Source organism: Phocoena sinus, chromosome 3, assembly GCF_008692025.1.
Source record: "Phocoena sinus isolate mPhoSin1 chromosome 3, mPhoSin1.pri, whole genome shotgun sequence".
Taxonomy (NCBI): domain Eukaryota; kingdom Metazoa; phylum Chordata; class Mammalia; order Artiodactyla; family Phocoenidae; genus Phocoena; species Phocoena sinus.
Window position 1 is genome coordinate 144,661,180 of NC_045765.1, and position 72,089 is coordinate 144,733,268.

General features: G+C 38.8%; 1 long non-coding RNA gene across 1 annotated transcript; it reads left to right on the forward strand.

Moving 5' to 3' along the window:
- Positions 1–6,416: 6,416 nt before the first annotated feature.
- LOC116752172 lies at positions 6,417–21,308 on the forward strand. The gene is made up of 3 exons (XR_004349418.1): positions 6,417–6,426; positions 10,269–10,274; positions 21,088–21,308. It is a non-coding gene; the product is annotated as an uncharacterized LOC116752172 (long non-coding RNA).
- Positions 21,309–72,089: the final 50,781 nt, after the last annotated feature.

The following is a 72,089-nucleotide window of genomic DNA, read 5'->3' on the forward strand; positions in this document are numbered from 1 at the left end:
GCAAAGGTGAGACTTATGGCAGCCAAGGTGAGGTGCGTGATTTGACATTTCTTGGAGGTCAGCTTAGCTGATCTTAAGAAGAAGCAAGTTTTCTTTCTTCTTTGGATTTTCATGGCAGCTCTCTCTGTTTGGGGATGACAGAAATGGAGGGAGTGCTGAGAATGGAGAACCAAATCCTATGTACCTGTTGGAAAGTAACTAAACCTAATGGTTACATAGGAAGCATTCAATCAGCCATCATTCCTAAATATGGAAATCTGTTTTCTCACATTAAGTGCCAGGTCATTTATTAGAGTCGTCATAATGCATTTATATCTGCGCAACCTGCAGCTTTCTGTACTAAAGACAAATGGGATGATAGTCATGGTGGGAAATTTGGGGGCAGGAGAAAAGCAGATCAGATACCACTATTTAGCCTATGATAATTTGAATCAGACGCATCTACTGAAGAATACACTCACAGTGAAAGATATTTTTCAAAAGAAGAAGTTAAAATAGCCTCTCAGAGGGCTTCCTGGCGGCACAGTGGTTGAGAGTCCGCCTGCCGATGCAGGAGACACGGGTTCGTGCCCGGTGCGGGAAGATCCCACATGCCGCGGAGCGGCTGGGCCTGTGAGCCATGGCCGCTGAGCCTGCACATCCGGAGCCTGTGCTCCGCAGTGGGAGAGGCCACAACAGTGAGAGGCCCGCATACCGCAAAAAAAAAAAACCTCTCAGAAAACAGACACACACACACACCAATCAGAGTTATTTTAATTTTAAATTCCTTAATCTGAAAAGAAGTAATTTTAATATACAGTTCTGCTCCTCTATATTTCAGTGGAAAGAAAGCTTTGGCGTTGCAGGTTTGGGGAAAGTCTACAGAAATAATAAGGTATTTACTATTAGAGATACAGTGAGTATACCTTGTGTGTCAACTTTTCTTGGTGTTGAAAATAGTACCTGTGAAAGGCAGAATAACGGCTCCGAAGATGTCCATGTCTTAATCCCTGGATCCTTTGAATGTGTTACCTTACATGGCAAAAAGGACTTTGTAGCTATGATTAAGTTAAGGAAATTGAGATGGTTCCACTGAGGTGGGAAGTGAGATGGACATTGGGATTATCCAAGATTCCAGGTGGGCCAAATCTAATCTCATGGGTTGGTAAAAGCAAAGAAGCTTTCCCAGCTGTGGTCAGAGGGAGATGTGACTATGGAGGGATGGTCAGAGAGATCCAATATTTCTCTGGCTTTCAAGATGGTGAAAGTAGGCTGTGAGCCAAGAAACGCGGGTAGAAGCTGGAAAAGGCAAGGGAATGGATTTTCCTCTAGAGCCTCTGGAAAGTAATTGCCCTATTGACACCTTGATTTTAGCCCAGAGAGACCAGTGTCAGATTTCTAACCTACAGAAAGGTAAGAATAAAGTTGTTTCAAGCCAATAAGTTTGTGGCAGTTTGTTACAGCAACAAAGAAAGCTAATACATCACTATTTTAGAAACTAGTTGTATTGTTTGCAATAGTTCTACCGCTATTCAAAAGGTAAGCTTTGTAGTTCTCCCTACAAGCGTCCAGATCCCAGTACTATATCTGATAGATTACCAATATGGCATTAATGTCCTAGAAATAATTTTGACCATTATTTCAATTTTGAATATTAAAATCCTTTTGAAAAATATCAATCCTGAACTTCATGACAACCTGCCTCTTCATAGGCTTAGCAGCACAGTTACAGTAGCTAAAAGGATTTCCAATTTTTAGGAGACAAGACACATAACCGAGACCTCAGATTTGCAGAAATGTGTATGCTTCTCTCTAGCTGCAAATCTTTCATACGCTATTATTGGCTTGTTGTATGAGTCACTGCATTTCCACATCTTACAAGTCTCATGGTCCACTGAAAAAAAAGTATAAAAAGAACATGGGGCAGCAGTGCATTTTCTAAAGTAAAAACTAACAGCAAACAAATGGACCCATGATCCTATTAATCATAGCAGAGATCGGAGAAGGATAATATTTCAATGTAATTGAAAAAAATAGCACATAATACTAAGAAAAATAAAATTCTGGATTTTTATAGCATATAAAAAGAAAACTGTCCAACATCTAGCAGTCCAAAGAACTAAAAGTTAGAGCGTACAAGTCATCCAAAAACTTCCTTACTTAGCTCTTGGTTTGGTGTGTTGGGGGGAATCAATAAAATCTGCTTCAGGGAAAACTCAGCCAATTTAAATATGAAATAAACACATGTGCCCACACACATCAAATGAGTGACAGCTACATTTGTTGTGAATCCCCAAGAAGTTGATGTTTTTTAAGAATATATTTATCCTTTCCAAAGATTTCTTCAGAGAGACAGTTCGTAATATAAGGACCCTAAGAATAGCACCGGAATTGTGGTAATTGAAATTTTCTGCTCTGAAAAATATTCCACAGGACAGTTCGGCATTGTGGGCTCCTCAGTATTGCTGCTACAGTTATGGTAATTGAGAGATTTTTGCTTAAAAAATTAGATAAAAGCACATTTGAAATCAACAGGAAATGTGACAAAATAACCAACAATTATTTTTCCCAAAATACAATAACTGAAAACATGAAAGCTTAAGTTTTTACCAGTGAAAAATTTTTTTTCTTTGTTGAGGACACATAGGCAGTTTATTCTCAATTTTTTTATTACCTATTTTAGCAAATATAACTTTTCCTCTATGATTTTTAGCCTGACTTTGAGTCTAGATGCATGTAATATTTCTCAGGACTGTCAGATAATTTTATGTTAAACAGTATGAATTCAGAGAATCTAGGGGAGTTTCAATCTTTTACTGGATAATAAAAAGTAAAGTATTTTAGGGAAGTCATGCTAAAGATAAATAGAATCCAGTAAATCTAATACTCCTTATTTAGTTCTTGCCATGCTGCTTGGCTTAATCCAAAATGAATTATGTAAATAGAAGGAAATACAGGTCAGAGAATGACCCGTCAGAAATTAGATTATCTGACCTGTAGGGGGCAGCGGAGAGAGCAAGCTGTCAACAAAAACACCAAGTCGGAAGTTTTAAGCCACCTCTCTTCTCAATGGAATCATATGGTTGATTCAAATGGAGTCACCAGATATTGACTGAAGTTACTATGATCCCTAAGGAAAAACACTCTTCCTTCTTTGCCACCTTTAGCAGCATACAGAACTTTGCAGTTATATTTCCTTTCAAGAAACTACAGCCGGGCTACAGAGATTTGTAGTTATATTAACAATTATACAGATGTAAATAAAGGACAAATTCCAGAAAGCATTCCCTTTGATATTTAGTGATTGCAAAGTGAACACTTTTTCAGAGAAATGTAAACCTTCTTTCATGCCTGGCTAACAATAAGGAGCACTTATTATGTGCAAGATTGTGTTTTAACCTCGTCATAAATACTAACTCCTTATTACAACAGTACTATGAGGCAACTATTTTTATCTCATTTTGCAGATGCAGAAGCTGTGGCTCAAAAGGACTGACATTTGCCCAAGGTCATGTATCTATTATAAGATATGGTAGAGCCCGTAGGTGTGACTCTAGATATTCTGTGTCTCAATTACAGCAGGAAACTGCCTCTGTGAGTTGGCGTGGATGTGAGGGACTCATTGGCCTTATATTAATGCTATATCCATTTTGCCTCAGCCACAGGGCTGCAGTCATATATTCACAGCGAGGAAACTCACCCATATTAAAGGTGAGTTATGTGAAATGTTGGTCTCAAAGGTCTCTATTTCTTCATATTAACAAATCAACATGGAACTCCTGGGAGGTGAGTGGATGCAATGACAGTCAAACTTCCTACATGTCCTGTTTCTAACAGCAGAGTAGCAGTGAGCAGTTTAATGGAGAATAAATGGAGGCTTTCCCTTTCCTTCCTTTATTTATGCAATAATTCGACAAACATTTATAGAGCCTTACTGTGTACCAGGAAATGTCCTAGGTTCTAAATATCCAGTGGTGGCTGAGAAACACATCCTGCCTCAGAAAGTTCAAAATGTAGTGAGGAAACCAGGGAAATGGGTAGCTTACAAAGATGTGCAGTAAGTGCTCTGCTATATTAAAGCAGAATGCTCTAAGCACACGTAAGTGGAATGCCTAACCCCGTCTGGAGGACAAGAAAGTTGTCCTAGATGAGAGAAAACGATCATAACTTCTGGTATTTTAAAGTCCTTAGTAAAATCAGGCAAAAAAGAAAAAAAAGAAAAGAAATGAATAATTAAGGAAACACTCCCATTTACCATTGCAACAAAAGGAATAAAATACCTAGGAATAAACCTACCTAAGGAGACAAAAGACCTGTATGCAGAAAACTATAACACACTGATGAAAGAAATTAAAGATGATACAAACAGATGGAGAGACATACCATGTTCTCGGATTGGAAAAATCAACATTGTGAAAATGACTATACTACCCAAAGCAATCTACAGATTCAATGCAATCCTTATCAAACTACCAATGGCATTTTTCACAGAACTAGAACAAAAAAACTTCACAATTTGTATGGAAACACAAAAGACCCCGAATAGCCAAAGCAATCTTGAGAAAGAAAAATGGAGCTGGAGGAATCAGGCTCCTGGACTTCAGACTATACTACAAAGCTACAGTAATCAAGTATGGTACTGGCACAAAAACAGAAATATAGATCAATGGAACAGGATAGAAAGCCCAGAGATAAACCCATGCACATATAGTCACCTTATCTTTGATAAAGGATGCAAGAGTACACCATGGAGAAAAGACATCCTCTTCAATAAGTGGTGCTGGGAAAACTGGACAACTACATGTAAGTTCACAAGCTCAGAGGGCAGCAGCAGCAGAAGCAAAGATGCAGAACAGAGATGGAGAATCCAACAGAGTCAGAAAAGTTGATGAGAAATGCCCAGAGTGTCAAAGTGCTGCTTCTGCCTCTCCCCTGGCTACCACCTCACAAAGATATTTTGTAGATGGGAACTGGATTTCTCACTGAACTTCAGATGGGCGCTCAAAACGTTCATTTCAAATGTGAGAGGAAATGTGAGATGATGATGCTGAGGGCGCTGGGGAGAAGCAAGCAGAACCTAGCCACCTTAACAACGTCATCAAGCAATTTCTACATGCCAAATGTAAGAACTTTGTCATCTCATTTATTCGTTAATGAGACCCCAGCAGTTGAATTCTATTAGCATCCTTCTTTACAAGTTTAACTTTACCAAAGCTAAAAATGCAATAGTAACAAATTGAGAATCACTGATTGAGACCAACCTCCTTTATCTTTCAAGATAAAGAGGGAACAAAGGTCCGAAGATAAGTTAACCCAATAGCACGATAGTAGGTGTCAGGGTCCAGTCTAAAAGAAGCCCAGAAGCATTGCTAGAATTTTTTTCTTTCAATAAGAGAGCAGAGAAGGCCTCAACAGCATATTCCTAGAGAATTTAAATCTATACTTCATAGATTAATCTTAAATGACAGCTTTCTTTCCTGTCAACCTTAGCAGAAAAGTTTCTCTTTTATTTGATTCACCGAGTTGGGTTTCCCCTCTCCTTTTCCTTCACCTTCTTTTGCTATTGCAACCACAGAAGAAGAAAGGTATGTTCCTCTTGCTGATTATTCCCATAAGAAAGGACATTCTGTAATGGCAAAAGTATCAGCTAAAGGCATCTCTGGGTGCATAGATTAGCCTTATCTAGTGACTGACACCTCAGTGTATGTACTTACAAGTCTCTCCAGTTTGGAGTAGGCAATCAATCACAAGAAGTTTCCTTTCTTTAACAGATGCTAAGCTTTCCTTTTTGACAGTCGAGTACCAAGGCCACAACCTGTCTTATATTAAGGTATGAAACATTATCCTGTCGTCCTGGTGATCCTTGATCTCACCCAAGGAATCATTCTTTCCTAGTATTTCTTGAACCATGATTTATGTACATACATCTGGTTAACACATGACTTACACAGTTCCCTAGACTCAGAAATGATGAGTTTGAGTCTTTATTTCTTCTAGTTCGTATTTGATTATTTTTTTCATAGACATATAACATGATTGAGACCATAAAGATCATCTTATGAAACTCTTTGATTACCCAGATGAGGAAACTGAGGTTTGGTTCCTAGTGCATCACAAGTGCTAGATGCTTATTGAACCATTTGATAGAACAAAACTGATTTGCGGGCCACATGGCAGAGCTGTGAGGAGAAACCCAGTCTGGAAACTTCTTGCACATGGCCCTTTGTACTACATCACCATCTCCCTTCAGCCTAAACACACATCTATCAGCTACTCTGCAACTGCTCACAAAGAGGGAAGTTCCAAGTAAAGAGATAAGAGTCAAAGGGGGAGACTTAGTTCCCAAACAATTTACTTCTGCATCTATCTCAAGGCAATCCATGGGAACCATATTTAAAAGAACGCTGAGCAAGCAAAAGTAGAGGTGAGTGAGAACACTTCCTCCTTGTGCTTCTCTGTCTCACTCTCTGTCTCTGTCTCTCTGTCTCTCTCTCCTTTTCTTGAGTAGCAACCTAAAAGCTACAGGTGGAAAGAGGAATAGGGCAGAGAGCAGCAGGTAGCAGAGCTGGTGGAAAGCAGGGCCTGGGTGCAGTGACTGTCATTAACTTACCAACCTTGGCAATGGTTTCAAGGGACGTATTAAGCTTAAAATAAGCAGGGGCCAAAGGCAAGGTAAGTGCTGCCTAATATTCCTATGAAGACTGGGAAGCATCACCGAAACACTGCAACTCTTTCAGGAAGGGAGACTATGAGAAAGGATTTTCCATTTCAACTCAAACCTGGGACACCATACCCAACCCTTGTATGCCTCCCTGCCACCTCTGCCCAAAAGGCTCCAGTCTATTCCAAATGGAATAGACTTTAAAAATCAACAACCTCATCTGCTGTATCCTTCTCTCCTTGGGGACTTCTTCAAATACATTCGGCTTTTCTAACTCTTTGTTATCATTTTACCCACTCTAGGCATTTTATCAGCCACCCTAGACCACATGGGTTTACTCTCCTTCCAGGGAGTTTTCTAAAAAAGAAATAGCATTGTCGTCCCTCTGTGCCTTGAAGCAGAGGAGATTTATTGTTGATAACCAAAATTATATTAATTACAGTAATAATGCTATACTTGGCTTCAGAGATGGCCCCAGTTTCTGGTGGCTTCAGCCTGTCAGCATCCTCCTTACTGAGCTTAGACACTATCAGAGGGTACAGTGTCCAAACTCAGGGAAACATTCAGGGAAGGTGATTTCAGAAGCTGGTGGGGTTGGGATACTAGAAGCTACCGGCTCTAATGCTGAGAAATCTAGTAGTTTCTTTGTTTGAATCACAGTTGGTGTTTCTACACAGCAGAAAGGCGTTCACTCAAAATGATTTATAGATATGAATGTATTAATGAGCTTACATATGTATGAGTCTAACATTTGCCCCTCCAATTGCTAGCAAGCAGGGAAAAGGTGGTGAAAGTAGCTCTTAACACAATTCAGACTGGAGGAAGATTCTAAGAGTGTCTAGCGCCAAAAATTTAAGAATATTTCCTGAGATCTCTTTACCTGGGAACAAGGGGCATTTCTCTGTTCATAAAGGTAAGGTGTGTGTACCTTCCAGCATTAGACTTTTGTGTCTAACCAAGTGTGCCTAGGCTGTGTTTGGATCAGATCTTGCAAACTCTCACAGAATTCTACCAGACCATGATCCATGCATGTCAGGATCATGCTTTTCTTTCTCTCCAATGAATTCACCCCACCTGGCATTCAGACAATTGTTTCACAAATGAATAAATGATTCATGAATGGAGCACTCTTTGGAGTGTTTGCTAGTCTTCTATGTGAAATGCCTTTCCAGGTCGTTGCAAGGCTGGCTGGTTCTCATCATTCTGGACACTTCCAATATTACCTTTTTAGAGAAGCTTTTCTTCAACCTTCCTTTAATAGTCCCTTAACCCACCTTGGTCAATCTATTTGCACCCTGCTTTATATTGTTCATTGTTCTTATTATGATCTGATTACTTCTTTATGTGTTGAATGATTTTCCTCTCGAAAATGAAAACTCCAGGTGGGCAAGAAATTTTTGTCTTGTTTTTTGCAGAAACCACAGTTCCTAGTATGGTGGTACCTGATATACGATAGATACCCAATAAATATGTGCAAAATAAAACATTTTAAATGAAATAATATATGCCTCTAGGTACACTGGATGGAAAGAGTTTTCAGCAATGCCTCTAGGTGCACTGGATGGAAAGAGTTTTCAGCAAAACTCTTTACTTCTTCTCATCTGTTTGGGAGCTGGGAATCTTTGACTCCTTCCATCCCTCCGGTGTGTGAACCATATTCCTCAAAACATTGCTGTGGATTCTGATACCCAGTTGTCCTATCCTTTCCTCCAACAGCTCAGTTTGGCTTTCTCCATGGGCGTGAATCTCACTTACTTTTCTCCACACTGTTGAGTGATGAGCAGCCCCAATAAAAAGTACCCCCTTAATGGGCAGTAGTCATCAATACATTTTGAATCACTCCATTAAAAGATTTCTCTGTAAAGGTCTCCACATCTATTTTAGAAAAACTGGTGTCCAGTTACATACACCCTACATCCCTCGCTCTCCAGTTCACCACCTAACTTTCACAAACATTTCCCAGCCCATTTTCATCACCTCAGAGAACAAAATATTTCTTAGTTTTCCTGTAGGGTCTTCTTTTTAATCTAGATCCATATATCATTTTGTCAAAGACAGAGGTCTACCTTCCTTTTCCTTGATTAAAGTCAAGTATTGATCAATAATTACAGTATTGGGAGGCTTCAATAGCTAAAGTTCTTGCTGCAGCTTATACTATTTTTATATTTAAAGGGACTAAGAGGAATCTAGGATCCCCTTTAACAGTAACGATTAATTACATAAAACATCCATGACCTCTGGTTTGCCCTAGGTTCCGGGAGGAAGAGTAGCTTACTATTTCTTATGTCATTGTTTCTAACTATTAAAAGATTAGCCCTAAGTACACCACTAGGAATATAGGGGACAAAAAACAAACTGGCAGGTATATTCACCCTGTCTCTTGAAAATGTCAAGGCAGTCTGTCTAAATGGGTTGTGTTATTCATGGCTTTGTTGTTTCTTCACTAAGACTATATGTTTAAGGTCAAGATTGGCACAGCTTTTTGTTCTCTATTGATCACATCACAGAAGCCAGCTGCATCACTGAGCTGAAAATACTAATCTTGATATAATGGGATACGGTAGTTCTCAGCTTTTTGTCCTTCCCCCGCACGCCTGAAACATAAAATGTATTCCCGTAGTTAGCAGAGACTTACTATGACAATGCTTTCCCTGTGAAGGATAGTTTGAAAAATCCATTCAGTTGATTCTGATTTCAAACACACACACACACATACACACCTGTTTCATATAGAATTAAAATACAGAATGGATCTTCATTTCTGTAACGTTTTTAGATATTATTGTTATTTAGTGTTCTGCCGTTCCAAGTATGTGTAGAACAAATACTTAAATACCATCACTTGAACAATTCTGTGAGTAAAAGAGACTTGTAATGAACAGACATTTTAACACGTTGGTTCACAATTTTTTTTTTTTTTTTTTTGTGGTACGTGGGCCTCTCACTGTTGTGGCCTCTCCCGTTGCGGAGCACAGGCTCCGGACGCACAGGCTCAGTGGCCATGGCTCACGGGCCTAGCCGCTCCGCGGCATGTGGGATCTTCCCGGACCGGGGCATGAACCCATGTCCCCTGCATCGACAGGCGGACTCTCAACCACTGCGCCACCAGGGAAGCCCTGGTTCACAATTTTTAACAAGCCGCTTTAAGGGACAAGAAAGGTCAATGTTTTTGCATGGCCAGATGCTTAAATGATGCAAAAAAAGAATTCAGAAGTGGAAAGGTAATGGCAAGTGGTTCCCATTTAGAAGAGGTAATTATTTTAAAAATAAAATAAAGTCAATAATTACTTGAAAGTAATCACAAAATTGTGAGACCGGTTTGGTTCATTTCACATCAATGTAGCAAGGAGAAGGTACAATCAAAATCATTCAGGGATTTTTTCCATCAGACATACACCTCCCACTTCTAGTTGAGTGTATGCCCATTTCTCCACCTCTGTGTGTGAACTGAAAAACCTCCAAGTTATCGTGAATGGTTCCCCCACTTCTACTCCTCTTGTAGTGAACATTACAAATTTGTTGGGAGTCAAGGCAGTACATATTTAAGGTAGGGGGAATAGAAATCTCCAGTGATTACTTTGAGGCTAGTAGCTTATAGAATAAAAAGATCACCTCAGATTTAACAAAGTTGCAAGTGTAACAAAACAGCTAAAATTTATCAAAGTTTGTTATGTACCAGGTAGCACTTAATAAGCTATTTATACACCAGTTCCATTCATTAATTTACTCTCTATGTATTCCTTCAACAAATGTTTATTAAGTGTCTACTATGTGTTGAATATACACAAACATCCCGAACAAGTTTGCACCTTAGCTTCATAGAGCTCACATGGCGGAGGGAGGAGATACCCATTCAACCAGGGGAAAAAATGTAGTTAAAAATTCTGATTTGTGTTATGAAAGAAAAAACTGAAATGATATGAAAGAAAACAATAGGTTAGAAGAGCACATGAGGCCCTATTTATAAGAGAGAATCAGGAGGAAAGATTTCTCTGAGAAATGTACCTTTCCATCAAAGCCTTAAGGATAAACAACACTTAGCCACATGTAGCGGATGCGCTAGTGCCCTGTTCCTATCCCTTCACACATAATTCCAGTGCCAGGGGACTGACTCCCAGCTGCCAGCACATGTATCTCTTTCCCTGAGGCTTTCACAGGTAGCCAGAGTCCACTGTGTCACAGTGCAGCAGGCAAAAGTGCTGGGAAATGAACACCTTCCCCCTCAGGAATAGGACTCAAGTAATATCTGATGCGAGTTGATATGTACATACCCCAGCTTTCTTGCCTCCGGGTGGGGTAATTCTTTTTTTTTTTTTTTAACATCTTTATTGGAGTATAATTGCTTTACAATGGTGTGTTAGTTTCTGCTTTACAACAAAATGAATCTGTTATACATATACATATGTTCCCATATCTCTTCCCTCTTATTCTTACGTGCACGTTCTAAGGTGTTTTGCAGCGTTCCTGGTGAGAGTGAGCTCCAGCCGTCACAGCAGGGGCCTGCTCATCTATGTGCCCCTGTTGACAATTTGTCCTTATTTGCCTTATCTCCGAATCCCCTATCTGTGTATCCCTTATCTGTGTTTCCCGGGACAATTTCCCAAATAAGTGTCTGGAACTCAAGAACTCATCTCAGGGTTTGCTTCTCAAGAACATGAACTAAGACATCAGGTAAAGTGCTCTCCAAGCAGGAGAAAGGGAGGAGAGTAGGCTCTGAGGCTCGCCATAAAGAAGGATGGAGTGGCCAGAGCACAGTGAGGGGGGAAGGGGCCAAGATGACCTAGAAGAAGGAGGCAGTGGCCAATCATGTAGGTTCCTATAAGCCCTTGTATCATTTCCTATTGCTGTGGGAACAAATTACCATACACTTAGTGGCTTAAGCTACACAAAGTTACTATCTCACAGTTCTGGAGGTCAGACCTCCAATATGGGTCCTCATTGAATGAGCTAAAATCAAAGTATTGGCAGGGCTGTGTTCCTTCCTAAAGTCTCTAGAGAATGCCTGTTCTGCCTATATCCTTTGGTCCATGACCCCCTTCCACCTGCAAAGCCAGCAATGGTTGCCTTGTTGAGCCTTTCTCACTTCTCATCATTATGACTCACTCTCTCTTGCTTCACTCTCCCACTTTTAAGGATGCTTGTGATTAGATTGGGTACACTTGAATAATCCAGGCTAATCTCCCCATTTTAAGGTCAGGTGATTTGCAACCTTAATTCCATTTGCAGCTTCAATTTCCCTTTGCCGTGTAGCCTCTCATAGTCACAGGTCCGGGGATTGGAATTTGGACATCTTTGTAATGGTGGGGGGATGGAGGGTTACATTATTCTGTCTGCCATGACCATGTAAAGAAGTTCGGATTTTTCAAAGAGCTAGAGGCAACTGGAGAATTTTAAACTTCAGAATGATATGATCTAATTTGTGTTTTTAAAAGATCCTGCTTGGCTGCTATATTGGTTCATCAGTTAGAGGGCACCAAAGTAAAAATGGGGAGATTAATCAGGAAACTATTGCAAATGTTCAGGTGAGAAGCAATGACCAAGGTATCAGAGATTTTTAGATGGTTCAACCAACAGGACTTGGTTAAGGGTTGGATCTGGGGAAAAAGAGAGAGGAAGGATTAGAAAACGATTCCTACGTACCTCACTATAGCATCTGGGTGAATGGAGCTGGTAATTTACTGATGTGGAAAACATTGATTTAGAGAAGACAAAACTTTCAGGTTTCATCAAGCTCGTTTTTAGATGCATATGAAAATATATAAATGTATGTAATCCACATTTAAAATCTGGAATTTAAAAGTGAGGTCTGGATCGAGGAAAAAACATATAAATGTATGTAATCCACATTTAAAATCTGGAACTTAAAAGTGAGGTCTGGATCGAGGAAAAAAATATTTGAGCCACCACCATATAGACAGTATTTCTAGCCATGGGAGTTAATGCAGCCACCACAGGCGAGAGAGAAGTAAAAAGAGAAGAGGAGGGGATCAAGCATTTAGGCACACCTCCACCTACCCCTGGAAATTATTTGTTCATTCTCTGTTCATCAGCCAGCCTCTCCTCTTTCCATGTTTGCCCTCCAGAACTTCTGCTTATTAGATCTTCTCCTTCTAGACTGCTTGGCTCCTGGACTTTTCATATTTTCCATTTATTAATTTTTTTTTTTTTTTTTTTTTTTTGCTGTACGCGGGTCTCTCACTGTTGTGGCCTCTCCCGTTGCGGAGCACAGGCTCGGGACGCGCAGGCTCAGTGGCCATGGCTCACGGGCCCAGCCGCTCCGCGGCATGTGGGATCTTCCCGGACCAGGGCACGAACCCGTATCCTCCGCATCGGCAGGCGGACTCTCAACCACTGCGCCACCAGGGAAGCCCTCCATTTATTACTTTTTATGCTGCATTCTGAATAATTTTCTCAAATCTATGCAACTGCATAATGGTCTGTGTCTAATCTACTATTTAACATGCCCATTGAGCTTTTTAAAAAATTTTGGTGACTATAATATTGTTTCCGGAATTTCTGTTTAATTCTTTATACAATCTTTCCTTTCCTATATGTTCTTCTGGTCTATTCTACTCCTCCTTTCATCTTATCAAAACATTTCAATTTTTCTTATTTGAAATCTCTTTTAGAAGGTTTAAAGTGTTTAGTTCTTGAGGTGCAAATGCTCCCATTTTTTTCATTTGCTGTTTATTCTTCGACTTATTTCCTTGAATCGGTTGTTTTTTTTTTTTTTTTTTTTTAAACATCTTTATTGGGGTATAATTGCTTTACAATGGTGTGTTAGTTTCTGCTTTATAACAAAGTGAATCAGCTATACATATACATATGTTCCCATATGTCTTCCCTCTTGCGTCTCCCTCCCTCCCACTCTCCCCATCCCACCCTTCCAGGCTGTCACAAAGCACCGAGCTAATATCCCTGTGCCTTGCGGCTGCTTCCCCCCAGCTATCTACCTTACTACGTTTGTTAGTGTGTATATGTCCATGACTCTCTCTCGCCCTGTCAAAACTCACCCTTCCCCCTCCCCATATCCTCAAGTCCGTTCTCCAGTAGGTCTGCGTCTTTATTCCTATCTTACCCCTAGGTTCTTCATGACATTTTTTTCCCTTAAATTCCATATATATGTGTTAGCATACGGTATTTGTCTTTTTCTTTCTGACTTACTTCACTCTGTATGACAGACTCTAGGTCTATCCATCTCATTACAAATAGCTCAATTTCATTTCTTTTTAAGGCTGAGTAATATTCCATTGTGTATATGTGCCACATCTTCTTTATCCATTCATCCGATGATGGGCGCTTAGGTTGTTTCCATGTCCTGGCTATTGTAAATAGAGCTGCAATGAACATTTTGGTACATGACTCTCTTTGAATTTTGGTTTTCTCAGGGTATATTCCAAGTAGTGGGATTGCTGGGTCATATGGTAATTCTATTTGTAGTTTTTTAAGGAACCTCCATACTGTTCTCCACAGTGGCTGAACCAATTCACATTCCCACCAGCAGTGCAAGAGTGTCCCCTTTTCTCCACACCCTCTCCAGCATTTATTGTTTCTAGATTTTTTGATGATGGCCATTCTGACTGGTGTGAGATGATATCTCATTGTAGTTTTGATTTGCATTTCTCTAATGATTAATGATGTTGAGCATTCTTTCATGTGTTTGTTGGCAGTCTGTATATCTTCTTTGGAGAAATGTCTATTTAGGTCTTCTGCCCATTTTTGGATGGGGTTGTTTGTTTTTTTGTTATTGAGCTGCATGAGCTGCTTGTAAATTTTCGAGATTAATCCTTTGTCAGTTGCTTCATTTGCAAATGTTTTCTCCCATTCTGAGGGTTGTCTTTTGGTCTTGGTTATGGTTTCCTTTGCTGTGCAAAAGCTTTGAAGTTTCATTAGGTCCCATTTGTTTATTTTTGTTTTTATTTCCATTACTCTAGGAGGTGGGTCAGAAAGGATCTTGCTGTGCTTTATGTCATAGAGTGTTCTTCCTATGTTTTCTTCTAAGAGTTTGATAGTTTCTGGCCTTACATTTAGGTCTTTAATCCATTTTGAGCTTATTTTTGTGTATGGTGTTAGGGAGTGATCTAATCTCATACTTTTACATGTACCTGTCCAGTTTTCCCAGCACCATTTATTGAAGAGGCTGTCCTTTCTCCACTGTACATTCCTGCCTCCTTTATCAAAGATAAGGTGTCCATATGTGCATGGGTTTATCTCTGGGCTTTCTATCCTGTTCCACTGATCTATCTTTCTGTTTTTGTGCCAGTACCATACTGTCTTGATTACTGTTGCTTTGTAATATAGTCTGAAGTCAGGGAGCCTTATTCCTCCAGCTCCTTTTTTCGTTCTCAAGATTGCTTTGGCTATTCGGGGTCTTTTGTGTTTCCATACAAATTGCGAAATTTTTTGTTCTAGTTCTGTGAAAGATGCCAGTGGTAGTTTGATAGGGATTGCATTGAATCTGTAGATTGCTTTGGGTAGTAGAGTCATTTTCACAATGTTGATTCTTCCCATCCAAGAACATGGTATATCTCTCCATCTATTTGTATCATCTTTAATTTCTTTCATCAGTGTCTTATAATTTTCTGCATACAGGTCTTTCGTATCCTTAGGTAGGTTTATTCCTAGATATTTTATTCTTTGTGTTGCAATGGTAAATGGGAGTGTTTTCTTGAGTTCACGTTCAGATATTTCATCATTAGTATATAGGAATGCCAGAGATTTCTGTGCATTAATTTTGTACCCTGCTACTTTACCAAATTCATTGATTAGCTCTAGTAGTTTTCTGGTAGCATCCTTAGGATTCTCTATGTATAGTATCATGTCATCTGCAAACAGTGACAGCTTTACTTCTTCTTTTCCGATTTGGATTCCTTTTATTTCCTTTTCTTCTCTGATTGCTGTGGCTAAAACTTCCAATACTATGTTGAATAAGAGTGGTGAGAGTGGGCAACCTTGTCTTGTTCCTGATCTTAGTGGAAATGCTTTCAGTTTTTCACCATTGAGGATGATGTTTGCTGTGGGCTTGTCATATATGGCCTTTATTATGTTGAGGAAAGTTCCCTCTATGCCTACTTTCTGGAGGGTTTTTATCATAAATGGGTGTTGAATTTTGTCGAAAGCTTTCTCTGCATCTATTGAGATGATCATATGGTTTTTCTCCTTCAATTTGTTAATATGGTTTATCCCATTGATAGATTTGCGTATATTGAAGAATCCTTGCATTCCTGGAATAAACCCCACTTGATCATGGTGTATGATCCTTTTAATGTGCTGTTGGATTCTGTTTGCTAGTATTTTGTTGAGGATTTTTGCATCTCTGTTCATCAGTGATATTGGCCTGTAGTTTTCTTTCTTTGTGACATCCTTGTCTGGTTTTGGTATCAAGGTGATGGTGGCTTCGTAGAAGGAATTTGGGAGTGTTCCTCCCTCTGCTATATTTTGGAAGAGTTTGAGAAGGATAGGTGTTAGCTCTTCTCTAAACGTTTGATACAATTCACCTGTGAAGCCATCTGGTCCTGGGCTTTTGTTTGTTGGAAGGTTTTTAATCACAGTTTCAATTTCAGTGCTTGTGATTGGTCTGTTCATATTTTCTATTTCTTCCTGATTCAGTCTTGGCAGGTTGTGCATTTCTAAGAATTTGTCCATTTCTTCCAGATTGTCCATTTTATTGGCATAGAGTTGCTTGTAGTAATCTCTCATGATTTTTTTTATTTCTGCAGTGTCAGTTGTTACTTCTCCTTTTTCATTTCTAATTCTATTGATTTGAGTCTTCTCCCTTTTTTTCTTGATGAGTCTGGCTAGTGGTTTATCTATTTTGTTTATCTTCTCAAAGAACCAGCTTTTAGTTTTATTGATCTTTGCTATTGTTTCCTTCATTTCTTTTTCATTTATTTCTGATCTGATTTTTATGATTTCTTTCCTTCTGCTAGCTTTGGGGTTTTTTTATTCTTCTTTCTCTAATTGCTTGAGGTGCAAGGTTAGGTTGTTTATTCGAGATGTTTCCTGCTTCTTAAGGTGGGCTTGTATTGCTATAAACTTCCCCCTTAGAACTGCTTTTGCTGCATCCCATAGGTTTTGGGTCGTTGTGTCTCCATTGTCATTTGTTTCTAGGTATTTTTTTATTTCCTCTTTGATTTCTTCAGTGATCTCTTGGTTATTTAGTAGTGTATTGTTTAGCCTCCATGTGTTTGTATTTTTTACAGATCTTTTCCTGTAATTGATATCTAGTCTCATGGCGTTGTGGTCGGAAAAGATACTTGATACAATTTCAGTTTTCTTAAATTTACCAAGGCTTGATTTGTGACCCAAGATATGATCTATCCTGGAGAATGTTCCATGAGCACTTGAGAAAAATGTGTATTCTGTTGTTTTTGGATGGAGTGTCCTATAAATATCAATTAAGTCCATCTTGTTTAATGTATCATTTAAAGCTTGTGTTTCCTTATTTATTTTCATTTTGGATGATCTGTCCATGGGTGAAAGTGGGGTGTTAAAGTCCCCTACTATGAATGTGTTACTGTTGATCTCCCCTTTTATGGTTGTTAGTATTTGCCTTATGTATTGAGGTGCTCCTATGTTGGGTGCATAAATATTTACAATTGTTATATCTTCTTCTTGGATCGATCCCTTGATCATTATGTAGTGTCCTTCTTTGTCCCTTTTAATAGTCCTTTTTTTTAAGTCTATTTTGTCTGATATGAGAATTGCTACTCCAGCTTTCTTTTGGTTTCCATTTGCATGGAATATCTTTTTCCATCCCCTTACTTTCAGTCTGTATGTGTCTCTAGGTCTGAAGTGGGTCTCTTGTAGACAGCATATATAAGGGTCTTGTTTTTGTATCCATTCAGCCAATCTGTGTCTTTTGGTGGGAGCATTTAGTCCATTTACATTTAAGGTAATTATCGATATGTATGTTCCTATTCCCATTTTATATATTGTTTTGGGTTCGCTACTATAGGTCGTTTCCTTCTCTTGTGTTTCGTGTCTAGAGAAGTTCCTTTAGCATTTGTTGTAAAGCTGGTTTGGTGGTGCTGAACTCTCTCAGCTTTTGCTTGTCTGTAAAGGTTTTAATTTCTCCATCAAATGTGAATGAGATCCTTGCTGGGTAGAGTAGTCTTGGTTGCAGGCTTTTCTCCTTCATCACTTTCAGTATGTCCTGCCACTCCCTTCTGGCTTGTAGGGTTTCTGCTGAGAGATCAGCTGTTAACCTTATGGGGATTCCCTTGTGTGTTATTTGTTGTTTTTCCCTTGCTGCTTTTAATATGCTTTCTTTGTATTTAATTTTTGACAGTTTGATTAATATGTGTCTTGGCGTGTTTCTCCTTGTATTTATCCTGTATGGGACTCTCTGTGCTTCCTGGACTTGATTAACTATTTCCTTTCCCATATTAGGGAAGTTTTCAACTATAATCTCTTCAAATATTTTCTCAGTCCCTTTCTTTCTTTCTTCTTCTTCTGGAACCCCTATAATTCGAATATTGGTGCGTTTCATGTTGTCCCAGAGGTCTCTGAGACTGTCCTCAGTTCTTTTCATTCTTTTTTCTTTATTCTGCTCTGCAGTAGTTATTTCCACTACTTTATCTTCCAGGTCACTTATCCGTTCTTCTGCCTCAGTTATTCTGCTATTGATCCTATCTAGAGTGGTTTTAATTTCATTTATTGCATTGTTCATCGTTGCTTGTTTCATCTTTAGTTCTTGTAGGTCCTTGTTAACTGTTTCTCGCATTTTGTCCATTCTACTTCCAAGATTTCGGATCATCCTTACTATCATTATTCTGAATTCTTTTTCAGGTAGATTGCCTATTTCCTCTTCATTTGTTAGGTCTGGTGGGTTTTTATCTTGCTCCTTCATCTGCTGTGTGTTTTTCTGTCTTCTCATTTTGCTTATCTTACTGTGTTTGGGGTCTCCTTTTTGCAGGCTGCACTTTCGTAGTTCCCGTTGTTTTTGATGTCTGTCTCCAGTGGCTAAGGTTGTTTCAGTGGGTTGTGTAGGCTTCCTGGTGGAGGGGACTAGTGCCTGTGTTGTGCTGGATGAGGCTGGATCTTGTCTCTCTAGTGGGCAGGTTCACGTCTGGTGGTGTGTTTTGGGGTGTCTGTGGCCTTATTATGATTTTAGGCAGCCTCTCTGCTAATGGGTGGGGTTGTGTTCATGTTTTGCTAGTTGTTTGGCATAGGTTGTCCAGCACTGTGGCTTGCTGGTCGTTGAGTGAAGCTGGGTGCTGGTGTTAAGATGGAGGTCTCTGGGAGATTTCCACCGTTTAATATTATGTGGAGCTGGGAGGTCTCTTGTTGACCAGTGTCCTGAAGTTGGCTCTCCTACCTCAGAGGCAGAGCCCTGACTCTTGGCTGGAGCACCAAGAGCCTTTCATCCACACAGCTCAGAATAAAAGGGAGAAAAAGTAGGGAGAATTAGTAGAAGTATGAGTAAAGAAAGAAGGAAAGGAGGAAAGGAAGGAAGGAAGAAAGAAGCAAAGAAGGAAAGAAAGGAGGGAGGGAGGGAGGGAGGGAGGAAGGAAGGAAGGAGGGAAAGAAGGAAAAAAGACAGAAAGAAAGATGATACAGTAAAAATAAAATAAAGTATAATATAGTTATTGAATTAAAAAATATTTAGAAAAAAAAAAGGGACGGATAGAACCTTAGGACAAATGTTGGAAGCAAAGCTATACAGAGAAAATCTTACACAGAAGCATACACATACACCTTCAGAAAAAGAGGTAAAGGGGGAAAAATCATAAATCCTGCTCCCTGAGACCACCTCCTCAATTTGGGGTGATTCGTTGTCTAAAGGAGGGAAGGAAGGAAGGAAAGAAAGAAAGAACGAAGGTAAAGTATAATAAAGTTATTACAATTAAACTTAATTATTACAAAAAAGAATTAAAAAAAAAAAATCATGGACGGATAGAGCCCTAGGACAAATGGTGGAAGCAAGAGTATACAGACAAGATCTCACACAGAAGCATACACGTACACATTCACAAAAAGAGGAAAAGGGAAAAATATCATAGATCTCGCTCCTAAAGTCCACCTCTTCAATTTGGGATCGTTCCTTGTCTATTCAGGTATTCCACAGATGCAGGGTATATCAAGTTGATTGTGGAGCTTTAATCCGCTGCTTCTGTGGCTGCTGGGAGAGATTTCCCTTTCTCTTCTTTGTTCTCACAGCTCACAGGAGCTCAGCTTTGGATTTGGCCCTGCCTCTGCGTGTAGGTCGCTGGAGGGCGTCTGTTTTTTCGCTCAGACAGGACGGGGTTAAAGGAGCCGCTGATTCGGGGCCTCCGGCTCACTCAGGCCGGGGGTTGGGGGATGGGGGAAGGAGGGGCACTGCGTGCGGGGCGGGCCTGCGGCGTCAGAGGCAGCGTGACGTTGCGGCAGAGGCCGGCGTGACGTTGCACCAGCCCGAGGCCCGCCGTACGTTGTCCCGGGGAAGTTGTCCCTGGATCCTGGGAACCTGGCAGTGGCGGGCTGCACAGGCTCCGCGGAAGAGGGGTGCGGAGAGTGACCTGTGCTCGCACACAGGCCCCTTGGTGGCGGCAGCAGCAGCCTTAGCGTCTCCCGCCCGTCTCTGGGGTCCGCGGTTTTAGCCGCGGCTCGCGCCCGTCTCGGGGGCTCGCGCCCTCAGCCGCGGCTCGCGCCCGTCTCTGGGGTTTGCGCTTTCAGCCGCGGCTCGCGCCCGTCTCGGGGGCTCGCGCCCTCAGCCGCGGCTCGCGCCCGTCTCTGGGGTTCGCGCTTTTAGCCGCGGCTCGCGCCCGTCTCTGGAGTTCCTTTAAGCAGCGCTCTTAGACCCCTCTCCTCGCGCACCAGGAGACAAAGAGGGAAGAAAAAGTCTCTTGCCTCTTCGGCCGGTGCAGGCTTTTCCCCGAACTCCCTCCCGGCTAGTCGTGGTGCACTAACCCCTTCAGGCTATGTTCAAGCCGCCAACCCCAGTCCTCTCCCTGAGCTCCGTCCAAAACCAAAACCGGAGCCTCAGCTCGCAGCCCCGCCCACCCCGGCGGGTGAGCAGACAAGCCACTCGGGCTGGTGAGTGCCGGTCAGCACCGATCGTCTGTGCAGGAATCTCCCCGCTTTGCCCTCCGCACCCGTCGCTGTGCACTACTCCGCGGTCCCGAAACTCCCCCCTCCGCCTCCCGCAGTCTCCGCCCGCGGAGGGGCTTCCTAGTGTGTGGAAACTTTTCCTCCTTCACAGCTCCCTCCCACTGGTGCAGGTGCCGTCCTTATTCTTTTGTCTCTGTTTTTTCTTTTGCCCTACCCAGTTACGTGGGGAGTTTCTTGCCTTTTGGGAGGTCTGAGGTCTTCTGCCAGCCTTCAGTAGGAGTTCTGTAGGAGTTGTTCCACGTGTGGATGTATTTCTGGTGTATCCGTGGGGAGGAAGGCGATCTCCGCGTCTTACTCTTCCGCCATCTTCAAGGTCCCCCTCATGACTGATGTTTTTTACCTCACTAAGTCTAAAGCTGCTGGTACCGGCTGCCGCAGGCCGGCTCCACCGCCGCCAGCGCCGCCAACGCCAACGCCATGGCGCAGCCGGCCGCAGGGAAGGAGGGCGAGCGAGCGAGCTGAAGGTGCGCGGGCGCTGCGGCCTGGGGGCGCCGGGAGGCCGACGGGGACGCACCTCGGGTGGGTCTCGGTGGCCACGGCCGCTGCCAGGCCCGCCGCTCTCCTCGGGCTGTAAACGCCGCGGCTCGAATCGGTTGTTATGTCTATGAGATCAACCCCAAGGGTGGCTTGCATTTGGTGGACATTTCTCTCTATAATCATTCTGGGTTTTTTTTTTTTTTGCTTGTGTGTGTTTTTTGTTTTTGCTTTACCTCACCTAGCTTCCAGGGGTGCACTAGTTTTATATTAGCTTTATGTGAAAAACCTAAGCTTACCAATTATTTTTCATGGGTTGCTCTTTTTGTTCCAAAGCCTCCCAGCTGATGGCAGATTTCTTGACCTCTCCCCAGGGCTGGGGTGAGAGGCATTTTTCTATTGCCCTTTTCTAGTAACAGACCAGCCATTTAGAGAGTCAGAAATGGCTGATTTCAGACTTGATAGTTCCCACATGCAAAGGATTTGTGTCTGGACCCTTCCCCTGATGCCACCCACAAGGGACTGAACTCTAGCAGCAGCCATTAAGGCTGTGTTCCAACCACTAGTCAATTATTTTAGATTTAGCTCCCACTAGCTATGCTTCCTTTGAGAACCCTGTTTGTTTGAGGAATTCTCCCTCTTCGTTTACTGCTTGGCTATGTATCCAAGAATTCTAAGACTGGCTTAATTATAAATCCCTGCTCCTTCAGTTATAAACATGAAACTGTTTTTATTTGTTCAGTAACTGCCACCAACTGTGTCCTAGCGAGTCCTCTTTCCCACCGGATGTCTATCAAGAACCTTGGCAACTCCTTGATCTGATGCCATCACTTTTCAATTAATAAAACAGTCTCATTTGGGTTAATTCTGAATATATTCCACTGTAGAATTTTAATCTCACATTACACTCGAAGCTCACAATAGTCTATCGTGCACACCTCTTCCCAGCTCCGAGTGCACTGACATCTGTTGGAGCTTGAAATTGGCCATGATCACTGTGGCAATCACCAAACGCTCCAAATCACAGTCCCCACCCACCCACCGCCTTCCAGAGAACCAGTTGTTGAACACTTACTGCCCCTTCCCTTTGAGGCTGAAGGTGTGGCTCCACTGCGCTGTAGTGTGTATGTGTGGCGGTGTGGTAGGACAGGGGAAGGGGGAGGGAAGAAGGATCATGGCTCACCCCTGACTCTCCTCTGGTTAACATTCTGCTGTTGCTATTGGAAGAGGACTGTCCCCTTGCAAGCTGACTTACTCTTCTGCGCTACAGTGTGTCTTTTATGGGAACTCCCACACTTGTGGTCATGAATATACTGTCCCATTTCTGTCGATCATCACTACTGACCCAGGCCTTTGTCCAGACCTTAGGAGAGTGAGGCCCAACAGGCCCTAGTGACAAGACACAATCCCAAATAGCCGCCCCCAGGGTACTGCTGGACTCTGAGACTGGGTTCCATTTTCCAATGGATCCCCAGCTGATTGATTGCCTTGCACCTGCGTTCCTCTGATACATGCGTCTCTTTGCCCCATGACGGAGAGACCCCAATAAGCATGTGGCCATCATATTTATGTACTTGTGCACCCTAATTCTGGGCCTGCAGACTCAAGTGGGATATATCTCCCTCCTCTTTAATCAGGAACTTCAGGAGGCAGTTCTTTTTTTTATTTTATTGAAGTACAGTTGATTTACAGTGTTGTGTTAATTTCTGCAGCACAGCAAAATGATTCAGTTATACACGTACATATACACATATTCTTTTTCACATCCTTTTCCATTTTGGCTTATTACATGATATTGAATATAATTCCCTGTGCTATACAGTAGGACCTTGGTTTTTATCCATCCTACATATAATAGTTTACATCTGCTAATCCCAAACCCCCAATCCATCCCTCCCCCACCCCCTCCCCCCTTGGCAACCACAGGTCAGGAGGCAATCCTGCAGTCTTTATCACTGTTCTTCCTGGCCTTCACATGGTGCTTCCTTACTGCTCTGCAACCACAAAGCCAGGTTTCAAGTCCCCTTCCTGCAGATACCAGAGTCATCCATACTCCAGTCTTGTGTCTGTTCACAAATACTCTTTCCCCCAAATAAAGACCCCTTCTCTTTCCTAGTTTTCCTCTTATATCTCTCTCGTGCAATAGCCTCCCAAGCTATTTGGTGTCTCTCACACCTGAGGGCAAACCTCCAATCTCAGGCCAATAATCAGACTTTCTTTAAAGTAGACCTTGAAGAATGTTGACGCTTTGTTTTCCGTCCAGCATTATCACTGTTTACCACGTCTTATTTCAATATCTCTGTTACACGTTTTCTAGCAGTTCATATTATTTGAACAAGAGGTGTTGGACTTCACATCAACTCAGCCTCAGGAGAGGAAGTAAAATTTCATTTATGCTTTACTGAGTTCTATGTTGTTTGAATCTTTATATCAAGCCTTTTAATATCTTACTTTTATGATAAAAAAATAAAACTAATGACATATTCTTAAGGCACCCTTGCTCACAGAGAGTGGAAGAAGGCAGCCTAGAAGTACTCTGCATCTGGAAAAGAGATATATAACATTGTAATTTTTAAAACAAGATATTGTATATAATCAAATGTTGCCTGCAATACCTTGGCCAAGTAAGAAAGGGGGCAATTTTTTCTATCTCAAGTCACTTAACATATATACTTGTGATTCCACATGAAAAAAAGTTACTCTTCACACTTCTACCCAACCCTAACATACACATGAGAAGACAGATAATTTAATTATGTATAATAAATTCAAATGCCACTGAAAAACTCTTAAAAGGAAATAGTGGTGGTGGCTTTGAAATAAATAATGATGGGGAATTCAATAAGAAAAGAGTGGATTCTGTACAGACGTTAAAACACATACGTAACATAAAAGTGAAGTTCGGACAGTAAGAAAGAGTGTCACAAAGCCTTTTAAACTATCAGCAGAAGTATCCAGGACCTCAAAGAGACAGCACTGGTTTCATAAGCTTGGGTCAGCGGAATGAAATTATACACACGCTTCACAGGATGACAGTTTTACTTTTAAGATACTATTGTATTATTTAGGATAATCCTAGTTCCTATGGCAAATAAAGCCAGAAATGTATAATGGCCTGAAAACAATAGATATGTATTTTTTAAAAACTTTAAAATTATTTTACAGTTTTAAAGGTTACTTTCCATTTACAGTTATTACAAAATATTGCCTCTATATCCCCATGTTGTACAATACATCCTTGAGCCTATCTTACACTCAGGAGTCTGTGCCTCCCACTCCCCGACCCCTATATTGCCCCTCCCCCCCTCCACTGGCAACTACTAGCTGCTTCTCTGTATCTGTGAGTCTGTTTCTTTTTGTTTTATTCAATAGTTTGTTGTATTTTTTAGATTCCACATATAAGTGATATCAAACAGTATTTGTCTTTCTCTGTCTGACTTATTTCACTTAGTATAATGCCCTCCAAGTCCATCCATGTTGCTGCAAGTGGCAAAATTTTGTTCTTTTGTATGGCTGAGTAATAGTCCACTGTATATATATGCCATATCTTCTTTATCCATTCATCTGTTGATGGACACTTAGGAATGCATTTCTTACTCAAGTTTACTAGTGGGGGATGAACAAAGGTTGGTTGAGAGTCTTCCACACAATCACTCAGAGATGCAGGATGACGGAAGCTCTGTCACCACCAACAGGCTGATTCCAGGGTCATCCCGGGGCTCATCTCTACCCTCACCAGAAGAAAGAGGAGGAGTATGGAGGTGCCCTTATGACAAGTTTACATGCTCTAGGCCTGTGACTGGTACTGATTTCCACCCACGTTCCCCGGCTAAAGGTCAGTCACAGGGACATACCTAACTGCAAGGGAAAGTGAGAAATATATTCTTGCCCAAAAAGAACAAAGGAACATGGATTTGATAAGTAGCTAGCATCAGTAAGTGTAAGATAAAATTTCCTTCTCTGCAGGTTGTTCAAAACAGAATAGCTCTTCATCTGACCGCAGTAGGATGTGCATAGCACGGCCTCAGGCACAAGCATAGACTTCACCAAATGGTCTCTGAAGGACCCTTCAAGTCCTCTAATTTTTTGAAAGTCACTTGTATTCTTGTTTAAGAAAAAAAGAACTCATGGAAACAGTACATGTGTAAAAGGGTATGAATGGAGCAATTGGGAAATTAGATTTTCATGTTGACAGGGAATGTGGAAGGAGGAAAGTTATAGGGGAAAGTGTAGCAAACGAGAGGGAGAGAGTAGGGAGAGGGGAAGGATGTGGGATGGGGGAGGGAGAACGCTCTTATTTTTCTAGGAAAGGCTGAGAAAAGTGTCAAAACAGAAATGAACAGTGTTCTTAAAAGTTAAGAGAACATATCACAGTCTATTCAGTGCCACTTATTCCTAACTCTATAAACTTCATGGGCAAAAAAGAGATGCAAACACAAACATGCAAACTCATGCTTGGGAAGCCTCTACCACATTGGCCTCAGGGCTGCCTTGGACAGACAGTAAGTAAGAGCTGATATGACTTTAACACAATATTTACACTTGGTTAATATGTACTGAAATCACCTGCTTATTGCAACAATTTGAGAGTTTTTTCTTAATAATACTTTCATTTGATTTTGATTCCTTTCTTTCTTTTCCTCTCTCTGGAGCTCATGTCAAATAAGACATTCTGTAGTTGCTTTAAAAAGATGAGTTCTATTAAAGAGTTTGTGGTTTTTAACTTAAAAAAACAAAAACATAAATCTTGTGAGTAGGATCAGTTTAAACTCTGCATGAGACTTCTGAGTCTGCCCATATTCTCATTTGTTTGGAACATTTAAATGATGATGCCAAAACCACACATGACCTCAATAACCAAGGTCAAGCAAAGCTTCTGATACAAGCTTTCTGATTTCTTCTAAACCCAGGTGTTTATTAGGTCTACAGCTGCCCACATGGAGAAGAATTGCAGCATTTTATTTGTTTTCATTAGGCTGGCATCAAAATGGCATGTTCCAATGAGGTCAAGATGGACCTTTAAAATGCACCATCAATTGGAAGATTGTTCCCTAACGTTCTGCATCCTTCTTTTCAATTATAGCAGCCAACGACAGCTGATTGCCTTATGGCCCAGACGTCATCTGATTTCTGCAGGACCCATGTAACTTATTTTGGTTCCTTCTATAAGAAGAAAGAAAAATGTACGTGCAAGATAGAAACTTTAGTATGACACTTCTTTCCATCTCCATTGGCTGAAAGTAGCTGACCTAACCTTTGCCTTTTGTTTTGGACAATGGCAGCCACTGGAGCCAAAGTTATTGTCTTAGTGTTATGATTTGGCTAGTCTTCATGTAACTTTTGCCCCAATTTTTTTCAGTAATGGCTCAAATTACCTTGTCCACTGAAGCCATAAAATATACAGCATGGAAAGGACTATATGCTGTCCGCTACTTATGATTGAGGATAGTCTCAGAGATGCTGGAAAAGGATGTAGAAACTCCATTCAGACACACACAAGTTATTATAATATAGGTATGTAACAGTCTGGAGACTTTGGCAAAGGGCATTATTGACATAAGGATAGACCATGTGAAAAATCTAATCATCAATAAGGTTAGTGACATTTCCTTAAAAAATAAAAAAAATGGCTTATATGTCAAATTTCATTGTAGATTAATACTACAAGCATGTATTCAACAGAAATGTCTTTGGTTTTTGGTTGAGCTTTTCTATTCATAGGTTTGCAGAATAAATGTCTTTGGTCACCATTAAAAGTGGGAAATGAATAAAGTTTTAAAATTAGTTATGATCATGTCAGTTGTTCTTTTGAACCAACATATATTTGATCTCATAGATACCTGCGTGGACTGATGGTCTTTTCTACATACACCTAGTCTGTAAGGTCCAGCAAAGATCAGTTGGGAAAAGAAACCATTTTTCACTACCTTATTGATTTGAGTTTTATAAAGATAGGAGGTTGAGAGTTGCTTTTCTTTGTTCAATATACTTTCCATGATGTTAGAATAAATTACCATTAGAAGATGACGTGGTGGGCATAATAATGGCCCCTCAAAGTTGTCCATGTCATAATCCTCAGAATCTATGAATACATTAAGTTATATGGCAAAGAGGAATTAAAGATGCAGATGGAATTAGAGGTGCTAATCAGCTGACCTTAAAATAGATTATCCTGGATTATTCGTATGGGCTCAATGTAATCACAGGGGTCCTTAAGGCAGAAGAGGGATGCCAAAAAAGGAAGTTAGAATTTTGCCAGGTGAGAACTGCTCAACCCACTGTTGCTGGCTCCAAACACAGAGAAAGCAAACCATGACTCCAGAGTTCGGGTGGCCTCTGGCAGCTGTGAACAGGCTCCCCTAGAGCCTCCAGAAGGGAATGTCGCCTTACTGACACCTTTATGTAGTCCATTAAGACCAATGAGAGACTTCTAATCTGAAAAATAATAAATTTGTGTTAGCCCATGAATTTTGAGGTAATTTGTTATGGCAGCAATAGGAAACTAATACAACCATTAACAGGATGTTCTAGAATATCAATACGTGGGAAAAAATAGATTCTAGCCACAGAGCGGACTTGAGGTGACACAGCTAAAGTTCATGCCACTCAACTTTGAATACTGCATAAAATATCACAGACCTTTAAATATATATATATAACTAAGCCTTAAGGGAAGGAAAATAAGATCCTTTGGGTGAAGAAATAAAGAGAGAATTTAAAACCAGGGGAAAAAACTCAGAACTGGTGGAATTTTGAACCAGATACAAGTATTCTACTGGTAGTGGGAATTAAATGTTACAGAAGAGAAAAGAAGGAAGAAGTGAGTTACAGCTTGAGTATGCAAGGGAGCCTTACATACTCCCTTGACATGTAGATTGGAAGGGGAGTGGAATTTCACCAGGTTGATGAGGGAAGGCAGAAGGGCATTGTAGACAGAGACCAAAGACATTTGACATGAGCATGGCAGGTGTGTTCCAGAAACCACACTGTGCTTTGTGTGGGGTGACCTACAAGTTGAAATGGAAAAGCAGATTGGGTCCAGATTATGCACAGTCTTGGATGTCTTCCTAAAACGTTTTGACTTTCTCATAGGCCAAAGGTCACAAACTAGAGGCCTGCTGAGGTGTTTTAGTTGGCTCTCATAGTATTTTTGTGTGTATTAGGGGTTTTTATGTTGTTGTTTTATTGTGTTTTGCTTATAATTTGAATTACAAAATTTTAAACTTTTTAAAAATTTGGAGAACTAACATAAAATTCTAGACTTCCAGCTTCACTTGGGAAAAAAATATCAACAATGAAAAATTTAAAACAGATGATTTGACCACATTCGACCTCACTTGACCACAAATAGAGCTGAGTAGCTTCTGTTGCCATAGTCTAGCCTGTTCTCACCAGCCCACCACAATTTCCTAACTCTCCACCACTCACTATTGTACAATACCTGCCCACTTCAGAAAGATTTTTACCTTCTGGACTTCCATCGGCATTTGTGATTGCAACCTCTGCTGTAAACAAGTGGTAACCATGGAAGGATTTTAAGATCAAATCTATGATTTGGGAAAAAAAAACCCTGGTAGCAATTTTAAGATGCCTTCTGATGGCACATTATGTGTATTTCTGTCATTGCACTTACAACATTGGGTTAAAATGATCTATTTCTGTGTTCACTGTCTTCCCTGCTAGACAGTGAAATCTTATAAAGGGTCAGAGATGTTTCTTATTCACCTGTGATTCTCTGTTACTTAGTGTCCTATTTGACAAGTAGTAGATACTGAATGAAAGACAAGGATGGGCAAGACTCTAGAGGCAGGGATGGGTAAGGAGACTATTAACCTCATCCCAGGGAAATATAACAAAGGCTGAGTTAGGATGGACCAATGATCGTGGTAAGAAGGGTATAATTGTCAAAGATATTTAGAAAGGAGAATTAATTGGATTTGGTAACTGATTGAGTATGGAGGGTGAAGAAAAGGAGGAATAAAAAAATGGCTCTGAGATTATGGTCAGACCATGTGGAATTAGTTCTCATGATCTGTTGTTCACCAATCCAGAGAGTAACCATCCCATCTGGAGACGTGAGCCTCCACTATTCCATGGAGCATATGATAGAAAGTGTTCCTACTGAGAAGCAGTAGATAAGCCCAATGGGCATGACTGGAAGGGCATGAAGAACCTTCTGGGATGCTGGTAATGTTTTATTTCTTGAGGCAGGTGCTGGTCACACAAATGTGAATATTTTGCCAAATTTTATTGAGCTGTATGTATATGATTTGTATATTTTTTGTATATTTGTTATACTTCAGTAAAGTCTGTTTTAACTTTAAAGCTTATTTCAGGGAAAATTACTGTGTTAATCATAAATTACTGGATAGTCTTCAACCAAATCTTTGATTTGGCATTAGTCCCAAATTTGTTCATAGTATGTAAAAGGAATGTTGTTTTTGATCACTTGATTCAAATTGATTTTAATTTCAGTTGGGAATTGCTTTTTATCTCCCCTCACCTCTAAACGAGAAAGAAAAAAAAAGAAAAGCTGGTGGCTAGAAATGAGAAGATTTGGATTGGTCAAGTCTCACCACCCTCTTACTACGTGTGGCCTTGGGCAAATAACTTCTCTGATGTTCAGTTGCCTCATCTGTAAAATGATGATTGTATAATATCACAGGAATCTACTTATATGGCTTTGTGAGGATGAAGCTAATTGATCTCAAAGTACTTTTTAAATCATGTTATATTATTCAAATATACATTAGTTCCAAACATTCTGCTAGTCATTAGGGATGCAAGGATGAATAAAGCATAGAGGTAAGCACCCAAAGAGGTTGTGACTTTTAAAATGTAGCTAAATAAAATGTAACAACATTTAGCTATGGATCCGAATACAAAGGTATTTAATCATGTTTTCATTCAAAACTTTCTTGGAATTTTTCCTAGAAGAATAATATTGCAACTAATAGTTTGCAGCCTAAGACCATGAATTGTAGGCTAATTCAGGTTCCTTGGCTGGTGTTTGTATTTCCCCATCTTTGAGCTACTGCTTTTGCTGTGTTGACTGAGGTATAAATTGCTGATGATATTACTGGATGATTGGGTAATTATTTTTAAATATAATAAATTGTAATGCTTAAAGGAATGTTTAATAAATATAAATACGTTTTAAATCTGTCTTAACGAGATCCTTCAAACCACAAAGAGATCCTCTTCAGTGACAGCCACTATGCTATATATGTGGTAGTTCTGTGGCACTGGAAAATTCCGGCAGAGAAAAGATTGAAATAAGCCACAAAGGTACTATCAAATTCAGTCCGAATAAATGTAGGTACTTAGATCACTTCCCTGGTCATCTCTCTGCCCTCTTCCATAGAAAATACACAAATACATTAAAATCCACTTAGTACGAGAGCTTCTCTGATAATAGTGTGTTATACTGCTTCAGCAATTATGGAAGGAGTGAGAGTAGCTTAATTTCAAATGGCTGGCCCATTTGAAGCTGCAGATAAAAATGGCATCAAATGAAAGCTGGGTCATAGTGCTAACAGATCATGAGTACATCCACTCAGCTAAATGATCCAAGTTGCTTTTTACTTTTTAATAGAAAAATAAGTTTTAGATTATTTAGCCACGGAGAAATTCACATGATTTGGGAATAAAATTGAAAACAAACTTAGAAACGTTACCCTGCCAATGCTTGAATTTGTGTACTCAGGTTTACATTGGAAGAATTACCTGACCATTTCCCAAATATTAATATGCAGTAAGGCTATGTGTCTATTAAATATGGCTGCATATCTTTACAGCAAAACTAAAAAATTCTGGAGACACTATACAAACAGAAACTTTTATCAAGAAAAGAACAAACACTTCTGGTTTGGGAATACAAAACATTTTGCATAGTTATGGACTATGATGATCACCAATTTAAAGCGACAGAAGTGACTAGCAACCAATTGCCTTAAAGTGTTTATCAAAAAGTCTGTGAACACTGTCATAAAGGCTTTAATCAAAATCTGAATAGATGAATCCTTTTTTGCAGAAATAGTCCACTGTCTAGCAAGTAAATTTCTTATCCAAGACACTTTTTGAAGACATACCAAATAAAAGTTTCCTGGCCTTACTGGAAAAAGCTACCATAAACACTGAAAACCAATAAATAACATGCTCAAAACAATACCAGTGACAAAGACGCTGCCTACTTCTTTATGCCTTCACTCATCCCTTTATTTATCCCTTTCCTCTTCGATTAATGAGTGCTTTATGCATATGGACATGTGAGAGAGGATGGAAGAGGGAACAGAAAAGGAAGAAATGTACTTAATTCACATAATCTCATGTGAAGGACAATGGAAAAAGGTACTAGAAGAAGCAGACCTGTCAAATGTAGAGCAAACTATGATACAGAGTGAGGCATCGCAAGACAGTGCAGTTAGTGGGTATGATTCAGGGACCATTCTCTGTAGGAATCAAGTTAGTATTGGGGAGGACAGTTTCTGCGATGGCCCTACCCAGCCGGGGGCATAATTTGCAGGACCCAATGCAAAATGAAAATGGGTCTCCTCATTCAGAAAAGCAGGACAAGAGGTATTTGCCTTTCTCCTGCAGTTCTCTCTCTGTCTACACCTGTATGGTGCTTTTTTATCTGCTATTAACTGGCTTTCTCAGGCACAGGACTATCGTGGGCTGATTACAGACCCCGACAGGCGCCCAGGGCCCATACTGTGACACAACACGCAAAGCTCCTGCGCCTACCCCACCCCCAACCTGGAGCCCAGGATTCCACCGGGGCAGGGGCAACAGTGATCTCTGGGAGGGGTGTAGAAGTGGTCGGCCGGAAATCACGTGATGCGGTGGGAAAGCTGTAAGAGGCAGGACCTCTGGCGCATGACCCATCTGCCTTTAGTTAACAAACACAAATTCAAAGATAAAATTGTTAAGAATTTCCATGCCCAGCCTTGACCCCTATGCCAGTCCCTTCTCAGAGCAGGGCCCAGTGGGACCTTGAGGTCACACACCTGGAAGCCAGCCCTGTGGCAGATCAGTCAGTCCTGAAAGACCTCCTCCCAAATTCTTATTAAAATAGAGGTAAAGATACCCTCCACCCCCACCAAAGAACTGCAGAACGTCGCAGGGGGCAGGGGGTGGGGTGGGAAAGCATTGAGGCGCAGAGCAGAAGGTTCCATGAACTTAACCATCCTTGTAAAAAATATTTTTAAGATTAAAGAAGAAAAACAATGGCCACACACAGTTCTATATAACATGAATGGGAGTAGATTCATATTTAAGTGTATACTGGAAATGTTTTTAAGAGTAAAGAAAAATCCTATACTTAGCTAGATACAAAAATAATTTTGTTTAAAACTGCTGCAAAGGAATAAAAATCATCCTGAACTTAGATAACCATCAACACTAAAAGATGGAAGATCATTCCAGAACATGGCTAATGGATATTTGTGGGGAAATGTGGGGGTACCTATCCCTGGTTAAATTGTCTACCAAGGCAAGAGAAATCCATTTAAACATCCTCGAGTAACGAAAAAGTATGCCATTCGTACATTCTTTGGGGTTGGGTGGCAAGGGTAACTATTTAAAATGTGTTCTAGCTGGCTAAGAAATTAACCAAAATCAAGGTATTAAGAATGTGAAAATTGTTTTATTTATAGTCTACCAGTGAACACTGAAAGACATTAAAAATATAGAGTTAAGTATATTCAAAATCTGTGTTTAGAAGGAATGCCCCCAGAAGTAAACCCTGAGGCGTGGATTTGAGAGCACATATTTTATTTGGGATGCTGAGAAACGTGTAGAGGAATGAGAAAAGGAAAGTAACCAGTACAAGGTGAGTCATCAAGCCAGTTACCATAAGAGTGAAGTTTAATCCCACAGGGAAATTTTGACAAACGCTGCAACTTGAATGCCCAAGAGTTACGGAACCCAAGGGGCAAGAGAGCTGGGACATTTATTGGTTGCGAACTGGAGGAGTGTGTTATTCAGACACATTTCCAGCCTAGATACAAGGCAGAGCTCCTTGGGTGGCTTTGGGGACATAGAGTGTGGCATGGGAAGTGGGGGTCAGTGGAAGCACAGTGTGATGGTTACAGCCAGGGGGATGGCAGCGCCACTGACAGGGTGCACTGCAGGCTGGTTAGGCACTGTATGCAAGCAACCAAATTGATTCTTAAAGAAGATTTTATGGTGAAAAATAAAATGCTGAGTGTAAGCAGACTCACAGCTCCAGATTGAATAAGTAATACTGGGAAATAAAGAAGGGTAGGGAAAACAGAGCAAGAGAAATCCATGCTAAACTTCTTATCGCTTATAAATGAAAAAGGAAAAGTTATTGTAGATTGAAAATTACAGAAATACACGTTTAATTTAACTTTGTATTTGGCAAAATTAAGGGCAACCACAAGAGAATGAAATACTAGTTATTTTCCATCCATATTGCCACACTAAATACAGGGAAGCAAACAAACGAAAAACAAAGAGAAGTAGAATAGAGGTAACACTAAGGGTTTCTACTGTAACTATAAGTGTATATAAGTAAACTCTTCTTTCAAAATACAAAAGTTGTCATTTATGTTTCTAAAATTTGTAGGCTGCTTATGAGAAATATCTAAGTAGCACAGAGTTTAAAAGTAAGACAAAATGGGAATGACGATGCTGCAGCCTGCGGAACAAAAACCACATTCACATAAAGATAGACAAGATGAAAAGGCAGAGGGCTATGTACCAGATGAAGGAACAAGATAAAACCCCAGAAAAAAACTAAATGAAGTGGAGGTAGGAAAACTTCCAGAAAAAGAATTCAGAATAATGATAGTGAAGATGATCCAGAACCTTGGAAAAAGAATGGAGGCAAAGATCTAGAAGATGCAAGAAATGTTTAACAAAGACCTAGAAGAATTAAAGAACAAACAAACAGAGAGAACAATACAATACCTGAAATGAAAACTACACTAGAAAGAATCAATAGCAGAATAACTGAGGCAGAAGAAGGGATAAGTGACCTGGAAGACAGAATGGTGGAATTCACTGCTGCAGAACAGAATAAAGAAAAAAGAATGAAAAGAAATGATAACAGCCTAAGAGACTTCTGGGACAACATGAAACACAACAACATTCACATTATAGGGGTCTCAGAAGGAGAAGAGAGAGAGAAAGGACCAGAGAAAATATTTGAAGAGATTATAGTCGAAAACTTCCCTAACATGGGAAAGGAAATGCCGACCCAAATCCAGGAAGCACAGTGTCCCATACAGGATAAACCTAAGGAGAAACATTCCAAGACACATAGTAATCAAACTGGCAAAAATTAAAGACAAAGAAAAATTATTGAAAGCAGCAAGGGAAAAACGACAAATAACATACAAGGGAACTCCCATAAGGTTAACAGCTGATTTCTCAGCAGAAACTCTACAAGCCAGAAGAGAGTAGCATAATATACTTAAAGTGATGAAAGGGAAGAACCTATAGCCAAGATTACTCTACCCAGCAAGGATCTCATTCAGATTCGATGGAGAAATCAAAAGCTTTACAGACAAGCAAAAGCTAAGAGAATTCAGCACCACCAAACCAGCTGTACAACAAATACTAAAGGAACTTCTCTAAGTGGGAAACACAAGAGAAGAAAAGGACCTACAAAAACAAACCCCAAAACAATTAAGAAAATGGTCATAGGAACATACATATCGATAATTACCTTAAACGTGAATGGATTAAATGCTCCAACCGAAAGACACAGGTTTGCTGAATGGATACAAAACCAAGACCCATATATATGCTGTCTACAAGAGACCCACTTCAGATCTAGGGACACATGCAGACTGAAAGTGAGGGAATGGAAAAAGATATTCCATGCAAATGGAAATCAAAAGAAAGCTGGAGTAGCAATACTCATATCAGAAAAAATAGACTTTAAAATAAAGAATGTTATAAGAGACAAGGAAAGACACTACATAATGATCAAGGGATCAATCCAAGAAGAAGATACAACAATTATAAATATGTATGCACCCAACAAAGGAGCACCTCAATACATAAGGCAACTACTAACAGCTATAAAAGAGGAAGTCAACAGTAACACAATAATAGTGGTGGACTTTGACACCTAACTTACATCAATAGACAGATTATCCAAAATAAAAATAAATAAGTAAAGAGAAGCTTTAAATGACACAATAGATACTACAAAAAAAGAAAATTACAAACCAATATCACTGATGAATATAGATGCAAAAATCCTCAACAAAATACTAGCAAACAGAATCCAACAACACATTAAAAGGATCATACACCATGATCAAGCGGGATTTATCCCAGGGATGCAAGGATTCTTCAATATACGCAAATCAAACAATGTGATACACCATATTAACAAATTGAAGAATAAAAACCATATGATAATCTCAGTAGATGCTGAAAAAGCTTTTGACAAAATTCAACACCCATTTATGATAAAAACTCTCCAGAAAGTGGGCATAGAGGGAACCTACCTCAACATAATAAAGGCCATATATGACAAACCCACAGCAAATATCATTCTCAATGGTGAAAAACTGAAAGCATTTCCTCTAAGATCAGGAACAAAACAAGGATGTCCACTCCCACCACTATTAGTCAACATAATTTTGGAAGTCCTAGCCACAGCAATCAGAGAAGAAAAATAAATAAAAGGAATACAAATCGGAAAAGAAGAAGTAAAACTGTCACTGTTTGCAGATGACATGATACTATACATAGAGAATCCTAAAGATGCCACCAGAAAACTACTAAAGCTAATCAATGAATCTGGTAAAGTTGCAAGATACAAAATTAATGCACAGAAATCTCTTGCATTCCTATACACTAATGAAGAAAAATCTGAAAGAGAAATTAAGGAAACACTCCCATTTACCATTGCAACAAAAAGAATAAAATACCTAGGAATAAACCTACCTAGGGAGACAAAAGACCTGTATGCAGAAAACTATAAGACACTGATAAAATAAATTAAAGATGAAACCAACAGATGGAGAGATATACCATGTTCTTGGATTAGAAGAATCAATACTGTGAAAATGACTATACTACCCAAAGCAATCTACAGATTCAATGCAATCCCTATCAAATTACCAATGGCATTTTTTACAGAACTAGAACAAAAAAATCTTAAAATTTGTATGGAGACATAAAAGACCCTAAACAGCCAAAGCAGTATTGAGGGAAAAAAACAGAGCTGGAGGAATCAGACTCCCTGACTTCAGACTATACTACAAAGCTACAGTAATCAAGGCAATATAGTACTGGCACAAAAACAGAAACATAGATCAATGGAACAAGATAGAAAGCCCAGACATAAACCCACGCACCTATGGTCAACAAATCTATGACAAAGGAGGCAAGGATATACAATGGAGAAAAGACAGTCTCTTCAATAAGTGGTGCTGGGAAAACTGGACAGCTACATGTAAAAGAATGAAATTAGAACACTCCCTAACACCATACACAAAAATAAAATCAAAATGGATTCGAGACCTAAATGTAAGACCAGACACTATAAAACTCTTAGACACTATAAAACTCCACCTCCTAGAGTAATGGAAATAAAAACAAAAATAAACAAATGGGACCTAATGAAACTTCAAAGCATTTGCACAGTGAAGGAAACCATAAACAAGACGAAAAGACAGCCCTCAGAATGGGAGAAAATATTTGCAAATGAATCAACGGACAAAGGATTAGTCTCCAAAATATATAAACAACACATGCAGCTCAATATTAAAAAAACAAACAACCCAATCCAGAAATGGGCAGAAGACCTGAACAGACATTTCTCCAAAGAAGACATACAGCTCCTCAATATCACTAATTATTGGAGAAATGCAAATCAAAACTACAATGAGGTATCACCTCACACTATTTAGAATGTGCATCATAAGAAAATCTACAAACAGCAAGTGCTGTAGAGGGTGTGGAGAAAAGGGAACCCTCTTGCACTGCTGGTGGGAATGTAAATTGATACAGCCACTATGGAGAACAGTGTGGAGGTTCCTTAAGAAACTAAAAATAGAACTACCATATGATCCAGCAATCCCACCACTGGGCATATACCCAGAGAAAACCATAATTCAAAAAGACACATGCACCCCAATGTTCATTGCAGCACTATTTACAATAGCCAGGTCATGGAAGCAACCTAAATGCCTATCGACAGACAAATGGATAAAGAAGATGTGGCACATATATACAATGAAATATTACTCAGCCATAAAAAGGAATGAAATTGGGTCATTTGTTGAGACATGGATGGATCTAGAGGCTGTCATACAGAGTGAAGTATGTCAGAAAGAGAAAAACAAATATCGTATATTAACACATATATGTGGAACCTAGAAAAATGGTACAGATGAACCAGTTTGCAGGGCAGAAATTGAGACACAGATGTAGAGAACAAACGTGTGGACACCAAGGGGGGAAAGCAGTGGGGGGTTGGGGATTGTGGTGTGATGAATTGGGCGATTGGGATTGATGTGTATAAAATTGATGACTAATAAGAACCTGCTGTATAAAAAAATAAATAAAATAAAATTCAAAAAAAAAAAAAAGTAAGACACCATGTCTAGATGCAATGCCAAGACAAAGTGTAAATGTTTTCCTGTGAGGAATATACTCAATAATGCAGAGTATGCAATCATAAAGTAATCATTCATTGTGTTTGTTTATTTTTGGGGTTTGCTAATTTGCCATGAAATACTGTTTTGTTTTTTGGGGTTTTTTTGCGGTACATGGGCCTCTCACTGTTGTGGTCTATCCTGTTGCGGAGCACAGGCTCTGGATGCGCAGGCCCAGCAGCCACGGCTCACGGGCCTAGCCGCTCCGCGACACACGGGATATTCCCAGACCGGGGCACGAATCTGTGTTCCCTGCATCAGCAGGCGGACTCTCAACCACTGTGCCACCAGGGAAGCCCATGAAATACTGTTTGTGGTGAAGACAATATAAAACTCATAATATCCCACTATAACGTGGGCATTGACAAGAAACTGGCTAATGGTTATCGTCAATTAGAGTATTTAAGAAGAGTCTAATATAAAGAAAGCAGCCCTGAAATCTTACAGCTCATCCTGGAGAGGCTTTCCCAAATTTGACATTCATATCACATTACCTATGAAATGTTGTGAAGATGAAACAATAATAACAACAACTTATGATCAGTCATGCTAGAAGAGACTGAATTAGCTTTCTTTTCTCTATAGGCAATATTTAAAAATCTATTCTTGCTATAGAAAAATATTACAGAAAGAAGCAATCCAAGAATACATAGGAAAGAGAATGGAAAAAAAAAGTAATAGAATGTATCTGACAGCTAATTCATAAAAATATCATGTGAATTTTTCTGGATTTTGTGATGTTTGTGGTATTTATGAGCTTTTGAAAATGGATAAATTGCTATGTTTTTCTTTTCTCATTCTAAATAAGCATTCACTATCACACTTCATTTGTATTTGTAATAGTGTGTGTGTGTGTATATTTGTTTTCCTTAAAGAGGAATCCCACAATATATGCTTCAGCCCCACAGAATCTGGGTCCAACCCAGTGAATGGGCATTTGTGATTTTGATAGCTAATGCCATATTTCCTTCTACTGAGGACAGGCCAACTCAGATTTCCACCAGAAGTTATGAACATATTTGTTTCCTCAAAACAATTTTGAGAAGTAGTAGCTATAAGGAGCATCCTGCACTTCCAGATATTAAACTGTATTACAAAAGCACTGAAACTAAAACAGTGATGATCTGGTGATAGATAAACATATCAATGAACTGACATTGAATGCCCAGAAAGAGATCCCAGAATCTATGTGAAAAATATTGCATATATTCTCTGAAGTGGCACCTCAAATCAGAAAAATAAAAAGCGATTCAATAAATTGTTTGGAAAATAAACCTGAGTAAATAGTGATGGCAGATATGTAGTTCATTCCATATACCAAACTAAATTTTGCATGGATTAGAAATAAAGTGTTAAAAATATTAAAAGTATAGATACATATTCATTTCATTTAGGGATGGGAATGTGTGACTAATCAAAAACATGCAAAAAATAGTAAGCCACAAAGGAAAATATTAGTTAATTAAATGTAATTTAGTTATATAAAATTAACATCCTAAAAATTATATGCCATTTAATTTTGGGAAAAAATATTTCCATATATTCCATATATATAATAAAAACACAGAGTTTTTGTAATAGGACAAAAACATTTTGATGGAAAAATGGGCAAGTATTAAATAATAATGGGAACAATTTCTTTGCCTTTCAAGTAGGTGAATATTTAGTCCTGCTGTTGCTGTCGTTAGTAATGGTAACCCAATATTGGTGAATTTGCAGTAAAACAGACGCTTTTACTCACCATTTCTAACAAGGTCTAACATATTTTCTGCAGGACAAGTTGCTAGATGGAAAAACCTTCAGAATGTAAATTATTGCTCCTGCTACTATGAATTATTGCATACAGATTTATGACCTAGACTGTCCAGTAGAGTGATATTTATGATAGTAGACATTTACAAACAGTTCAAATTTCCGAGGATTAAGAACAAATAAATGATGGTGCAGTCATATGATGAAATCCCATGAGACCACAAGAAAAGTGATGTTTTTAAGGAGAATTACTCATGGTAGGAAATATTCGTGGCATGTGTTAAGTGAAACATCAGCTTTCACATATTTTTTTTCAGGGACTTTGTACCTGCTGTGCTTTCTACTTAGATACTATTCTCTGAGATCTCAGGGCTTCCTCCTTATCATTCAGATCTCACTGCAAACACTCCTGATTCAGAATGACTTCCTGAGCCTGCTGGTGAAGGCAAACCTTCACCCCTTACCTTCCCCTCCGGCAGCCAGCACTTCATTTCATCTTCTTCACCACTTGTTAGTATCAAAACTTTTCTTAGTCCTTTTGTTTAAATATTTATTTTCTATAGTTCTTCATGCCCCCCTTAATACATACAATATAATATACACTCATTTAGCTGTTTTTTTCATTGCTGAATCTCTATTATCAAAGAATATTGTTGGTCAGACAATGACTGATAGACAAATGCATGGAAAAAAGATTGGAAGAAAATATACCAGCTGTTTTCTTTAATGGCCACCTCTGAGTGGTGAGATGATAGGTGATTTTTATCTTCCATTTTATGTTTGTATGATTCTTCAGGCTTTTTTTGTTGATACATAATCAGGAAAAATAACATAAACTCCTCAATGTTCACAGTACAGCTCAAAGACATCTTTTCCATATAGTCCTCCCAAGTTCCTTTGGTAGTGACTTAACTACAAGAAACCAGTACTCACACAGCATCCAACTCCTCCTTCATAACCCTCACCACATTGTCTCTTTACACACTGGCCTCCCAGCAGATCATAGACTTTTCTAGCACGAGGACTGTGCCTTCATATCTAGCTATGCAGATACTAGCAAAGTGTTTGGAACATTGGGTTTTCCATAAGTGTTTGTTAAAGGTATTTATCTTGAAATAAAACACACATACCAAAAATGCATAGAACAATTATTATAAAAAAAAAACACCCATGGACCCATAAGCCTCATCAACAAATAGAACATTGCCGGCATTTCAGATGCTCTCTGCATGTTTGTTTCTGACTGCAACCCTCTTGTTCTTCTTAAATATAACTAATATTCCAACTTACATGGCAATCACTTCCTTGCTTTTACCATCTTAGAATAATCGTTAAACACAATAGTTTAATATTCACTGTTACTGAAGCTTGCATAATTGGAATCATACAGCTTCTTTTGGACAATGTTATGTTTGTGAGATTTATCTATGTTTAATATATAGCTGTAGTTCATTCATTTTTAGTGCTGTATACTATTCAATGAATAGTTTATTCATTTCATTGTGGTGGACATTTTTGTTACATTTTATTTTGGACTACTATGTGTAATATTAATAATACCTATGAATATCCTCATCCATGGCTGGTGCCTATTTCTGGTGGGTATAACTACAAGTGGAACTGCCAGGTCATTGGGTATGTATATGTTTAATGTTAGTAGATATTGTCAAACTCCTTTCTAACGTGATTGCACCAGATTATACTTCCACCAATCACACCTGAGAGTTCGCACTGCTCCATAACCATGGCTGTTTCAGTCATTTTATTTTAATACTAGTCATACTGATAGATATATGATGGCATTTCCTTGTGTTAATTCATAATACCCGTATGACTTTTCATATTTACATTGACTATTTGTGTTTCCCGAGGTGTAAGGTGTTTTTACATATTTACATTTTACATATAAATATGTTTACATGTAAATATTTAAATTACATGTAAATATTTAAATTATATTACATGTAAATATTACATTACATGTAAATATTACATTACATGTAAATGTTTAATGTAAATAAATATTTATATTAAATATTGCATGTAAACATTTAAATTACATGTAAATTACTTGCAAATATTTAAATTATTTTGCATGTAAATATGTTTTACATATTTACATTTACATTTTACATATTTACATTGACTATTTGTGTTTCCCGAGGTGTAAACCTCTTGTAAAAATGGTCTTCAAACTGGAAACATAAAATCTTTATCTCATCAGTCTTTGGTAACAGAGGAAGCACACACTAAAATTACAGAATTTTTAGAGAACAATCAAATTTACGGAAAGCAAGAAAATTGATACCAAGAGAAAAATACAGAGTCTTAAACACTTAAGTCAATAAAAGAAGAAATTTTAAAAAGAACTTATTAACTTGTGACTAGTATGCTGAAAAAAGAACAATAAAGTACATTGTAAAAAAGTATAAAGGACTTTAAAAATGAAGGCAGAAATTTAGAGAGTAAAAAAAGAGTAGAACTAAAAAATACACCCAAACATTGGTTCTTTGAGAAACTCAATAAAATAATCATTAGGGAAAAAGAGAAAAAAGTATAACTACCAAATAAAAAATAACAAAGGGAATTTAAAGAATCATAAGAAAGCCTTTGTGCAATTTCATACAAATAAACTGAAAATTTGGATTAAAAAAATAATTTTCTAGAAAAAATATAACTTAAAATTCATCCAGGGTGAAGTACACAATCTTAAAAGTCAATTTTATGTAGGAAAAATAGAGAATTTTTTCAAAGAAACAACTTCACAGCTACCAGGCCTGGGGAGTTTGTACCAAATCCTGAAGAATTACCATGCTATTAAATGACTCAAAACATTGAATAAAAAAGAAATTTTCCAAAATTTTTTATTGATACCTAGGCTACTATGTGTAATATTAATAATACAATAATAATACAGGGAAAACAAAACTACAAAACAAAAATTCTAAATAAAATATTAGCAACTACGACAACAAAAATCTCACAGCAATTTAGAGGAATAATACATTATGATCAAGTGCAGTTTAATCCCAGATATGTCATAATGTCTCCATGTTAGGAAATTAATTGGTGTAATATATTATTATATTTCAGGATACAAATGATGTGATCATTTCCAAGCAAACTAAAAAAGCATATGACAACATTCAACGAGATTCTTGAGACATAAGAAAGAAACAATAAAATAAGGATAGATGAATAGTTTATACAACAAACTACTCTCTGTCAACCCTGGCATTATGATTAATGAGAAAATACTAAATTCAGGAACAAGACAAAGAGTTCCACTACTGTTATTATTATTTAACATCTTATTGTAGGTAAAGAGCCAAAGCAATTATGCAACAGAAAGAAATCAGAGGTACAAAATTTAGAAAGGGGAAAATGAATGTATCCCTATTGCAGTTGGTATTATTATATACCTAGAAAACCCCAAATTATAAAATAAATAAAAAATATCTAGGTAATAAGATTTTGCATAAGTTTTGGGAGTACAAAATCAATTGTTTTCACACACATAAACAATAACCAATTGAAAGATATATATAGCATTATAGATTTATATATTTAATATATTAAATATATTTTAAATTATTTTAATAATAAAATAATTATAGTAAACAAATTATAATTTTACCTTGATTTATCATTATAATAGAATAATTAATACATTATAATATTTATATGTAATAATAAAAATAGATTAGAATAATTATAATAGAATCAAGGTAAAATTCTTAGAAATGAACTTAAAATTTATGTGAAAGACGCATATAAAGAGAGCATTAAAAATTCATCCTAAAAGACTTAAAATTGCATAAATTAAATATAAAATGATTCAGAATCATAAACATGTCAGTTCTCCCTATGTTAAGGTATAAATGTAGTAAAATCTTAATAAGTACACTAACAATTTTTTAAATGTATCTATCTGTGTTTAAGGTTTTTATAAAAAATAAAGATCCAATAATAGCCATTAAAACTCTGTGAAAACAAAACAGTAATGATGAGAATAGCCTTACCAAATATAAGAGTATATTATAGAGCCTCGATAATTAAAACCATAAAATATCAGTACATAAATAGATAGGTAGGACAATGGAACAGAAAATTACTTCAGGGAAAGACCCAAACAGGTCTAGAAATTTCGTATATAATTAGGAAATATTTCATATCAGTAAGGAAAAGACAGATGATTCAATAAATGGTGCTGAGACAACTAGGTAGCCACACGAGAAAAATATTTGTTAGGAGTATATCCCCACCATTCATGAGAATAATGCCAAAATCAGAGATGTAATTTTTTTTAAAAAGCCATAGAATACTAAATTTAAAAATGAAAAAGCGTCTTTATAATTTTGAAGTAAGAATAGCCTTTCTATGATTCAAAGCCTATATGTCATAAAGAAAAGTTTGTGTTTTATTTTTCTCATTTATGTTTTGACTCTGATTATTCTTTTAATGCAGTTAAAACTTTTATATAGTCAAACTTTATGATATGAATCTCACAACAAGAAGGGTATATTGTCTTAATACATGTAATATGTCTTAATACATGTAATATATTTTCTTTCTTTCTTCTTTTTTTGGCCTCACTGCACAGCATGCAGGATCTAAGTTCCCTGACCCGGGATTGAACCTGTGCCCCCTACAGTGGAAGCATGGAGTCTTAACCACTGGACCACCAGGGAAGTCCCCCGTATAATGTATTTTCCATAAAGAAAAAACTCAATAGAAAATAAAGATGGGTAGAAGATATAAAGGGTTCTCAGAAAAAGAAATCACAAAAAGTTCTCTGTCAACAAAAGCTCAACCTCACCTATTTGAAAAGAAGAAATGAAGATTCAAACTCTATAGGTATGTCAAACTTATACATTTTTGCTAACTTGATAAGAGGAATGGTATTTCTTGGCAAGACTGTAGGGAAAGATGCATTCTCATGCACTTCTATGGCACAACACTTGTAGATGGTAATTTGGTAATATCTATCAAAATCACAAATGCATATTCCCTTTTACCCGGCAGTCTACTTCTGAGAATACATTTGTACATTTATGAGCAGGCTTACTCATTGCAGTATTCCATCACAACTCGTTATAGTAAAGTATTACCAAAAACAACAACAACAAAAAAAACTCAAGGATCCATCAACAGGGGGGGTACTAAAATGCGTACTGGTGCATTCACAAAATTATGCAGCCATGAAAAGAATGAGGAAGAATAAGGAAGATCTCGCTACTGATATGAACACATCTCTAAAATATATTGGGGCCAGATAATGTGTAAAAGGTCTGGAGTAGTCAACCATCCTGGTTTGCCAAGGGCTAAGAAGTTTCCCAAGACATAGCACTTTCAGTGCTAAAACAGAGAAAGCTCTGGGCTAATAGGCACTGGTGGTCCCCCTTAGTCCAGCACCCTTTTTTCTTTAAAAGAAATTCACATTCATTTGTTTATGCACACAAAGCCTCCAGAAGGACATGCAAGAAAGTAACAATAGTCCTTGCCTATTTCATCATTGGTGGGAGTGGTGGGGAACTAGGAGGATGGAAGACTGAAGACTGTTATTTCATTCTATGGATATTCTAAATTTTTTGACCTATATAAATTTGATACCTATTCCAAAATTAAACAAATAAACATAAACAAATGCATTGGAAAAGAAAAAGGCAATCTGATTTGTGAGGGGAAATATGTACTTTTCCTAAGTAGAGAGCAAGTGTCTAGGTAATTTATATAGTTGAAGGGTTTGGAAATTTTCTTGTAAAATGTATTTCTTGATAACCTCTGCAAGCCAGCTTTGGGGTAACGAACACAATGCAATGTACTGCCCTTTGAGAACAAAGAATTGCAGGTTGTCTTGCCCTGGTCAAAAAGAGCAAAGTCTGAGCTTCTCTTAAATTTCTGAATTGACCAGACAGTCTCAACACAGGCCCATAAAACTACTATCTTAAAGAAAATAGATGGTACTCAAACCAAATCGGCCTGTGAGCAACTGCATATTTACCTCAGTTTGGACATGCAATAAAGTCTCACAGACTTTATTCTTTATACCATTCATGTTCATTGCAGGAGGACTCTGTCAAACATTTGATGTCTTAAAAAAATTCTCTATAAAACTTAGGTTTATTTGCAAATTCATATTTTTTTCCAAAATGTTTGTTTTTCCATTGTTTGGGGGCAGTAGAGAAAGAGGGAGGCAATAGAAAGAATAGAAATAGCTCCTGGGGCAATGCATGTATGAATGTGTTATAATTGTGGGAGTACATTCTTGCTTTTGAACCAAGAGTGCTGATATCAGTGTAAGTCTTAGTCCAAAGGCAAGAGAAGACCAGTGTCCCAGCTCAAATAGTCAAGCAGAGAGAGAGAAAGAGACAGAGAGAGAAGTATCCCTTCCTTCCCTTTTTTGTTCTATGCAGACCCTCAAAAGATTAGATAATGCCTACCCACATCGGGAGGGCAATCTGCTTTACTCAGTTTATGGATTTAAATGCTCATCTCATCCAGAAACACCCTCACAGACACACCTTGAAGTGATGTTTAGCCAGATATCAGGGCACCTCGTGATCCAGTCAAGTTGATACATAAAATTAACCAAAACAGGGGAGATCAGAGATATATAGAAATAGGTAAGATACTGCCTCCCAGGAGAAGTGGCAATCATATACATGCATAAAGAACTAGTGTTACAACTCTGGCCATGGCTGGCCATGGTTGTATTTAAATTGCCACAAGGGCATAGAATGAAAGATGCCACACTTGGAATTGCATGTCTAGTCTGAGGCAGAGAAGGCTTTAGATGGAAAGACCATGTGGAGGTGTTTTGGGGATATTTAGCGCAGCTGGAGAAAAGGACAATGGATAATAGAGCTTGTGCGGTATTGCAATTAGCAGCAGAAACTTGTAACGTGCAGCGTCAGGGTCTGCCGAGAGGAAAGAGGTAGAGTGTGCACAGAGGAATCAAGGAGCAGGCGCCTTCTGGAGATGAGCAATCAGCCCCAGGAAATATGTGAGAAGAATGGGGCTGGGGAGGAATTCATCTCTAGAAATCTGCTTCCCAGGTGGGAGGGGGATGGGAATGCATGGACCAAATTAAAGTGGTGCCAGTTCTAGAGGGCCTGACAATACTAGGCAAATTTTCAAACTGGGACTCAGGCACAAAGCCAGACAGAAATTTGTTACCCCAGAATTTACCTCACATAATACACAAAAATAATTCAAAGAGGATCATAGCCTAAAATACAAACTAAAGCTACAAAACTTCTAGAAAATAAACAGGAGGAAAATTTTGTAATCCTAGGTCAACAAAAAATTATTAGACAAAACACAAAAATGATTCATCATAAAAGAAAAAGTGACAAGTTGGATTGCATTACAACTTAAAAGTACTGCTCTTCCAAAACACCATTAAGAAAATGAAATTGCAAGCCACAATTCATTATACATATATTTGAGAGATGAACTGCATTCAGAATACACAGAATTCTTACAACTCAATAAGAAGACAAACAACCCAATAAAAAATTTACAAAACTTGAACTAAAACTTCAGAAAAGAATATATATTAATGGCCAATAAGCACATGAAAAGATGTTCAACATAATTAGTCATCAGAGAGATGCAGTTTAAAAACAGTAAGATATAACTACACTAGAAACAGCTAAACTCTTAAGGCTATTGGGGGTGTGTGTGTGTGTGTGTGTGTGTGTGTGTGTGTGTGTGTGTGTATTTGGAGGGATTTAATGACAAAATTAATTTTAAATTCATATAGAATAATGTCCAAAAACAGCCAAGAAATTTTTTAGAAAGAATAATTAGGGGAAACTGCCTTACCATACATTTATTTATACTTACTACTGCGATCAAAATAGTATGGCATCAGTACAAGAAAAGTATGAGTGGAATAGACTAAAATACTCCAGAAACAGATCACAGTATATAAATGAAACTTGATGTATGAAAAGGAAAATGCCAAGGGTACAGGAAAAGGATAATTTACTATATTTAAACAAATGTTTCTAGCAAATTGACTCCATCCAACTAACCAAAAAACAAAAGAAATTTGGGAATGGGTTTTCTGTCACTTGTAAAAATAAAGTCCTTATTGATACATTTGCATATTTTGGTAACATGAACATGGAAACAGGTAGAGAATAACAGAATAGCAGATATTTTTACTGATTTCCTAAAGAAATGGAAATGGAGAGAGTCGAGGGAGGATTATTAAATTGTTACTAGTTATATTATTAGTATAATGTTACTATACATAATATTACTATATTATTATTAATATACTTTTAGATTTCATTTGTTGCTATTATCATGTTTAACATTTGAAACTTTAAAAAACTTACAAAAGACCCAGAGCTTTGCCTATTGTATCTAATAAGTCTACATTCCTGCTTTTAAAAACTGGAATGTGAAATCAAAATGTATCTGTGAAAATTCAAGCCTGAATTTGCCTTTCTCCCTTTCTCTTTTTCCTCCTTGCTTCCTGCCTCCTTTCCTTCCTTCCTTCTACTTAAAATAAGGAAACATATTTCAGTTAAAGTTTATTTTGACAACAGGATTGTAATTAGAATACTCTATTACTTCTGTTAATTATTTTCCTCCATAGTGAATACATATAAAATACCCAAAGCCAACAGATCACAGCCTGTGTGAAGAAGTTTGGGATTCCAAGAGAATGGAGTGAGAGACAGGTGATGGTAGAGCTTTAAATGGAAGAAGTAGGCACGGCTCAGTGATCTGGCACTCATGCCAGGGAGTTTACACTGAACTTGATGGGGAGCTGGAAGGTTTTGAGCAGTTCAGGGACCTGGTGAGACAGGTAACTCTGGTGCTTGTGTGAAGAATGAACCTGGCAAAACTAAGCTAAATGCCCTGACGTGTGGACCTGAAAATCCCTTCTCCTCCTGCACTCAACTCTGCTTTAATTCCAAAATGATACAAGTGTAATTTTGAAACAGCTCCATATGCCAGCAATCTATTTCTACTGTGACTCAAAGATTCAAATAATTTAACACTTTTATGTCTGAAAAGATTCGAATTTTTTAATACTAAAATGCTGTAAATTGTTGAAAGCATTTATGTCTTCCTAAATGGAATTATGTTACCAAAGACATCATTAATAATGCTTCCTGCCCTGCACTTAAATGTTTCTTAGTTCTCAGGTACAAATATTACTAGAAAACAAAACTCCAAAAGCTCCACAATTAAGTTCCAGATCCATTACATGTTTATGTTTCAGTCATATGTAGGTAGCATTGCCTCTTGTCCTTCAGAGTCTCAGCTACTAAATGAAGGCATTAATTTTTGATAAAACTATTTGATAAGCCTCTAGTATAATCCAGGTGTCTTTAGGGTTCATAGTAGAAACTTCTCTCGCAAAATCAGTATCTAGTTCTCCTTTCTTTATAGATGTACAAAAAATTACACTTCCCAGCCCTGTTATAGTAGTTAGGTGGGACCAGATAACTGGCTGTTGCCAATGGACTAAAGTAAGTGGAAGTGACATGTGTCGCTTCTGGGAAGAAACACAGAAGAGCAGGAATAAGATCTCCATGCTATCTTTTCCCTGCCATAGTAACTAAGAAGGCCATGATCTATTCATGCAGCTATAAGATGGCAGAGTTTCTATTAGCCTGGATCCCAGAGTGACTGTGTGAGAAACAGAGCCCTCTACCCCTCCCCTCCGCTTAATCAAACTGCATTTCTCAAGAGCGAGAAATAAACATTGGTATGCTAACTCCCTGATATCTCAGGTTTCACCTGTTACTGCAGCATTCCTGGCTCATCCTGTCTAATAGTTTCAAATACCTCTCTGAGAATCGGATGACTACCCTGTGCCCTCTCGCCAGCTAACTGCACATTCAAACAACATTTTAAATAAAGAATATGAATAAGCGTCTCCTTGAATCCCCACCACAGGTGGATATTAAAGATTAAAGAACACTTAGCTCTTTCCTAGCATACAAAATAATATTGTGTGTATGTGTGTGCGTGTGTGTGTGTGTAGAAATACTTTTGCTTTATATAATAATAGTTTAGAAGTTATCTAATTTTGCAGCTAAAAGTTGGTGAGTTGACAGAGGAAAATTGGTTAAGTCAATCTTACCTTGTGCATCAAAACAAGACTTAGTTTGCCTCTAAGCGCAGTAACTTTGATTAAACTGAAGGAGTAGCTTACTGCCCCGGGCAAGAAGGAAATAGCTGAGTGTTGGCTAAATGGACTGGCTTTGTACAGTGGAGGATAGAGTCTTGGGGGTGTCTGCTTTCCCTGGGGGTTGAAGTTGTGAACTGAAAACAAGAACCCTTTGCCATTCTGATTCGTTTATTCCAGAGAAAGTATGTAACTTACTGTTTCTCAGAAAGAAAAAAAAGAAAGAAAAGCAAAAGGAATATTCTCAAGAGTCACATAGGAAGACCTCCTTAACATCCAAGGGCTCTTCCGAGAAACTGTGTTGGTGAGGAACATAAAAAAGTATCAAAACCCTCCAGACATATTAAACATTGAGAGGTAGAAGTGTTTTGTTAGAATCTTTTCAATTTACCAAACTAAGCCCCTCATATTTAAATCATAGTTTTTGAAGTGTTCACTAAATGAATCAGTCACTCACATTGTGATTTCAGTGTAGCTGTGTGTACTGAGACTAGATCCTGGCTGATATGAGAAGATAACACTTGTCTCCTGTGCTTGGCCTCATTCCAGTTTCTTTCTCCTTGTTTGGTCCCCACTATATCCTCCTTTCCAGCTTTCCCCTTCTTCACCCTGTCTTTCCTTTACAGACCCTACCGCTGCTGACTATACTACCTGGTAGGGTGTAGGCGAATCCTTGGCTAGCCAGGGCAAATCACAGCTTCAGACCTTCTATTATTCTTCCCATCACCTATTGAAATACAGACGATATGTAGTTTAAATTTTAGCTTTTCGGGGCTAGGCTACTTGTATACCTCAGGGGTGAGAACCGCTTAATTTAAGAAAATGGCAATTTCTTAAATCCAGAACCCAAGGACATTGGACGTCTTTTGCATTCAACTGTGAAATACAGTATGTGCATTTGGGCAGTAAGTAATGTCCCAAGATGATCAGCATGGAAGATACAATTCACCTTTCCTGCTAGCAAAGAAAATGACAGAACAGAGGTGGAATGTTTCTTGGAGAAATGGAGAGGTGAAATGAAAACATTTAGTTTACATATGAGACCACTCACAGGGGATAAAACAGGTGTCTTCAGAAGGGCTGACGTGAAAAATGAAGCAGCTCTGTCTTCTGAAGTCTTGATGGGCAGAACTAGAGCAATCAGTGGAAGGCCTGTGTGAAGAAAGGAATGTTTAGACCAATACAAGAAAGATTTTTTGTTGTTGTTAAAATTAGCCAAAGATTGGAAATACTCCTAAACTTAAGTGTGAAGGGAATAAAGAAAAATCATTGCATAAAACCATAAGCTAGTACATGAAAAAGAAGAAATAACAAATAAGGAACCATAAGAATAATAGCTAGCACTTATTGAATTTGTCCAGCACAAATGTTTGAGCCCCGTTTATACTAATTCCAACAAAACCCCCCAAATCCCAAGTAATGGTGAATACTACTATTATCCTCATGGTCCCTTTATAGATGATGGTTCTTATCAGAGATGTTAAGAAAGTTTAAGAAAAACATCTACAGTTGCCCAGTAGTTACTGGAGCTGAGATTTTGAAGCAAGGCAGTCTAGCCCCAGAGTCCGTATTTTACCTACATTACAACTAGGAGAAAGAAACAGATTGAAATTTATAGGAGAAAACATACGGAAAGATGGATAAGAACAAGATGATTGGTCCATAAACAAAGTGTAGATAATACATAAAATAAAATACAAATATCAACAAATAAATATAAACAGAGGCTCATAACTACTCATTGACCTGATAGACTGGGATGATAACATGTCCTGGAAAAGGTACTTATTCCTTGTTCAAAAGAAGCAGATTGAATTGAAAGAGAGAAAGAATAGAAATAAGTAAAATATGCTTGCTCCTTAGATCTGCAAAGTGGAGAGGAAACACAGCACACCGAGGTAAGAACAAAAGGACATAGCTGCAAAGTGGCTGGCCAGAAAGAAGATATAAATGGTGCACATTACAGAGACAAACTATTAAGAAGATGATGGGTGCATGTCTAGACACAAGTTGGCAGCCTTGTTTGAACCAACTTGCTGAAAGTTAAATACTCAAAGGTAGAGGAAATAATGAGATTAAGGTCTACTCTGGTCCTAATCTTGGTCAAGGAAAATTTATTGAGGGTATGGAAGTGGAAGAATCCTTGCAAGAAAGTGGTGATGAGGTAATGGATTTGTAATATCAAGGAAGTTAACACTAGGTATCATCAGTTATTACCTGGGATTTAGGAAACATCAGTTCAGAGTTGACTCATGTATTCCTGACAATAATACAAAGTACTACTTTTAACACTTTCCTCATAAGGCTACAACCTTAGGATACTTTAAATCTACTTACCATCTTTTTGCCTTTTGCATTATTATTTTCATGCATTTTAGTGCAACAGATGTTTTAACTCCATGACATATTATAATACAGATTACCCCTGATTTACAGTGGTTCACTTACGATTTTTTGACTTTACAATGGTCCAAAAGCCATATGCAGTCAGTAGAAACCATACTTCAGATTCTAAATTTTGATCTTTTCCTGGGCTAGCACCATGCTATATGATAATCTTGTGATGCTGGGCAGCGAGCCTCAGCTCCTGGTCTGCATGCAACCACGAGGGGCAAGAACCGATATACATACAACCATTCTGTTTTTCACTTTCAGTACAGTATTCAATAAATTCCATGGGATATTCAACACTTTCTTATCAAATGGGCTTTGTGGTAGAAGATTTTGCCCAACTCTAGGCTAATGAAAGTGTTCTAAGCATGTTTAAGGTAGGCTAGGCTAAGCTGTGATGTTCAGGAGGTGTAATAAGTGTACTTTTGAGTTACCATATTTTCAGCTTATGATGGGTTTCTAGGAAAATAACCTCATTTTAAGTCAAAAAAGATCTGTATTGTTTTATATGATCAATTTCATTGATATTTACCTACATATTTACATATATATTTACTCTTTCTCATGTTCTTTCTTGCCACTTCCCACTGTTTTCATCTAGGTTCATTTTCCCTCTGCCTAGAGGACTTCTCTTATTGTTTTTGTCTGTTTAGACAGTCTATTGATGACAGAATAACTCAGAAGTCACTACCAGGATGTTTTCTTTGGGTACAGAAATCAAACTTGGCAGTTATTTTCTTTTAGCGCTTTAAATATATCATTCAACAGTCTTCTGTCTTCTTATCACTTATGGGAAGTCAGCTGAAGGTTGTGTCTTTTTTTTCTGTCACCTTTAAGATTTTCTCCGGGTCTCTGATTTTCAGCCAGTTTGACTAAGATGTGCCTAGTATGATTTTTAGAATCTTTGCTACCTGGGGTTCTCTAAGCTTCTTGAGTCTCTGGTTTGAGGTTTTCCATTCATTATGAGAAATTCTCTCCCATTATCCGTTCAAAAATTTCTTCTCCCTTAGTCTATATCTATTCCTTTTTTAAATCCAGTTACACAATTGGATAATTGTATAGCATTTATACAGTGGAAGAGAGGGAGCAGTCTGGGGAGGAGCCTGTATCTGAGAGGCTGAAAGCCGGGCAGCTCCACACCCGGGTCAGCCGCTGCCAGGTATGTATGAAAAGCGTGTAGGGTGGCACCTGCCACTCTGTCCCTTGCCCTCCCCTGCCCTGCACAACGGTCACCTCACAAACCTGAACGGTCTGAAGAAGGAAGGCCAAGCCCTTTTGCCCATCTGTCAAGTTGTACATTGGAGTCTTGTTTGGGCTGGACTACTGGACACTGGTCACCTCCACCCTCAGGCCCCATGGGTGAGCCCACACTGCTGAGATCTGCTGTCCCATTTCGGTGCTACAGTTTGTATGACTCTTCATGGCTACCTCAGAAAGACCTGCTGGGCCACCACTTTCTTAGAATGCTAGCTTTCCTCACTCTCTTGATCAGAAAGCTCTTCGTGATAGCTAAAGGAGTCATTTCATTATGTCCAGAGGTCACCGCACATCATTTGGCTTAAACTAGAACCCAGTGTTTCCACGTGAAAAAAATTTCTCTGGCTCAACTTTATGGATGGCTCAAGCCTGCACAGGGCAAGCTCTCAACTCTTCCCAGAGACCCGCTGTGTCTAGGCAGGCAGCAGAGCTGGAATGAGGTGCCAGCCAGTGTCCCGGGGTGAGCTCTGACCCCTTCGAGAGTGAGCGCGACTGGGCCCCAGATTGCTTAGGGATGCTGGAAGACCAGCAGCCTAGAGGTGCTCATTTACTTCACATGGTCGTAGACAAATCACTTCCTCCTTGCCGACTCCCTCCCCAGCCACAGGCAGCAGACTTGGCCTGGTTCAGAGTAGAGCAGAGGATGCACCAAATGTGGTCAGACCCATAAAGGGAAATGAGAACCGCAGCCCTTTCTCCCGGGCAGGGGGGAGAGGGGAGGATGGGTAAGGAAGTGTGAATTTTGCTTTTGACTCCAAGAACAAAAAGGAAAATCCCTTGTCCCAATTTCTCAGAAGCCCCTGTTTATTCCAAATGCCATTCAGATGTGTGCAGTGTGGCATATGAACTATTGTTACCTTCACCTCCTCAGTAATAAGCATGGTGTCAGCTTTGTGCGTTGCAAATAAAAGGAATCCAATATTAAAAAAAAAAAGAATTTAGAATTTTAAAAAAAATTTTTTTAATTTTAAAAAATTTAGAATTTTATCAGCATGTTCCACATGATTATTACATTTTTGTTCATTTTTCTTCTTCATATTTTTTCTCTCTGTGTATTTCATTGCATATTTTCTATTTATCTATTATCCAGCTTAGCAGTCTTCCAGAGTATCCCACCTACTATCAAATGCATTCACTAAATTCTTAATTTAAGATCTTGTATTTTTTAGTTCTAGAATGTGCATTTGGTTCTCTCACAGATTTTAATTCTGTGAAATCTTTTATCTTTTCATATATTTTCTTCATCTTTTTCTCTGTTATTTTTAAACATATTAATCATAGTTATTTTCAAGGTCATGTCTGCTAACCTCAAGTTCTGAATCACCTTTGGGTAGGTTCCCATTGTCTATTTTTTTTCTATTTGTTAATAACCAAATGGTTTTGCCTTATCTCATGTCAAGTATTTTAAATTTATTGAGTACAAAAGAACTATAGTTGCCAGTTGATACCTTTCCTTTGGTAGGCAGAGAAAGTAGATCATACATCACCATAATCCAGTTGGGGATTAAGCTGGGTCAGGGCTGGGTCACAGTTTTGGTAAGCTTCAGTCTACTAGTTCATCAGTACTCCTAGGGTACTGGCCTCCAGGACATCCATTGACAGCCTGGTGGTCTTTGACTCTTTTGCCTTGAAATTCTGCAGGTGACTTAGTTCAAGCATCCTCTCACAGAGGTCAGTTTCATGAGTTTGCGTAAGATTTCAGTCTGTTTTCCAGGGGCTTTGGACTTTAGCCTCCCAAGCAGTTCAAAATTAAATAAATATCTTGTGTAGGTAACCAGCCATATGTTTGAGACCTTTCATTTTTCCAGTGTTGTCATAGTAACCGTGAGCAACTTCTAAAAGATTTGTTAGCTTCTTTTTCTCCCTCAGTGACCCTCTGGCTGAACCAAGCCCCAATATTCAGCCCTACGCCCTGCCCAGAAACAGCAAATATTTGCAATAAAAATAAACTCTGCTGATCCTCAGATCAAAATTGAACCGTGTGTCCTAAGCCAATAACCACCTTTTCCTTTGACTTTAATGATACTGTAATGTATCATGGATACATACTGTATCTGGATTTCCTCTCAGCCCTCTGGTTTTCCTACTTGTAGTCCTCTTTTCCCCAGTATTCTTTAAATGTTCGTGTTCCTCTCTGTTTGATACTCATATCTCTAGTACTTAGCCCAAAGCCTTTCACCTATGGGCTTTAAATATATCTATTTGAATAAAGAAATGATTTACATTTTTTTAAAGTAAAAGGAAGGATATAAAACCAGCAATGAAGGCTTCCCTGGTGGCACAGTGGTTGAGAGTCCGCCTGCCAGTGCAGGGGACAAGGGTTCGTGTCCCGGTCCAGGAAGATCCCACATGCCACGGAGCGGCTGGGCCCGTGAGCCATGGCTGCTGAGCCTGCGCGTCCGAAGCCTGTGCTCCACAATGGGAGAGGCCACAACAGTGAGAGGCCTGCGTACCGCAAAACAAAAAACAAAAAACAAAAAACCAGCAATGGGTATAAATGAGTGGCATAACCCTGTGGTAGAATACAAACAGGCAGGCTGACATCCAAACTACACCAGCCCTTTTTCAGAAGGAGAAAATGAGCAAAGACAAATAAAATCAGCACCTGGGGCAGATGGGTAGCATGTTAAGAGATTCTGAATGGTGGGGGATTGGGGAGCACACAAACTAATTGATGTATTTTTTTTTTCTACCTTCTTCAGTGATCTTCAATCAGTTAATGGTAGAATAATTATAATCAACAAGAACTGGAAGTTCTAGATAGGAGTTTAAAAGACTCCATGTTCTACACAGGAATAAAAAAGCTGTTAAATGGAGCTTAAAAGTATGTAGTTGGAAAAGAAACGTGATTAATTTTGCATATTTCAGAATACTCCAAAACTGTTGATTTAAAAAAATCTCTTTTTCCTTGATGTCTATTTCCTTGTCAAGCGTAGCTATATAGCATTGCTTTAAGGACCTTCAAGATATAGCTAAAAAAGTAAATATTCACTGCTGAGTCTTGGTACCTTGGATAACACTGTGCTGTACCAATATCAAATATTCCCTAAACATTCATCAAACAAGGGAGGAGGGGCTTCCCTGGTGGCGCAGTGGTTGGGGGTCCGTCTGCCGATGCAGGGGACACGGGTTCGTGTCCCGGTCCGGGAGGATCCCACGTGCTCCGTGAGCCATGGCCGCTGAGCCTGAGCGTCCGGAGCCTGTGCGCCGCAGCGGTAGAGGCCACAGCAGTGAGAGGCGCGCGTACCGCAAAAACAAACAAACAAACAAAAAAAAAAAAACAAGGGAGGGGGCATGCTCCAGACTTATACTCATTACAAGAAGAAATCCAATGTAAGACTAAGATTAGACCACGAATAACTCAGAAAAGAAAAAAAAAAATGTAATACTCACACGGATAACTGGTCGTTGAGTATGCAGTTAATAATCTTTAAAGGCATAAATCTCATGAATTATTAATTATAATAGCCAGCATTTAATGAGAAGCTACTATGTGCTGCCCGTGCTGATAATTTTACATATATTTTCTTACTTAATTTTAACAGTCTTTTAAGGTAGGTATCATTTTAACTGTTTTAGAGAAGAAACTAAGGCTTAGAGACTAATAGCAGAGAGCAAGGTCTAGAAACCAGACTGCTGGAGTTAGAATCCTCACTACACCACTTACTGGATCTAAGAATTTGGGCAAGTTCTCTCCCTCAGTTTCCCGTATGAAAAATGGGGATAATAATGGGACTTGCTTCAGGGTGAAGTAGATGGCCCATAGACAGTGCTTCTATGTCATAACATTGAGTAAATCATTCAGTAATAGCTTGCCTAAGGTCACACAACTAGATGACAGAGCCAGGATTTCCGTTCAGGTTCCAAAGCTCATACCTTAACTAAAATGCCCCGTGGTTACCCTAAATTAGATTGTAGTCTTCCTGGTACATTTAGCTAACACTTAGTATGTATTTTATATTGTTTCACAAAACTCCCTAAAATAGTATCAATTGTTCTCATTACTTAATGCTTATTGAGTGCTTATGGAAGAGAACCAGGTACTTAACAGACAATGAAGACCTGACAATGCCCAGAAAAGAAGTGTCAGTGGCTGTGCTTGTTGAGGACGAGTGGAGGATCACTGACTCAGTCCCACAGGGGACGAGATTCTATAAGAAAGATGTTTCGAGGCCAGGCAATTGCCAATAAACTATTTGCTTCAAGGAAGAAAAAGGGGGAAAATCGGCCATAAACTGAGAAGTATAGCCTTCCTCTGTCTGCTTTCATATCTCATTTATGCTGTCATCTGATTCTGCTCAGATCAGCTGACTTTTGTAAGATGATGCTGATATTTTTTTCTTTAAGTAGAGAACAGGAAAAATGATATTGCTATTGATTTAGCTCTGCCTTTGTTCCCCATGCAAAATCAGACCTGTGCCCAAATGGGGCTGCATATTTTTTAGGGCATTTCTTGGAGTTATTTTTAAATTGGTCTTTCTTGTTCCAGAGCAAGTTGGCAGTAAAACCGTGGTGGCATTGGAAGAACCCAAAATTTCAAAACTCTGTGTTATCAGGTAACATTGACTAAATTCATAAATCACATTATGGAGAAACACTGGATCTGAAATGTTATAAGCAAGTCTGCGTTTATAAGCTCCAATTGCCGTGACTCTGGAGAGCTGACATTGTAATAGAGACAAGACAGTGGAGCAAGGCATGCTGGGCCGGGCTGCCCTCAGTTCCAAACAGGAAGCAGTGGGAATATGCTCCACATTGACCTTGTCACACCTCAGTTCAGAGTCTACACTGACTACCCTTGTCTACTGAGTCATATGTAAATGCCTCAGTCTTACTTGGAAAAATCTAGAAAACATAACCGCAAACTTACCTCCCATTACTTCACCTCATGAGCCCTGTACTTGATGCAAACTGAACAACTAGTCCCTTCCCAAACAAGCTTCACATTTTCTTTTAAGCCAGTTAACATGTATTCATTGGGCACTGCTATGGACATTGCATCGGGTGATGGAGCTATAACAGACTTGCGCTTTGTAGAGTCTGGACCGAAAGACTGACTTTTGCTACAAGTATGTCAAGTTCTATGAAGAAGAACAGAGTACTCTAGGAGTATATAACATAGGGAAGCGATCTGGTATGAGTATCAGGAAAGGTGTCCAGGAATAAAATAACTTCCAGTTATAAGATTAATAAATTTGGGAGATGTTGTTACAGCATGGTGACTCTAGTTAATCATAATGTATTGTACACTTGAATTTTGCTAAGACAGTAGACCTTAAGTGTTCTCACCACACACACGTACACTCACACACAAAGGTTAATTAGCTTGATTGGAGGCATGACTTCACAAGGTATACGTATATCAAAGCATCACATTGTACACCGTAAACATATTCAATGGTGATTTGTCAATCATACCTCAATAAAGCTGGAACAAAAAAACAAAGAATTGACACAGCTAGCTACACTAGAGGCAAGACTGTGGATGAGTTTTGCCCCTTCTGGTATATTCTTTGATTCTCTCTTTTCCTACTTTGCAACACTGCTGATCTTTCTTACTGAACAGTGAGTTGCCTGCTGTTGTTTGCCAATGTAAACGATTTATAGATTTGTGAGGTTATTTTAAAATTCTCCATAAATTTTAAATTTATATTTAGAAAATGGAAAGTAAAGCAGTACTTTAATACTGGTTGTGCACATTTTTGTCCTTTCAACTCCCTTCCCTGTATTTCCTTAATGGACTCATTGGAAGAAATGGATTTGTTTCTAATCATTTACTCCCACTTTGAAGAATAGCCTTATGGCTACATGGAAAAGTATAGGAAACCATGTTTACCTGGAATTACTCTGGCATTGTGCTACTACTCAAAGACTTCTTGAAAACAATATAAAGTAATAGCTTTTGTTGCTGGGCCACCCGGAAGCCTTGGCATCAGTTGAGCCTGTGGATGCTGTAGCAACTGTAGCTCTGTAGTCATGGTAACAGCCTTGGGCTCCCGAGGCAAAACCAATGAGCTTTAAGCATCACTACATTCTAGCCTAGCTTCTCTGACCTTATCAGGGAGGAGCAAGACCCGTCTGTTCCTCCAAGTGCACGTGCCCCTCAGCAGGGAGGGAAAATTGTGCATAATGTACCTGATTTAAATGTCATACTTGGATTATTCAAACAAATGAATCCTTATTCTGGTTTGATGGATTAAATGACAAGTTGTTTTTTTCAACTAGACTGTCGCTTTCAATCACCCAGGGGCATTGTCATGAAAGCAGAGCATATAACCCTCGGAGGAGTAAAATATATAGATTTCCCTTCAATGACACGGATTGGAAAACCCCAGGGGACCTGGAGAATCTTTTCATCTGTTTTGCTGAATGTTTTCCTTTCATGCAGAATGGTAATAAGGAACAATATCATCTTTCAAATTAATATGTCACGCTGAGGTTGCAGTAGCAAGAAACCAATCGTAACTCAATCTACACCTGGCCTATGGTATCTTTGAAAGGCTGACTCCCCATATATCCCTCCTTCCTAAAACTGGACTAGTAAACTGTAGCCCTAAAAGCTGCACATTCAACTAGCACTAGGGCTAAGCAACCCATTCATAAAAAGGACAAAGGTAATTCCCCTTTCACTTAAGCTTTCCTATGTCCCTGTTCATGGATATATTACTTATGATTGTATAACCTCATAAGCAAATGTGTAATAACAAACCAAATGGGTTTCACAACTGTATTTATTTAACTCTTGTAGTTTACCTAAACTGTTTTACACTTCACAACATATTTCATATCAAAAAGACAGCTCAAAATATTGTTTCAATGCTTTTTGAATTACATTGATCTTTTTTTCAGGTCCACTTTTCATTCATTCTATTCTGCCGGTGTTTCCATTCCAAGCCAGTATAAGGTAAGAGCTCCTCAAGAAAATTATCCTTTATAAATTAGCTCTGGCTAAGTAAATTTTTTTTTTTTTTTTCGGTACGCGGACCTCTCACCGTTGTGGCCTCTCCCGTTGCCGAGCACAGGCTCCGGACGCGCAGGCTCAGCGGCCATGGCTCACGGGCCCAGCCGCTCCGCGGCATGTGGGATCTTCTCGGACCGGGGCACGAACCCGTGTCCCCTGCATCGGCAGGCGGACTCTCAACCACTACACCACCACGGAAGCCCTAGCTAGGTAAATTTTTAATGCTTCTAACCTGTCCCAGTTCACAAGAGGAACTCGTTATCTCAGGGACTCAACTAATGTATATAAATGTCTGTTATGTATTATGCGAGATGCCATTGAAGAGACAAAGATGAAGAAGAAATGGCAATTGCTCTCAAGAAACTTGCAAACTAAGCTTGATTGAAACGGATCATCATCGTTGGTGCTATGCAGTCATCTTAAGCAATAATTTAAGGTCACGAACTCTCCTATCCTCATTTCCAACAAAACCCAAGGAAAACTGTAGGTTTACTCCTCATTGACTTTTGTGGGTTCATATATTTGTTTTGTTGTTTTCATTTTGCTAACTCTAAGATCTGAAGCATTTAAAAAAAAAATTTAAGCAAGCTATTGTGTTTGAGACATAGTTCATTACAGGCATTTTGCAATCATGTCTGTGCTATGGCTGAGAATTTACTTTTATCACCAGTTTACAGAATAACATCTTAAATATTTTACTGGACTGGAAGTTTTTTCTGTCAGGAGGATCACAGCTGTCTGTCTCATGGCATCCTTGGTTCCACAGTCTGTACCAGATGAAGAAAGTGGTGTTGGTGAATATGTTGGAACTGTCATAAAATGGGCAACAAAGGTTCATTTTAAATGAAACTCAGATTTGGTGAACTAAACTTGAAAGAAGTCATTGTCCAAGAAATGACTTCACACCTAAATTTTGGGTTGGATTTATGAAAAATGAAATTCAAATGGAGCACATGGAATTTATGATTTGGAAAATGATCTGATTTAGCACTGTGTCCTTTTGCCAATTTATAATTATGAGTTTCATATCACTTAATTTTATTTTCATTTGGCCATTGCAATCTTCACCAACATCTGATAAGCAGAAAAATTTAAAGAAAGTTACTGTGTGACAGAATCACAAAAATAACATGGCTGGAATGGACATGAGATTTAGGCAGAAAAACCCCATATTTTGAAAATGAGGAAATTGATATCTCTGAGTTTTCTTCCAGTTTAAAATTTCAGATTTAACCATTTCTTAAGAACCCAACCAAACTGACTGATGGGCAGCAGTGAGGACTTGCAGTTAAATAAAAGTTGTCTGCTTTTAGTAGGATTCATTTGATTTACTTGCTTTAATTTTTTCCTCATCGTATTTTCCTTCATTTATTTCATTTTAGCTTTTGCCAAGTCAAGGGATGGTTCAAGTTCATGAAGAGTTATTAAGAGAGAGCCATTATCTAGTATTCTCCAGGGTGATATAATCTTAAATTGCACTGATTGGGATTTATGCTAAATATGGGGAAGAAATGGAGAACGGTGATAACAGGCTTTTTATGAAATATTTTGAGTTTTCAGAGTCTATGATTCCTTCTGCATTTAGGATTTACTTTTTCTCTATTATCTTATGGCTAGTCTCCATATGCCTTCACATTTTCAATTTCCTTCCCCACTCCTTTCTTCAATTCTCTTCTTAAACTTCTGTAAACTCCTCCTTCTCTTCCTCATGAGTGTTTTAATGGTAGCCCAAGCTGAGACATCATTTAATCTTCAACATCAGAATAGGACTGTAGGGCTTCCCTGGTGGCGCAGTGGTTGAGAGTCCGCCTGCCGATGCAGGGGACACGGGTTCGTGCCCCGGTCCGGGAAGATCCCACATGCTGCGGAGTGGCTGGGCCCGTGAGCCATGGCCGCTGAGCCTGCGCATCTGGAGCTTGTGCTCCACAACGGGAAAAAAAATTAAAAAATAAAAAGGTGCCAGAATAGGACTATAAACTCATGGTCCGTGTGGCTGTTCAATTCTGCAGAGGAAACCTGTGTGAGAAAACACACACACACACACACACACACACACACACACACACAGTGATGCTGTCTCCTAGGGACGAATCTCTCCTGTAGGCAAACTGTGGTTTGAAAAAATTGGTCCTGAGTCTTGGTATCAGCATCTTCGTTTTGTTTGAGTGTCTCTCCTGAACTCAGTGATGGTGTGGCACCACGGCTTTGTTATTCCTGTGGGATCTCTAGGGAAGAGTTTCCTCATCCACAGTGCCTTCTGTCCTCATACTTTCAATCTCCCTCCCCCTTTGAAAACTTAATTTCCTCTGGATGTTATGTTCTCAAGATGCCAGTTTCTAAGACTAGCTACAATCTTCTAGATTATTTTTCTAAAGATATTAATGGAGGATAATGGCTTGATGTGCATCTTAAAAGGACTCTTCAGTGCTTTAACCTCACTGAATTTCTAGGAATTTCTAGGACTGCTGTATGCTGGTTGGGGATATTTTAAGAGTTCATACTTTGCTCTGTATGCCCTTTAATTCCTTCAGGGTTAGCTGCCCACAGTCAACTGTGAGTCAGTCCTGTTTACCCAGCTTATATGCTTACATCTGGCATCTCAATGGAAAAACCAACAACAACAACTCTCATTCATCAAGAGACTATTATGACTGAGTTTGCTAGGACTGCTCTAACAAAATATCACAGCCTGGGTGGCTTCAATTGCAGAAATTTATTTTCTCACACGAGGATAGAAGTTCAAGATCGAGGTGTCTGTCGGGTTGGTTTCTTCTGAGGCCTCTCTACTTTGTTTGCACATGGCAATCTTCTCACTGTGTCCTCACGTGGTCTTTCCTCTGTGTGCACCCATATCTGTGCCCTAATCTCCTCTGCTTATATGGACACCAGTCATATTGGTTTAGGTCTCACACATATGACCTCATTTTACCTTAGTTACCTCTTTAGAGGCCTTATCTCTGATGCAGTCACATTCTGAGGCTGTGGGGAGCTTGGGCTTCAACATATGAATTTTGGGAGGATACAATTCAGCCCATAACAGATTTTCACATTATATTAAACAATGTACATATGTTATCTTTCACCACTAAAAAGATCTAGAGAGGTACATTTTAGTGTTCAATTTCTTTCTGTTGAAAAATTGAGGGTCCAGGAGTGTCAGTAACTTATCCAAGGTCACATAACTACTAAGTAGTGTAATTGGAAATTGAATTGAGCCTTACAGCTCCAAAGTTCTTATTTTTCTGCTATTCTACTCTGCCTCCAGCTAAGATTTATAGCCAGTCAGACTGCTCTAAGACACATTAATTATTCTTCTTGGAATTTTTGCTTCATGGGAAACTGATACTTAACTGATATGTAGGCAAAAATTCCTCTCGAAAGAATGTGTTCAAAAAACAGAAAAATGGACTATTTTTTGATAGTCAGATTTTTTAACTTGGTGAACATTAAAGAGGTCTTGCTTTTTCTTCATAACAAGGAAATTTTGGAATTTTTTTACCATAATGGCATTAATAAGCTAAAAAAAAAAAAAAACTATCTAGTGTTTATCTAGTCTCTAACCCAACAGAGGGTGCAAGGTGAACTGACTTGGGATCTTCAATGTTTTATGAGAAAAGCAAGCCACAAAATCCTTAAGTTTTTCTCAATCCAAAAATGTTTACAAAGCAAAGGGTTGTCTGAGCATAAACCAAGTCCAGACTTCTTTTTGGTCTCCTTTTATATCACTGGAAATGTAGACAAGATGTCTCCTTACTCATTCAAATTATTTCTTTTGCCCATTTTTCTGCTACAGCATACTGAAATGAGAGATTTTATGGGAAGAGATAGTCTGTGACAAGCTAGTTCTTTTATTTTTATTGTTTTACAGCACAGAAAGTTTACATGAAAAAAAACCCGTAACTTAAATCAAATGACAAAATAGTGACAGTATTCCTAAGGAAGATAATGGGAAAGTGAAATTCTTTTATATTAGCTTTCAGCTAAGACTTTTTGTCTAGTCATTCTAAAGAAAGGGGAAGAAATTAGTGAGGAAGAAAAGAAGAGTAAAAATTAAGGTTTGGACATTAGGGTGGTAAACTTGGAGATGGTATGTCATGGAAATTGTGATAAAAATCTTTCTTTCTAGTCCTATCCTTATTACAGAAAAATTAGAGAAGTACATTTCCTACTAGTTGCAATGTTTCTTTACTGTAGAGTAGTTATTACACTGGAATAAATGTACTGAGTGATGATGAAAATATAATTCAGCAATAGAGGAAAAAAAAGAGGAATTTGTTTCCTCAGATCTAATTGTTTAAAACTTAATAATTTATATTAATTTTTATATAACTCTGGTCAAATTTATAACTTTTGGTAAAATTCCCCACAGAAGTATAGCAACTCTGCAGAGGTGTCCAAGACCACAATTATCTTAATGTCTAGGTTAGTGTATAGTACTAGAGGGCTAAACCTATAGATTCCATTTTAAGTGTTAGTTGGTCTCCCTCTAGGTCTTGGCCATTGACCTTACTTCTTTTTTTTTTTTAAATAAAGCTGAATTTATTTTATCTCCATTCACTGTGAATATAAATGCAGTGTTCAGAAAATATTTTTTCACTATTGCCTTATTCTATTTTTTTCTGTGATGTTATTTTTTTAATTTTATATTTTATAGTCGATTAGCAATGGTGTTATTTTCAGGTGTACAGCAAAGTGATTCAATTATACATTTACATGTATCTATTCTTTTTCAAATTCTTTTCCCATTTAGGTTATTACAGAATATCGAGCAGCATTCCCTGTGCTATACAGTAGGTCCTTCTAACCCTAGTGGCACCTTGCTCTTAGATGCTCCTGATCTACAGGTAACTTAATGAGATTGTGGATAGTTAATGGTAAATCTAATTTCATTCAAAGAAATTGCAAAACAATTGTTCCTGGCATCAGAATATGTGAAGGACAGATCATATGCAGGGACTCAGTACCGTGGTTTGGCATTGCACCCACACCTCTAGAAGGTGGACATGTAAACGTGAGACTTCTCAAGTTTTGTAGATTGAAGATAGTGGTGAGAAGGCCCTGAGATTAGTTACTGCTGGACAAGAAAATTAACTTTCTGCCTTATATATCAGAAATTTAATTGGCAGCTAACTTGAAGGAGATCAAATTCAAAGATCATTTTATAAATTAAACTTATTATTTCAGCCACAACTGAAGTAGTTGTGGTGACTCAGCCACAACTACTGAGCCCATGTGTCACAATTACTGAACCCCACATGCCTAGAGCCCATGCTCCACAACAAGAGAAGCCGCAATGAAGAGTAGCCCCCACTAACTGCAACTAGAGAAAGCCCGTGTGCGGCAACGGAGACCCAACACAGCCAAAAGTAAATAAATAAAAAATTAAAAATAAAATAAAAGCATGGTAGTGAACCTGAGTGTCTTATAGGAAAGAGGACACTATGTATAAAGGAAGTTGGGAAGTAGATTTTTTTTGGCAGGCAGAAGTGGGGAGGAAATCATTTTAAGCTCTAAACAGTTTACTCCTTGAAGATAGGAACTATGCCTCATTCATCTTGGAAACCTCAACACTTAGCCCGGTATCAGGAAGATGATGGGTTCAAACCATGTATGAGGAACAAATGAATGATATGTCATGGTTCACTTTGAACTTGGGTAGTATAAGTGTACAATTGGAATTCAAATCAAAATCAGAGCTGGAAATAGAGATGTGAACGGCTAGAGTACAAGAAGAGATACATTCTGAGGAAGAGAGGCAGATGGTGGTGTGATCCATGGTTGGGTCTAGGCAGGTGCCCACCTTCCCCCTAGCTTACCATTTCCATGCAGTGAACCAACTTTCATTGTCAGCCTCTGCAACCCTTTGCTTGAAGACTATCATTGCCCATGAGAGCCCCTTCAACCTATATGTAAGGCAAACAAGAAGCACTAAAGAATTAACAGCCTGGGGAGCAGCCCTCAAGCAATGTCAATGAGAAGCTGATGGATAAATATTCCAGGTCCTTCAGGCAAGGATAATTCTGTGGTGTATGTGCTATACTCTTTCCCAGAGTTCCCCACTAAAATCCAACCACAGTTGCCCACGGTGCTAATTTGCTTGATGGCTCACCTTGTTTTGGCTTCCTCCCCTTCCTCTATCACTTCCAATTGGTGTCCTGTCCTGTTGATTTTTCCTAGTTATTCCTTGCAAATATCCTGTTTTCAGAGTCTGCCTCTCAGAAACTTCATTAAGTCAGTGAGAATGATACAGATCAGCCATGGACGTGAACCGGACGAACCCAACTTTAGTGGGGAGCACCAATGGGTCAGGGCATGCCTGGAGGGCATAATAGGTGGTGATGCCATGTACAGGCAAGACAGCCCAGTCAGACCTGGGTCCAGTGGAGAAGGGAAGCACAAATGTACTCTGAATCCCACGTGCGAAGCTGAGGCTAGAATCTAGGGTGTCAATTCTAAAGAGAGCTAACTGGCCTTTTGTGGAGTTCAATTAGACGCACTAGGTTGGTGATCCGAAAAACATATCAAAACCAAACTGGAAGATGTGGAAATGGGCTAATTTCAAAGCAGGTAAAGGAAGTTAAGAGAGGGAAGGGTTTATACTGCTGAATACTAAAAAAACTACCCAAGTAAGTGAAAGGTCCTAGAACCCAGAAAGGAGAGAATTGACTGGGTGACTGGTGAAGAGTTAAACAATAGAGGAATCTGTTTGCTTTGTTCTGTCATTCGAGGTCATTGTCATTCGCATCCTTTCAGCATGTATTGTCTGTCTGCAAGTAAGCAAGTATCTGCTGTGAGCTCTATCCTTTATCATTCTTTCAATATTTGCTCTTTTCTCGCCTTTGCCTCAAGATGATGCCATTGGAATCTTCCCAGCACAGGCTCCTGTTTGTCCTCCCAGGTTTTTGCGCTCTTTAGGGTAACATGACATTGGTAAGCAAGAGAATCAGGTCACATCAGGCTGATCCAGTGCCTCTGTACCGGTCACCCTCCACTGTTGCTCTGTTCCAGCTCCTTGAGCTCAGAGCCAACCTGCTGTTCACCAAACTGAGCCAGGGTTCACCTCTCTCTGTTGAGCCAGTTGGCTGGAGTTTTTGTCACCAGATCTGGCCCACGTGGCTAAATTATGCCCTGTCTTTCACCCCAGGTTGTATGATGTCTTGTTTTCATTTTCAGGGTTGGACACTGCATGCTGATAGTCCATTTTGGAGGCCACTATCCAGATGGTCCAGGCTCTTCGCTGGATGTTATCCAAGAAGATACACAGTTGAAAGCAACACCAGGAAACTGCTGCTGACACCACAGCAGCCCCCCTTCTCTGTGACAACTGCCCATTCATTGTACCATCCAGATTCTTGGCCCCTTGCTGACATTTCCATTACAGAGAAACAATGACCGAAGGAGCAAAGATTGATGTCATCTTGCTAAATGAAGCTGCTGATTTTTCAAATGTCAAGGCTTTGCCTCTTGGTATTTCACTTTCCTCCTTCAAAATGTTTCACGCCCAAGTGCCCTGGGAAATGGCAAAGTTTCTTAATTCAGTCCCAGGGCACGTGAAGCTTGTTGGGTGAGGTGAGTCTAAAGAGCCTTGCACAGTTTCCTGTTGGTTATAGTAAAAATCAAAACCATTATCAACTCTCTCAGGAAATGATGTGTCTGCAAGGGAACTAAATTTGAAGTTTAGGTATTCCTGGCTCGTTTGGAAAGCACCAGACCAACCATATGGCGTTCAGGACAACATTCTAATGAGATCTCTGTGGGTTATGCTGATGAGCTGGAAGATCATATAAAAACATCTGTTAGAGAGCTGACTGTCCAATTAAATCCAGAATGATTCTAGAGTCATCTTTCTGCTTACAACACGTAGGCTGAGAAAGAATGTACTGGCTGCAAAATACTCAACTTGATTTTTTTTCATAAGATCACTTCTGATGATGAAAAAGATAAGCAAATACCCAGCCAAAGAGGTAGCTCTTGTAAAGTTAGTGTTAGCCTTCTTGTTAAGTGTGTTCATGTGTGTATGTGTGTGCTAAATGATGTGTAGTGTGAAATATAGTTATGCTAACCAATTATGCTATCTTATGGCAACCATTGGCTTGAGCTTAAAATATTCTGATGTAACTGTAAGACAGGTTAAACTGGTAAATTCTAATTTTATAAAAGGGTTAGTTACAAGTACTCTTTTCCTGTTTCACTTACTACAGAGGCATCGTAGTAATTGACCCTATCATTTAAAGAAGGTCAGAAGAATCTGGGTGGATTGGTGGGCGGCAGGGAGGATAACTTGGATATCTTAAAATCTTTAATATCCTTGAAATTGAAACTATACCTGAACTCAAAACAAAGCCATCATACTCTACAATACTGATGGGCACCTTAGTGTGTTAATTGTGTAATACATATGCATGTACAGTCACACAGCTCTATGGAATGTATGGTGCTTATTTCTTTTAAGAATGTTATGGATGCATTATGTTTGTACTTTCAGAGAGAATTCCTCATAATATTCAAATCGGGGTTCAAATCAAGTAAGGTAGATAAGCTATCAGTTTTTAGTTGAGTGTTCTTGAGGGAATTACCTAACCATAAACTCAATATTATAATCTGTATTTATTTATTTTATTTTTGGGTAACAACTTTATTGAGATAAAAAGTGTGCATTTGAATGGTTTTTAAATTGCATTCACTTATTTATTCATTTACTTATTTAATATTGTCATGCAATATTCAATTACTTTTTTTAAAATTGAAGTATGGTTAATTTACAATTTGTGCTAGTTTCAGGTGTGTAGCATAGTGACTCAGTATTTTTGCAGATTATATTCCATTATAGGTTATTAAAGTTATTATAATCTCTTTTCTTTTTTTGCTCTTTCTTTTATATCGAATGAAAGATTCTTTAAATTCTATAGTACTTTACAATTTTCAAAAGTTTCACAGACATGACTATAATCCCATAATAATATAATTATTATATTATATTATTATAATATTATTATTATAATCCCATAATAATGTCTTTTTTCCCCTACCCCTATATTGCCCCTTCCCTCTCCCCACTGGTAACCACTGATTTGTTCTCTATATCTGTGAGCTCCTTCATTTCTGTTTTATTCACTAGTTTCTTGTATTTTTTAGATTTCACATGTAAGTGATATCATACAGTATTTGTCTTTCTCTGTCTGACTTATTTCACTTAGCATAATGCCCTCCAAGTCCATCCATGTTGCAGCAAATGGCAAAATTTCATTCTTTATTATGGCTGAGTAGTATTGTATATATATATATATACCACATCTTCTTTATCTATTCATCTATTAATGCACACTTAGGTTGCTTCCATATTTTGGCGATTGTAAATAATGCTGCTATGAACATTGGGTGCATGTATCATTTTGATACATGTTTTCATGTTTTTGGTTTTTTTGGATATATACTGAGGAGAGGAATTGCTGGATCATATGGTAGTTCTATTTTTAGTTTTTTGAGAAACCTCCATACTGTTTTCCACAGTGGCTGCACCAATTTACATTCCCCCCCAACAGTGTACGCGTGTTCCCTTTTCTCCACATGCTTGCCAACATTTGTTATTTGTATTCTTTTTGATGATAGCCATTCTGACAGGTGTGAGATGGTATCTCATTGTGGTTTTGATTTGCATTTCCCTGATGATTAGTGATGCTGAGCATTTTTTCACGTGCCTGTTGGCCATCTGAATTTCCTCTTTGGAAAAATGTCTGTTCAGTTCTACCCATTTTTTTTCTTTTTTTTTTCTTTTATTTTGCGGTACGTGGGCCTCTCACTGCTATGGCCTCTCCCGTTGCGGAGCACAGGCTCCGGACACGCAGGCTCAGCGGCCGTGGCTCACGGGCCCAGCCGCTCCGCGGCATGTGGGATCCTCCCATACCGGGGCACGAACCCGTGTCCCCTGCACCGGCAGGCGCACTCTCAACCACTGTGCCACCAGGGAAGCCCTCTACCCATTTTTTTAATTGGATTGTTTGGTGTTTTGTTTTTTTCTTTGATGTTGAGTTGTGTAAGCTGTTTTTATATGTGGGGTATTAACCTTTTTTTTTTTTTTTAAAGGAATGGAAACAGAAGGTAAAGCACCAAAAACTTCATGGGTAAAGAAAACCTTTCCAAGGGAACCCCTGCAATGTGAAATCCAAGATGAATACTTGGTGATTCTTGGCGATTCAGGGGTCTCATGGTGGAGCTGAGGCTGGACAGAACAGTGAGATAGCTGAATTTCTGTTGTTTTCTTAAAAGCAATTGGTGCATAGAAGAAAGACTCATCTCAATACTTAATAACTGGTATAATAATATTTTTTATTTAATGAGCACTTACCTTGTGTTAGATACTATGCCAAACTAAACATTCTACAGGTCATATATCTTTTGATTCTTACAACAACTGTTATTGTTAATCCTTACAAGGACCTGTTATTCTCCTGTAAATAAAAAATAAGAGCTATCATTGTCCTTATTTTACAAAGGAAGAAACAAAGTATGAGATTAGGTAAGTAACATGCCTAAGATCACCCAACCAATATGAAGTAGAACAGGGGTTCAAAACCAGGTATCTGGGCTTCCCTGGTGCTGCGGTCCGAGAAGATCCCACATGCCGCGGAGCAGCTGGGCCCGTGAGCCATGGCCGCTGAGCCTGCGCGTCCAAAGCCTGTGCTCGCAACGGGAGAGGACAGGTATCTGATTCAAGAGCCTATTCTGAACAGTGAGCTATAATGACTCCTGGGATGTTCATCCAAGATGAGTTGGCTGCCACTTATGGTGCCACTGATGGACCCAAGTCTATGACTTCCAAAGCCTTCTTTGTCTGCGCAATGGCAGGGTCTCTCCTTCCTCAAGCTGACGCATAAGGGGAGCCAGCTCATATTAGAGGTGATAGACAAAGCGGGGGGTGGAGACAGGAAAGTGCCCTTCATTTGGTCATTGATATAAATAAAATTTAGAATCCAAGCAACTCTTTGAAAGCAAAGGTCATCATGCAAGCCTACATGCCTTGGATAGGGCTGGCCATATGATAAGGAATCAATAAATGTCTACAGATTAGTCAGGAATGCCTTATTCTCCTGGCTAGTGTGTGTGTGTGTGTGTGTGTGTGTGTGTGTGTGTGTGTGGACACCTGCATGTGTGATGTGCATAATGTCCCCTGTCTGCATCAGAATAGACCTGTTCTAATCTGATATATTCAAGTGAATTCATAGTTGACTATGAGTGAAGAAAGAAATACTAGACATGGTCAAGAAGTTAATTTTTCTAGAATCCAAGGAAACTGTACATGAGTATTGGTTTGTGGGTTAATACTTTACTGATATGTGTTCATGAAAAAAGCATCCGGGGTATATTAGCTCTGTGGGCACATATAATTTCCAATGTGGGTTAGTGATGTGGTCATAATCCATAAATAATTGAAAACTTCTTACAGCAGTCTGGAATTGGATCTCTATCACTGGTTCTGTCTCATGAGATCAATACAGAAAGATGTATCAATTTTAAGAGAGGGTCAACACTGGGCAAATAGTCAAGACTTCAGACCCTCTCAGAAATATTTTTCAAAACAGTACACAAATAGTCCCTGACTTATGAGGGTTTGACTTAACAATTTTTCGACTTTACAATGGTGCAGAATCGATACACATTTAGTAGAAATTGTATTTCAGATTTTGAATTTTATCCTTTTCCAAGCTAACAATATGCAGT